The 60948-nt window shown below is 38.9% G+C and overlaps 4 protein-coding genes, 1 long non-coding RNA gene and 1 pseudogene across 5 annotated transcripts; 5 read left to right on the forward strand and 1 right to left on the reverse strand.

Moving 5' to 3' along the window:
* The first annotated feature begins 26793 nt into the window (after window positions 1–26793).
* LOC122994523 (aquaporin-1-like) lies at window positions 26794–29276 on the forward strand. The gene is made up of 4 exons (XM_044369254.1): window positions 26794–27230; window positions 27939–28100; window positions 28345–28425; window positions 28721–29276. The coding sequence occupies exons 1-4, from the start codon at window positions 26868–26870 to the stop codon at window positions 28898–28900; spliced, it is 786 nt and encodes a 261-aa protein (XP_044225189.1). The 5' UTR covers window positions 26794–26867; the 3' UTR covers window positions 28901–29276.
* Window positions 29277–33720: 4444 nt separating this feature from the next.
* On the forward strand, window positions 33721–34345 carry LOC122994230. Its single transcript, XR_006406534.1, has 2 exons — window positions 33721–34077; window positions 34182–34345. It is a non-coding gene; the product is annotated as an uncharacterized LOC122994230 (long non-coding RNA).
* A 2651-nt stretch (window positions 34346–36996) lies between these two features.
* Window positions 36997–38757, forward strand: LOC122994611 (aquaporin-1-like). The gene is made up of 4 exons (XM_044369378.1): window positions 36997–37504; window positions 38008–38166; window positions 38332–38412; window positions 38504–38757. Exons 1-4 carry the CDS (start codon window positions 37142–37144, stop codon window positions 38696–38698), a joined length of 798 nt encoding a protein of 265 aa, XP_044225313.1. The 5' UTR covers window positions 36997–37141; the 3' UTR covers window positions 38699–38757.
* LOC122993397 lies at window positions 38716–40693 on the forward strand (annotated as a pseudogene).
* A 5092-nt stretch (window positions 40694–45785) lies between these two features.
* Window positions 45786–52111, forward strand: thoc1 (THO complex 1). The gene is made up of 21 exons (XM_044367939.1): window positions 45786–45896; window positions 46124–46197; window positions 46285–46345; window positions 47024–47093; window positions 47937–48055; window positions 48155–48203; window positions 48296–48391; window positions 48497–48579; window positions 48672–48745; window positions 48842–48950; window positions 49055–49189; window positions 49358–49458; window positions 49587–49653; window positions 49960–50010; window positions 50213–50283; window positions 50403–50498; window positions 50756–50821; window positions 50912–50995; window positions 51110–51257; window positions 51362–51443; window positions 51654–52111. Exons 1-21 carry the CDS (start codon window positions 45849–45851, stop codon window positions 51929–51931), a joined length of 1962 nt encoding a protein of 653 aa, XP_044223874.1. The 5' UTR covers window positions 45786–45848; the 3' UTR covers window positions 51932–52111.
* Window positions 52112–52954: 843 nt separating this feature from the next.
* On the reverse strand, window positions 52955–60351 carry usp14 (ubiquitin specific peptidase 14 (tRNA-guanine transglycosylase)). The gene is made up of 16 exons (XM_044367940.1): window positions 60158–60351; window positions 59165–59310; window positions 58194–58226; window positions 57973–58077; window positions 57352–57455; window positions 57147–57205; window positions 56903–57033; window positions 56712–56792; window positions 56512–56594; window positions 56203–56317; window positions 55928–55993; window positions 55720–55812; window positions 55495–55623; window positions 55307–55367; window positions 53314–53421; window positions 52955–53210 (listed from the first exon to the last, which is right to left on the reverse strand). Exons 1-16 carry the CDS (start codon window positions 60171–60173, stop codon window positions 53065–53067), a joined length of 1476 nt encoding a protein of 491 aa, XP_044223875.1. The 5' UTR covers window positions 60174–60351; the 3' UTR covers window positions 52955–53064.
* Window positions 60352–60948: the final 597 nt, after the last annotated feature.

Genomic DNA, 60948 nt, shown 5'->3' on the forward strand with positions numbered 1-60948 from the left:
ATATTAGAGGGACAGCTCAGGTCAGGCGGAGAAGGATGCTGAAGATGAAGCTGCCAGGCAAGAGCAAAATAGGAAGGCCAAAGAGGAGGTTTATGGATAGGGTGAAGGGAAGACATGCAGGTGGTTGGCACGACAGAGGAAGATGCAGAGGACAGATTGAAACGGATGATTCGCTGTGGCTTCCCCTTGCTGAAAGAAGAAGAAGAAGGATTTAGAAAGAAGTGAGGTTAGTTAGACCTCTGTAGTCCACTCCTCAGCTTAAGGCTAGCAGCTCAAAGCAACATTACCCATAATAGCATACACCCAAGTCTGTACAGTTGAGTGAATCGAGTGGAGTTGCATTGTGGGAAATGTAGGTGCTAGGTTTTGACAAGGATGAGTAATGTGTGGAATAAAAATAACAATATCTCTGCTTCTACTGCATCAATTTTGAACCTTTTTTCAAAATTGTCCATCATGAGTTGGACAATATTATAGGAGTGCAACGTTAAATCGGCAGAGCACTTATAAGAAAAAAAAGCATGTGGATGAAGTGATACTGTATATTTGTTGTTGCAGTTTCCGCTCACTTTCATTAAATATTATTCAACATTTTACTGATTGCACCTTTAAAGGATAGTTTCACAGTTTTTCAAGTCTGTCTTAAAACAACAGTCAGGTTGAATACTGAAAGAGGTTTTCCTCATTGTAATCATTCCTCTTGCTAATAACAACCAATAGAAGGTCCCTTTCAAATGTGCTTACACAATGTAAGGGATACAAAAAAATGTGGAAAATGTTTTTAGTCTGTGTTTGTCAAATCAAATCGATATCTTCTAAAGTTACAGTGTTTTAAGTGTAAAATTCCCTCTTTGTGTTTCCACAGACAGTGCTTCCCTGTTGAGGAGGGGCAGAGGAATAGTAACAAAAACAGGGAATTTGTCACTAAAAAGACAGTAACTCTGAAAGATATCCTCTTGAGTTCACTAATTTGGATAGCTGAAGCTTCAAATTTGCTTCAGATAAACTTTTAAATACATTTTTGTATGGAAAGTGGGCTTGTGGATTTTGTCCCCCATCACTTACAATGAAAGTACATGAGGAAGGGATCTTTTATTGGCTAGTATGAATGAGAGGAATGGTTACAGCAAGATAAACCTATTCCAGTGTTCATTTTGGCACCTAAATGTTGATTAAAAAACAGAAAAGAGAAATATATGCGTTTAAAATGGGGCTAAAAATGATACCTCCTTACATAAGGAGCACCTTAACTAACAGCCTACAAAGTGATCATCTAATGTTCACTAGAGGGCAATGGTGAGGTTGGGAGATGAGATTCAGAGCAGTGACCCTTCAAGTGCTGATCCTTAATCTCATATTGCAGGAGCATACTGAAGTGCATATTTGGCTCTTGGACAGCATCAGGAATGATTGGAATTCAGATGGAAATCAATCTGTTTTTTCGATTGCTATGTTGTCCACATTGAAGAAAAGCCTTTTGGGAAATATCTATGGATGTTTTCAAGTCGGAAGCAATCACAAAGCATAATGCAAAGGAAGTTCAAGCGCTCTGCTATTTAAAGTATTTGTACCACAGTAAACAATGTGATCTGTTCAGGGGAAGTTGTTTTGGGCATTATGTTGATTTCAGTTGTGATGGAAGTCAAACTGACCTGTATCACGTGGAGCAAGTGTATGACTTCAGCAGTATTGTATCCCACCTCGGTCGCACGTTGGACCCCACCTTGTTGCTATAAATGTCTCCACGGACTCCAATGGCTACACCATCTGGTGGAGGGGAGACAAATCGCTCCTGCTTGTTCCCCAGTGTGCCGTTTCAGAAGGTCAAGGAACTGTATGTTTCCTGCAGGTTGAGAAAAGAAAAAAATCAAAGAGTATTTTATGTATCACTCCCTAATAATTTGACTTACTGTGTGTTTTTTTCAACCAAACCAAGGACAGATATGGGGGCAGAGGGAGATGAAAGTCAGGACAGAATATACAGCACACAGAACTCCCACAAGATTGCAATCAAACACCGTTTAAGGCTTCTCGCAGCTCTTTTCTCTTGCATTAGCAGATGATGATGCCCACTAAAAGCTTGGGAAAGGTCTTAGAATCAACATGTCAACTTGAGCAAATCACACCATTAGATAGAAATGCAACATTTCCCAAGCTTTATTCACAGCTCTTCATTCAGTCCATTTTGTCAGGTTGGTCTGACCACCCCTAAGAGATATTCAGAGTTAGGAAAACAAAACTCCATGGAGGCATCTTTGGAAGCATAAATAAACAATTCTGAGAATATCAAACTTGTTTCATTAGTGTGTGGACTGGTACTCCCACAAGACCTATCTAGCTATGTTTGATAGACCATAACCAACAATTTGTGGAATTAAGGAGGTCCACTGACTTTTAACCACATTGCAAACATGAAATCTCTGTCATTTGTCACAATGACACAATGTTTTCTGCAAACTTGCGAATTCAGTTTCTCTTGCATAATCCTTTTCTCCTGAAGTGGAGCTGTCTGTAATTTTTTTCCCTCCATCACTAGAAATTCTTTTCGGTGTGGTATAATTTTTATCTGCACTTGGGTTGATGAAATATGTTGGCTCCTTCATTTTTGTCCATCTGTTTTCCTTTGTCAGCTATCACTGGCTCAATCCATCGCTGCAAACATGTTAATTGCCTTGTCATTTAAAAAAACAAGCTCACCTCAGCGGCAGAGAAGTACCAGAACTGCCAGAACATCCTCTTTGTGTTTCTTTTTAAACGCTGAACCTGCTATCTCTTTGGATGCAAGATTCAAGCTTATCATAGAATGAAAAATAACAAGAGGGCAATGACTTTCCCATTTCATTTAACTGATAAATAATAAACATTCATGAGATACTTCTTCTTGCACATTAACGAACAACAAAACTCCATTAATGTGAACTTTGTGGGTGGCCTGATGGGCCTCTGGTGAATGCAAGGTATGCCCTGATACCAGCAAAGATAAGGTTATGTCTATATGCACCTCCTGACCTCTGAGGCAACCTATAAAGACTCTCCAGAATGTCATAGTTGATATGCAATGGTATATATTTACACTTAATGACTCTAACGATCACAAAGGCTGATATTGAGGGGTCAAGCCTGGATCTGCAAGAATGCCTGATGATCACACAGATGTCGTTTTCCTCTCAAATGACTAAACAACTTTATCCAGAAAGGTTTATTGTGTGTCACGTGTACAAGAATGGAAATCCATTAATAAACTATTACAGAAAAGATTTTTTTAAATTCTTTTTTTAGTATTCAAATCATGATTTGTGATTTTAATGGTGCTTTTTTCCCCCGATCCCATCCCATCTTACAATGGCAGGATACTGAGTTGAAATAACATGCAGCCCATACCTTCCTTATTTTGAGTTCAGCAGAGTGTTATCCTAATATTTGTACAAGTGCTTTGTCAATAGTGATGTTTCCTGTCCTCCCATTTTACTTTCCACAAATAATCCGTATCATGAGAAATTTGTAGCCAAATCTCAACTGCAGTACTTCAGTCAGTCTTGATGTAAGGGGATCATATCAAGTGGAGTGTGCATAAGAAGTAGCACAAGTGTTGCTTGTGTGTCACACAAGAGGAAAAAAGATGGTTAATATTTGCTTTTTTTACATATATTTTGACAGTAGGAGGGAAAGGTGAAAAAGGGAGACAGCAAAGGAGAAAAGGAAGGGTGCGTGCAGACTCACAGCATCTCTGAGCACCAGCTGCTGACATGACGCAGGTTGATAAAAATGGCTCCAGGTGGATCAAAATGAACATTGCAAGGCAGAACTGATTTGAATTGTCATTATTAGATGAGTCTATAATTGCTAATTCCATTTCATTCACAGCAGGGCACTGTGAACAATTTCACAGTGACCAATACTAAGTTGGTGCCGTTACTCAAGCTCCTGAGGTGCTTGCGTATGTTATTGAGAAGCAGAATAATCAAGACCAGTGCACTATGGGTAGAGATTAGTTCCACTGTGTGAAAATGGCCATATAATCTGATGTGAAAGGATTGTTTTGGGTCTGTTATAGTTGGCCCGGGGCAATAGTGTTGTGTAAGAAAACATGATAATGTTTTATCTGTCGCCTGGACACAAAAGAATGAAATCAGTTCCACAAGGCAAGTTTATGAGGCAATGTTTGTCTGCATTTCTTCATATTACAGCCTATGTGATCAGAATTCAAACCCTCAATAAGTTCTCAGTGAAACAACATTAGCTGTTTTGTTTTTTTTTTCTTGCAGAAATAGCTAAAAACAGTTTGTGAATTCCGCACAGGCATAAATGTTTCTCCATAAAATATACTTAGGGGATAAATAAACATGTACACTATTGAAGGGAGTCACAAGCTACCCATTTCGACAGGATGCAATGAACATATCAGACTTTCCGAGGAAAACAAACCAACCAGTCCAGTCTAGATATGAACTTGGCAAAAAGCTGCCACAATGACTGGCCCCATGCCTGATAGGCTGTGATTTGTAGACAGCATCTGCTGTGTTGCTACTTTAACCCATTGTGCAAAATGCTGCATGGAAAAGAAAACAGTCAAGAAAACGTATGTCACAACTGCACATGCATGCACACGTAAACGATATGTGAGCATAATTTACAGTTCATGATTCAGATTCTGCAGTTTAAAGAAATTCTCGCTGCCTGCTGTTTGATCTATGGGCCCTTTGTTTAATAGGAAGTAACCTGAACCTCCCTTTAGTGGAGTGACTGACTTGGATGCTGTTCCAATCAAAGCAGTCTAATTTCTTCTGTGTACACAGGATAAATGGGAATGTCCTCTCAGCATGCTCTGAGTCAGACTGACCCACTCTGCGTCTCGGTGCCTTTTCATTTTGGCAGAGACACTCGTCAATGAAATATGATGAGGAAATTACAAAGTATTTTAACTGCCCAGATACGCAGGTCATTTCCGAAGTGCTTATCATGTGTGGTGACTAATAGGATTCCAATCCTAGACAACTTAGAATCATTTTTATATATATTTTAGCCAAACTATAGTGCTGTTTGTAAAACCGATTTGTGAAATTGCAATCCAGAAATGGTTTGAAAAAATGATTTATTTTTGTCTTTTCTCAGAGCTCAGTGACAAATGTTTATCTGTGGATTTAAGCTTCAGTCTTCACATCCTGAGCCTGAGCTGCAGCAGCAACAGCCTCTTGGCAGTGCTCTCTCATTAACATATAGGTCTGAAACAGCCTTCTCACACATTTGATCCCTTTTCAACTATGGGGCCTTACACCCGAGTTGCCTCAATAGCTTTTATTCCTCACTATGGGGGGTTTGGTAGGAAACCGCATTAAAAACGGTAGCAGATCTTTTCATTGCTGCAGCTCAAGAGAAAGAGCCAGCATCCCATCAGCAGTTTCGACAAAAAAAAAGAGTAGAACTGACCTTTTCAAATACCAGGGAATTGTGTAATTACACTTTGTGATATTTATATTCTGACCTGCTCTTATTCAAAGGGGTAAAGAACAAAGGTGGACTGAAGCGGTCAGAGTATTTTATGTCCTCGGGTCCATGCCAATTGCAGTTTTGTAACCTCGTTCTGTGCAACTTATAATAATCGTATGTCATTCTCCAAATTTGTGCTGTGATTACATAAGAGGTTTTATATCTTAGAGGGTTGATCTGCATCAAGTGATATGACATTCAAAGTAATGGCTTGAACACTGGGCCCCTCTAACCTCATTAAGCCAATGGGCAGAAACAAAGCTGTGAATACGTTTATTTTTCCTTGAGAGGGATGAGCGGCATGAGGCTTTCTTGCTGCCATGTGTGCTACTTTTTTTGTCTGGACAATACGCTTTTATTTCTTGGAGACTGATTTGCTTGCTGACAGATCTGTGGATAATAATAAGAGGGCACCAGACGTAAATCCTGGCCAGCTGATATGAGTATCAGCAGTCGTCTTTGAACGGTAAAGACCTGAGGCCATAAGAAAGGTGTGGAGTCTTCCCTTGGATAAATCTGATAAGCAGCACCCTTCCCAAGAGAGACCGCTGAAAGCCTTGTGGCTGATAGATCGGGCTTGAATAAACTGTCAAGCTTTCAGGGGGGGAAGTGTTGGTCAGATTACAGGCCTGTATTGTAACAAGTTCTTGGGCAGCTGAACAGTAGCCCAGGATGTCATTAAGTAGAGAACATTAAAACAGCTTTCACCATTCAACCTTTTAACACCCCCTTAGTGCTCAGCTCCAAGTATTACTGTGCGCATTCAGATATTGAATCATCCATCTGTTCTTGCACTTGCTGTTAAAAATGGATTGGGTGGAGTAGTAGTGCGGCTGTGCGTGGTGGAGTTTATCTTGAGAGATAAGTGGTGGTTAAAAGTGTCAACATTGTGATAATATGGGCGCCTATGGTGCTGCCATCCAGCCAAGAAATGGAAAAGAACATCCTCTGTTCTTCTACCAAATTGGCATAGTGTTTTTTGGAACAGGCATTTGCCAGAGGAAGTGAATGGGTAAGGCTCTTGATATGCAGCTACACAACTCAGCTGTTAAATGGATTTCAGGTGCATGGACAATCATTTAGAGTTAGAGGATAAAAACACACAGGGGGATTTTTAAGGGCACCAAATGTGGCAGCTTTGTTGCAAGAAGCATTTAGGTAGATTTTTGTGAAGGGGGCCACTAAAATTCGTATCCACTCATTTCTTATTCATGGAGCGTATGCTGCCTCTTTTATCAGTAGATTAGTTATATTTTCATCCATACTTTCACATCAGCTGGTTCATACTTTCTCAGTTTCCTCTGTTTCTTTCTTATAAGTCAAAATAGGTAATATTCCTCGAAAGTGCAAACAAACTTACCTTGAGCCACCCCCAAGCATTATCTTCCTCCTGCTGACTAATGCAGCCTCCTCTCACTAGGGGGAACAATAACACACAATACAGGGAAGCAGCTCCCAGATTATTTCCTTCCCTTGATAAGGCAGTGGCTACTACAAAATAGGAGACAGGAGAGTCCTTTTACGCCCTGGGGACCGGCACTGTGTGAGAAGATCCTGTGCCTTTGGAGCCAACACCTGCCCTGTTGCCACCCATGAACCCCCGCTTCAGTTCCCAGTCGACCTCCCACTGATTATCAGCGCTTGCCGGTTTCCACCGCTGCTCGCACAGTGCTTTGTATGTTAAGATTTAATGCTGACACTCAGGCATCTGGGAAATGCTTGCAATGTGATACAATTGTCTGTCTGTGGTTTTGGGAGGAGTGCACAGAGTACACGATTGATTGTTTTTTTACACAATCAAGAATGGTCATTTGGTAATCCCCAGGTTGCATAAGAATTAAAAGAACAGAGTTAGTAAGCCTGTCACAGTATTTTGAGATATTTTATTCAATGTGATTCATAATGTTTACTACGCAGTGAACACATCCATTCATACAGATAACTGAAAACGTGTTAAAGTGAAACAACACCTAAAATCTATCTAAAAAATTACAGTGATAGAGAAAAGTGACTTGAATGAATTCTTTTACAATGGATACGAACGACGAATGACAAGAAAAATAGCATATCTAAATGTCCCTAAACGTTTTTCAAAATTCTTCTCTACTGCCTATTCCAGTGCTGAATGTTTGTATGCACAGTTAGTTTCAACAAAATATGGCTAGGCATTTCCGCCGGATCGTAAGAACTTTAAGGAGGACGACTGCGCAACACGCGTGAGCATTTTTAACAATCAAGCGATACAATAGAGGCACTGTAAACATACCTACTATAATATTTTATGAATCCCTTTAGAGGAACTTCATTAGCACTTACGTCAGGCCAGGAGCTGGCAGGGATGTAGCGCCTTGTTTAAAGCCACTTGAGAACGTCAGTCGCCTATTAACACAAACGCTCCAACCAGAGTCCCCATGTGGTTCAAGGGCAGTTCCTCTGACCACAAGGCCACTCAGAGGAAACTGAATTCCTAATGTGACTCTCATCCAGACCCAGGAGCTTCCACTCAGAATACTGTCATTGATCATTACCAAGAAATGGGTTGACAGCATGGGATATTGTCTAGCACACCAGTCGGCCAGCGTTCCCCCTTATTGTCAGTGATTTTCACCACATCAAAGCCCTTGACGTCCATCACCAAAGACTTTCACAGGGACAGGATTTCTGAGAGTAGCTGTTGGGCATGGGAAGGGAAAGACGGGTGCTTTCTCATTTCCCAGCAGGCAGAAGTGTCATGTGTAGGTAGGAAGAAGTGAATGGAGTCATACAGACAAACACTGATTTTATGTCAGTTAGTGTGGATATAATTATGGAAAGCAGTTGATAGCCTCATTTTAATTATACAAAAAATAATGTTCCAAAACCTCTCATATTTGACATAAAGTAAAGAAATACAATTCTTTTTACCACACGTTTTAAAAATTTAAGACAAAAAACAGCAGTCACAAAGGTCAACCTGTGGTCAGCCTTAGTGTTATTTTACGGTCAGTACTTACATTACTATAAATCATAATACTCATTGAGGTTATCTTAACAGTGAATGACACAATGTCACACTAGCGAGGCCAAAGGGGAAGCCACAGCCCTGTCCAAACATCAACAGTATTAAATTTAATCTGCATCCTGGCTGACACTTCTGTGTGTCTCCATCGAGTTCATTCCTTTGTCTGTTCAGTCTATTGGTTTTGGATGAGGTTCTTCCCTGTAAAAGTGAAATTTAAAGCATTATACCTTGTATACCTTACAAATGAAGCATAATTTAACCAAAATATGATTGTCTTTTTACATTTTTTAATTAAAAATCATGGATGATGATGCAAAGTTAATACGTGTGAAGACACTCAAAGAGCCCTTCCTTTTTCCCTTGAACTGCAAACTCAGCAGCTAAGATGCATCTTCCCTTTCCTGGTTTACTGTGTGTGTTGCGTGCACTGGCAGTAATCTCTTCTATTTCCCTTTTTCATAGGAAAAAGAGAAACCACTTACGGGATAAATCTTTGACGTAGCATTCTATTGTACCATCTGATCTCTTGCTGCCACCAAGATCTCATGTCAGATTGTACACATCTGCATCCCAATTCCTCGTATTGTCTTTTAATCAAAGGGTGAATCCCCTCCATACTCAGACTAACAATGGTAAAACAGCCTTAGAGCATGCCTTAGCAACAAATCATACCAACTTTTCCTTCCAGCCCTAAAGGCATTACAAATGCTGGTTCATTTGTTTATTATTTTATTTTTTTATTTTTACCATTTGTGGGCACTTGTGGGTCAATAAAAGCAAAGATGTTGGAAGTTGCAGTTATGAGCACAACAGAAAATGAAAATGGGACCACAGACATAAAAACAGACACTAATTCAGAGATAAACACTGTAAATGCTTGTTTATGGTTGGAAAGATTATAAAACACTTAGAATTGCACCTGTGCAGATGGAAGTATAAATAACTAGACTGACTAAAACTTTAAAATCAGAAAAAGAAAAAAAATATGATCCAATGTCATATGCTAATAAAGCTCAGTTTTGAAATTGAGAACCTCCAGAAAAATTATTGATACTTTTAGAGGCAGTTTGGTCAGGTCAGTTTAGTTTCTTATTGTCACATATGAAAGAAAACAGAAACATCAGACAGTCACAGTAATAAAATCAGCAAAAAAACAACAAGAAGTTACAGCTTACTGCAAGAGCAGTGTCCCCTGGTTTCTTTAACTGCAGAAATGTCCTATAAGGAGGCCATTTTTCTAAGATTTTAAAACTAAAAAGTAAAGTAAAGAGTGTAGAGTCTATCCTAGCTAACAATGAACATCAGTCTGCAAAAAGAAACCACCTGTTATAAATGATGAAAGTCTAACTTTTGAGTAAAAATCTTCAAGAAGGAGCAAAACTTTTTACAACCACCTCTCGGCTATACGGGGGTGAGTGATTCATACTCAGGCAGAGAATCACTTTAGGTGTGGATGATGGTATTATAGGCGTTGTAAGACTGCATCCCGGCAAAATTGCACATAGATCATACCTCTAAGATCTTAAATTGTGTTTATATCCAGTCCAACAATAACATGTCATTCATCCATGGTTGTTACATATTTAGTATCCAACAAGGGGGACACTATAAATTACAGATTGTGGTTTAATTAAGTTCTTCCTTATCTATCAGTATCTATCCGTGACCGGTCTCCCTAGTCAGTTTCTGCCATTATTTCCTTCAATGCTGCCACGCTATTGATGACATGTCTTTTGTCTCCTCTATTTTTTGGAATTTCACCTCCCTGTGGGCTGGCATATACTCTGCTAGCGCTGATGCTGTCACCACTCCTGTGTGACTGCTGGTTTCACGGCTTCCTTTTTCTTTTGTTGCGTCTCGACCTTCTGCGCGGTTGCTGCTGATAGCCATTCCTCCTGTTGTTGTTTCCTTGTATCCAAAGCATGTTGATAGGTGAAACCTGCCTTCACATCCTGCCAGAGGGCATCAAGGTGGTTCTCCTCGTCATGTACGTAAATCCTGACGTAGTTGGAATATGTTGCTCTGTGCCAAGCTCTAATCTGTCTGGATCTCTGGGCCTTTCAGGGACCATACATTAAGCTTTTGCCTTTTGATTTGCCCTATTGTAAAGTTCTTCCAGAAGTTTCATGCTCAGTTTTGTAGCCAGTAGATGATGGTCTTTTGCAACATCCACCCCTTTCTTTACCCACACGATTAACGATTTCTGAACATCTTGGACATGCGTCTAATTCTCTGTTGACTGATCCTGGGAACCAAGTTTTTCAGCGCACAGATGTGTAAATGCTATCCAACTATCTCTTTATATGGTATCATTGACTGATGGTTTCCTCTCAAATTATGTTCAAGTCTCTGTCACTGAGCTTTCCCAAGGAGATGTAGATGTTGTATTTTACATACCTTCAGAATCACTAATTGAGTTCTCAGAAGAAGGTAACTGAAAAAAATTGTAGTTGGGACAAGTACAAGTTCATTATGATATCCTTTCTTGAAAAAACATTTTTATACCTTTATCAGTTGTAAGAAACTTTTACAATTATGTACTTCAAGTGATTGAAAATGACCAATAAACAATGGAATAAAAGCCAATCAAAATTAGTTTTCAGTGCTGGAAGATGGACTTGATCTCTCACCAACTTCCCTCCAGTGAAAACTGCCACTTGAGTTTAATGCTACAAAGCCAGAAGCACAGCTGCTGAGGACTGAACCCAGTGGTCTATGTTGAATTGTGTTTTTTCTCTGCCCAGTTGAGGTTCCCAAAACTTGTACAACATTAACTGACTTCAGTAACTTTACCTTTTGTTTAGGTTGCACCTCATAATTGGGAACTACTATGTACCTTATTGGTGAAATGATGAAAAGGTATTTTTCTGGGACACAGAAAATGTAGTGTTAGTACAAACATTTACTTCTCTGGGATCTCTTTTTTTGAGTGTCTATAAAGATATGATAGAAAGACTAGACACCAAAAGATTAGCAGATGAGATACATCATCAAGTTATCAAAGAAAGTTGACCTTAACCATTGGAAAATCTATGAAAGAATCACTACTGCCAGTTCCTGGGAAAGGTCATTCACAGCATTTTGCAGGAAAAGGTGAAAGACAGTTTTGGACCAGAAGATGAAAGGCTAACAGGAAGGCTTTTGTAAAGACAATCCTCCATAGACATGATTCAAGCACTAGATATAATTATAGAACAGTCACTGAGGTAGAAATTGTCTTCACGTGTAAATCAAGCAGATTATAAAAGGGCCTTTAATAAATGGTGAAAACTGGTTGGCATGTATAATGGCACTTTGGGAAAGGTAGTCAGCCTATTACAAACATTCAAAAGGTATGACCTGCAGTTAGCTGACTGGACTTTCCAGGTTAAAGGCTATACCAGACAGTGCTGTCACTGTTTCTATTCATCATTGATAGCATCATTAAGACAGTAACTACAGAAAAGAAAAGGAATCCAGACAGCCCAGTGGACCCAGCTTGATGACCTGGACTTCACAGATGACTTGGCTGTACTTTCTCACAGACATCAACAGATGCAAGAGAAAGTAGACAAAGATACTATTAATCAATACCACCAGCATGGAGCCAGTCAATTTACAGACAATGCCCCTGGAAGAGGTGCAGACTTTCATTTATCTCAGTAGCATTGAACACATCAAGACACTGTTGTAGTTGTAAGGGCAAGAATTTGTTGCCCAAAGTTTGAAAAACACTGGAAAGTAAGACAAGATCAGGCCACAAACCGTGATATACCTCACTAACTCAAACATTATGGCAGTCCAAGTGTACAGTCCGTCACAGTGAGGGATCACTGTGCTCAACTTTTTAAACTGCTGTATTTAAACCACCAAAATCAACATGTTCCACCTAGAAGAAAACTGGTTCACACTCAACAACAAATCTTTTGAGGTTCAGGTGCTCCATAAGTAGTCCTAATATACAAAGCTAAGTGCACCACTCTCTAATAAGCCTCCCTTTATAAAGAGTTTATTAGTTTTTACTAATGGCTTTATTAATAAATAATTTACTAATGCTCCTAATTACTTTTAGGTTACCATGTTGTGAAAACTCTATCTGGCTGGTCTTTGTGCTACACTGTGATAGTGTTTGTTGTTTGTTTGTTTGTTTTGTTTCTGTTTTTTGGGGGGGCTTGTTAGGTCTTTAGTTCCTTTTTTTTTACTGTAGACTTAGTGGCTCACAAAATATAAATACTTGCCATAGGGATTTTTCAGTTTGGCAACCCAAAAGTTGTTCTATTAATGGCTTATGGTGGATCTATAAAGCATTAGTTAATGATGTATTTACTTATTGATTACTTAATGAAGACACTAATTACAAGTTATTAAGAAAGTGGTACCAATCTAAGACTTGGTGAATAGCAACCTTTCAGAAAATACAAACCTTGATAAACAGCTGCCAGTTCTTAGAAAGAGAAACAGGACATGGATAGGGCATATACCAAGGAATACCAGCCATCAAGGTACCTAACAGGAACCTAGATCCATGAACACCCACTGAGATCCTTCAGCAGACACCAGAGGAGGACACTAGATTACCAAGGACATAGAAGGAGAAAAGTTGCCTTGAGTGGTCAGCGGCCTGAGTGAGTGAATGATGAGGCTTATAATTACCACCTTTTTTTATCATCTTCACTACATTTTATTTTTCTATTTTAAGGTCATTTGTGGTCAGATTTAAGTCAAATCAAGTTTATTGTTTGCAAGATAAGCTCCTCCGTGTAATCACATTTTCAAAAGTGTCTTTATTTATGACAGACTATATCAAAAAATATGGCTTAGACACTGTGAGAAGTATTAAAACATTATGGTCCACTGTGCATCAATAATATCTGAGAGATAGTGTGCTGTATCTCTTGTGTATATGCAGCAGAATGGAGCTTTTGCTGAGATTGAAAAAAAAAAACCCTGATAGCTTTGCATGTCATTTTCAATAAATGTGGTGATAACAGTTTCTCATAAAAGTAGCTGTTATTTCTAACAGTTGGAAAGATGAAACTATGCATTTTACACCCCCTGTCACTTTACAGGGGCTTAAGGGCACATGGGAGAAAGAGCTACCTGTCACAATTTGATGACAAAGAGAAGAAAGATATCTGGAGACCTGCTAAATCAATTTAAGTTTGCAATCATGTCAAAGTAATACAGTTTAAGATTATACACAGAATATATATTTCCTCCAATCGTAGATATCATTTTAACCTTACTCTCTCACCAATGTGACAGAAATTGGTACTCTGACTCACTGTCTTTGGTCATGCTGTAAACTACAAAGGTACTGGTCTAATGTGTTATCTGAAATAGGAAAAATATTAGGTTTGCAGCTGGAGATGGACCCAGTGTCCCTCATGCTTGGGGCCTCCCAAGCAGATGTGTAATATCAAAAAACAATAAGAGACTGTACTGTAGTTTTACTTATGCTGCGAGGAAAAATATTCTATTGCAGTGGATTAATTAAAAAGCACCAACTGAAAAAGGCTGGCAAAGAGTATTGTTTGATTTAGTGCCATTAGAGTACCTTACATGTATAATGCATTCAAAAATAGACCAATTCTATAAAATTTGGGAACCCTATCTGAACTATGTAGAGCCTGGTGTCTCTGCCGTCATGCTGCATGGCTTTTCTTGATTTATTGGACATTATCACTGTAACCTATGATGTTGTGTTTATGAAACTGAGCTGATGTTTTGTGTTTTTTGTTTGTTTGTTCTTATTAGAGAGTTTTTTCGTGCTTTTTTCTTTCTTTCCTGTGGATTTCATAATGTATCCATCTTTTACTTGTTGGAAAAGTGATCAGTCAATGAATAAATTGTTTAAAAAAAATGAATGTGGAGATATTTGCGGATCATCTTCAAATACTCTTGGACAGAAGAGCCTGCAGTATGTCAATTGTAAAGCAGCAGAAATGTGATGAACACAAGCAGATTGTGATAGAGTGCACACGTCACAAATACAGGTATCCCTTTCTTTCTGGTAAATTAAAATCTTAACCTTGAGGCTCTTTAGGTTTTCTCCAGTCATTCCAATAACTGTATGAAGGGATAAATCTGTTAATATTACACTTTCTTTCACAAGAATCACATAGTATGAAGACAGCTGCTTCTTTTGAAAATATTATGTATTGGGACAGATGGACTGGGAATAGTTTTGTTGCTTTTTCATAATGTCATCTTAATCAGACAGAGAGACACAAGAGACACAAGAAGCTACATGAGAACATTTTGTTTTCAACTTGGGAACCATAAGAAAATGATTGGATTCTTTGTGTTGGGTGGGACTCCAGACTGAGCTTTATACACTCTCCTCTCCCTGAAATTAAAAGTATCTGAGGACATCATAAATTATCATCTGACTATATTTTCAACATTATTGTTCTCCAAATACACCCATTGGTGTGAGGTATGTGTACACATAGGTCATATGTAGTCAGCTGTGTTCCCTCTTGATTATTTAAGGATATTCGTCGTGCACCAAGCACAATGTCCAGCCCATAGGCATATGTGCTATAATGAGGCCTACTATATGATAAGGAAGTCACTTTTGTTGTCATTATATGTGGCCCCCCAGTAGATTGTCTCTTAGGACATAGTCTAATTTGGTTTCATTGTTTCCCTTCTCAGTATGAAAACAGATGGCTTTACACACCCATACACACGCCCACACATACTCTCTTGTGCATCCACATATTCGACAGAACAGATGTACCAAACGTACAGTGAAGTCAGACTTTTTGACCCCCTCTCTATTCACACAAGGACTTGAACTTTGTCTCATGTCAGAGCTGCTCGGTTGTGATCATATTAATATGCATTATTCTAATTTTTCATAAACTTGTATTGTCTTTTCTGTCAATTTGAATGGAATCTGTAAACAAAATATATGGTTTTAGTTATTTGTCATTTACATAATGCTTTCTTCTTCAAACAATACCAATGACCAATTTCTAAACACACTTCTGAAAGGGCATTTTTGTCATCTGGCCGAGCCTCTGTGAGCAACAGGAGGTTTTGTAACAAGGGAGTCTCCACAAAGCCCAAAGGGTCAACCTCCCATGACAGCAAGTGTCCACCCTTGTGTAGAGTCTCTAACACTTCCAATGGACGCTGCTCTCTGGCTGACACACGGCTTTGCCCTCTGTGTGGGAGGGGACAAACCAAAAGAGAACATTTTTTCTTCATTGATTACGCCATCATTGTTATTACACAAGAGTAAATTTACATTCCTTTTTTTCAATGATCTAATCTAAGCAAAGCTCAAAGAATGAGACAAAACAAATCAGACAACCTTAAAAAAGTGGATAATACTGAAGATATTTAACAAAGATCATTGTAACTAACCAGAAATGCAGGCAGAGAAATCATTTGTGGTACCTGATGTGTCTCGGTTACAACTTCACTGGCTGCTTTGTTTAGCATCATTTATTTCTCGCTCAGGTATTTGGTGAAATATTCATTGAGATGTGATGTGTGAAGTGTCAGCTGTCAACAGGAAATGTAACATTAAATGGACTGCTGCAATAACATCTACAATTTGATCTGATCTGATCTGATTTGACTTGATTTGATACACTTTATTGTCTCCATAGGGAAACAACAATGTGTTGTGCTCATAGCAATGCTGTTCCACCAAATATGTGCTGTTGGCATCTTTCAGGAAAGGGGAAGTTCTTATGGATTTTCTTATTTGAAAGAAATATCTTGAAAGATTAAATAGTTGTGTTATGTGATAAATGCTGGAGAAGGCAGTGTCAGTGGTCAGTGTCATCCTTTATATAAATATTTGGACTTTGCAAACCTTGTAAAGATGAAATTTAACAGATATCATTGAGATGTTTTTTTTTTCTTTTGTTTTGTTTTTTTAACAACCAACATGTCTTACTTTAAATGTCACTAATTCATATTTTTACAGCAACACATTCAGCATGAATATGGTTATGTCCAACTGTTAATCGTTAATTTTGATTAAATCTTTCTGTATTCTCCATAAATGAGTCAAGCATTGTAATTGCTTTTCTTTTGTAGGAAGAATTACAGGACAGTTTTATCTCAGTGGGTATGTCCAAGTTAAGGAGTAAGAGATCATTATGTGATTATTTCTGCCTTATTATATTCAGTACTGATAATAATAATAATTCAGCTGAGATAGTGGTACCTATCAGTAATTCCTGTTTCTTATCTCAAGCACTTCAGAGGTGCTGAAATGTTTAAGAGTTTGAATGTTTTAATAATCTATTATGTATTACTGCTGAGATTCATGGTATTCCATGGTATATGGAGAATCCCACTTTGTCTGGGAGGTTTTACAATGTTATAACTTTTAGGTAAACATCATATATGCAGATCTTGCCTCCCAGTGAATCAGGTTTCTGCCAAGGAACCATCCTGCAGTAGGTTTAAGGATTTTGTCAGGTCATCGTAGATTAATGTAAATCCTGCTCTGTTTGAAAGAGAAAGATCACCCTGATACCATCACTTCATTGCAAGAAGACCTCACCAGATGACATAAACCAGGGTTCATCTTCATGAGTTGTTGTTTTATACACATCCTACCAGCTTAGCATCAGATAAAATGTACTTTTCTTTAAGAGGATTTTTTTTTGGTCCACAGAATGCATATCACAGGACTTTTTTTATTATTTAATAAGGTAATTATGAGTACTGAACTAATTATTCACAAAATGGTTCCTTTAAAGCTGCACAAGCTGCACAACACATATTTTTTTATTTTAACAATGGATCAAATGACTGTGTGTAATGTGACAGGGGTCACATGTAATTACAAACCCACAGAGAATTATCACCCGTCTCTGCAGTTTCCTCAACTTTACTAAGCGTTTTAGCGTCCTTAAGCTCATTGTTTTGGTTTACGACTTTGATTTAATCAAACTGTTCTCATGAAAGTTTTCTTCCAGTTTCCCAGCACCAAACTGCACACAGACAAAGTTAACGGCTAGCAAATAAAGAGTCAGATATTTACCTCAGGAGTTGGTGGAGACCAAAACAGGTCTAAAAGAAGAGTGAATATTAGACTTACATTTACCAAGTGGGAAGACATGAATCAAAATGAATGCTAATCTTTCTTCTTGTCTGCTGATGTGTAAATAGACACTTGTTTGCAGGCTGCAGTAAACCAAGGTGAAAAAAATGTCAAGCTGTCAATGTCAGCTGCATATGTGACTGCTGCTTTAAGTAAAATATATCTATTTATCGTATTTAAGTGTGATCTCAAAGCTTCAGAGATGTGCAGACAGTACCTCATAAATCAACAAACACAATTTCTCCTCTCCCTGAGCACCTCGTGTTCCAGCTGTTATCTGACAAGGAATGTAAATAGACACAAGCACATCAAATCAAATGAGGGAGTTTGGGGCTAATAGTGTATGATCATCTGTATTGGATGATAAAGCCAGAGATGAGCTTGCTGGAAGTACGAAGTCCATCCTTATCAGTTGGAACTCTACTTTTTATTATTTTATAAACGTGTTTTCACTCTAGAGTAGTCAATGTTATCCTAAAGCATCCGGGATGGCAGCTCGCCATAAAGGTATAATAAAGCCTAGTGTTATCTTGAAAGAATTAACTGTTTTATTATCCTCTCATGGACAGCTGGCTACACTATATGGGACATTGTGATTCTACGAAATGTGAAGTTATCATAAAATTATCAAAGTTTTTTTTCATAACACTGTGTGGAGAGCAAATATTTGTTTGATTTATTTGGTTTTCAAATAAACCAAACAATGCCTATGAATTGTGAAAAGTGCTTTAAAAAATCTAGTGATCAGTTTTACATTCTTACATTCTCTTCCTGTTCACAGCGACCAATGTTCACCTCTGATCTGTTCCTCTGTGTGCCAAAATCCTGATGTGGTTAGTCAGCAAGGTCTCCTTGGTGAACTCGCCACAAAGATGCGTAAAACATGATATGGTCTCCGAAGCGGGAAGAAGTCTATAATGTTAAGACTGTTGTCATGGCATCACCGACCCCTGACTAAGCCTTTCAGAAATGTTTTTGTATAGGTTTTTTAGAGGTGGGGGACACAAGCAAGGGGCTTTACAATGGTAATAAATAGGCAAAGAGCCAGGAGCCACACGCAACAATTGAGGGGAACTGATCCCCCTAATAAAAGCCCCCCTGTGCGTTTGTGAGTCTGCTAGTCTCTGGAGAACACACAGACTGCATATATAAATCTCTTCAGAGATGGGCATGCGTAAGCGTCAGAGCAGAACTGAATTGCAGATGGTGGTTTGAATCACCCGATCTCAGGGAAACAAACAAAGAAACTTATTACAAAACAAAAAGAGGTACAACTGAGATAAATCTTGACAATTCACCACAGTCACGTCATTTAAAGACAACAGAAAACTGGATTTCATCTGGCGAGTACAAAATTCCTTGGAAGACTGATTGGTTAATGTTTAAGGTTATATGAACCCATCACTGATAAGAAGCTTTGATGCTGTTGCAACTATTGTAAAACAATTTGAGGGTGCTAGGAGAGTCATTTGTTGCAGTGAAAAGGTCAAATGCCTTTCCTTTCCAGAGATTAAGAGGAAGATGACACAGTTTAAGGATGAATTTTAATACATTTATTCATTTATCCAGTTGTTACACCAAAATTGATTTTATGAGCAAACAGCGGATCTGCACAGTTTCAGTTGGACTGAGATCCTGCCAAAATGATTTATGAATGGTGTTGAGAGGCATACAAATTTACTACAGTTCCTCTGCCATGAGACACATGCAGAATAAGAGGATATCCTATGATGGTTGTTGCAAAAATAAACAGTTTCACCTTATAACTCACTAATTACACTCCCACTGTGGAAGTCAGATAAGCCAAAAACCATTAAAGCAACATTAGAACTCCTAATGCTTCCTATCCTAAAACAACCACACCCAACATTACACCTTGGATATCTCAAAAACAAATACAAAGTGACGCAGAGGCAGCAGGAAATTTCTGGATGTCATAATTCACCTGTCCTCTAACAATATCTGGACGCAAGGCAAATGTCGCATTGATGTTGTTTAGCGAAGCGGATCAATCATGAAGTAAACATCTGAAATAAACCTCAGATCTTAAAAATAGCCCATGAATGCACCTTGCATGAGAAACACACAGGAATATCCTTATCTTTTTGTATCCTTTTCTGATGTTTAGAAAGCTAACAATGAGAATAATGTGAGGACAACAGGTTAATTTGGGTCATGCACCTTTATTTTCAGATGGTTCATGTTAGTTATATAACTAACAGTCAGGTTAGGGGCAGCTCGCCGGCCCACTGACCTGAACCTGCTAAGTAGCAGCAGTCACATGATTGTGATTTAATATCTAATGCCAATCTGTCATAGGGTTGAACAGGAACCTTTGAAGGAAGCTGTGTACCAATGATGGTGTGTGCGCAGGTGTTTTCTGGGAAACGCGTTATGATTGTCAAACACATAAGGAATCTGACCTTAGTATTTAATGATCATTTGGCTCTTTTGTCTGTGTCCACTTTCACACGCTTGCTAAATTCCTCTCCTTGTCATTGTGAGGTCATTGTGGAGAATGACTTCTCCTTGTCCCGGCAATCTCTTCACAATCAAAACATCTGTTTGGGAACAAATTTATCAACCTTGTTCTGACGTATGTTTTTTTTTTACTTCAGAGAAAATATTACAACATCATATTTGTTTTACTGTTATATCTCATGAACAAACTGTAATTCAATAAGTTTGAGCAATTAGTAAAATGAGTTCCTAACTGTCACAGGCAGTTTCATGGGTCACTGAATTTCTGTACGGTTCCTGCTCCTCAACCTTTAACCTTTCAGTTTGTTTGTTCAACCGCAAATCCGCAGTATTCCCGTCAAACACTCAACAAGCATGTGCATGGTTTGATTCCATCTTCGCCCTTTTCAGTACATTGTACCACTTTGAATTGCTTTGGGAAAAACAATATGGCAAGAAACGAAAGGGAGATTGACATCTGTTTAAGGAAACTGAGCCAAACCATGATGACTCTATAGTATAGTCAAACTTCTACAAAATTGTTTCGAAGTTTACTCTAATCTGACAGTTGTAACTATGACCAATGACGTTAAAGGGGAAGTATCATGCACGTTTCCAAGTCTGTATTTATATTCTAGTATATCTCTGCATGATTTGCTGTTGGAAAACCTCACAGTCTTTTACTGGCCCTTTATGCAGACCCTCAGTTCGGCCTCTGTCTGAAACAGGCCGTTTTAGCTCTTGCCTCTTTAAGGCCCCCCTCCTGATGAGCCCACTCTGTTCTGATTGGTTAGCTCCAAGAAGCTGCCCCTTAGCAGACGTCCATACATGTTTGAGCACAAATCTGATCCGAAATATGCGAGTGGGAAACGTGAACAGCCCATGGAACAACATTAACTACAAAGGCTATAGAACAGATGGCAGTCTGTGGGCATACGTAAAAGATCTGACATCATCCCGAGGAGGAAGTAGAGGTAACATTGCAAACAAAGCATACAGAGCAGGTTGAACTGGGCTTTTGATTTGCAGGGAGCATTTTTAAATATGTTCACCTCATGTTTTGGACCTTTAACCATGTTTAACATCCATCCAACATCATAACAGCATATAAATAACAGAAAACCACAAGAAGCATGATGTGTCTCATTTAAACCCATCTAATACTTGGACTGGATTTTCCCAAATTTCAGCTCATCCATCATGTACTGCTTTCAATTACTGCTGGGCAGAGAACTCCTTCCTTCTATTCTCTGTCTTCTTTTTGCCATTATTTTGGCATTTTAGCACCTCTTCTTAAAAAACTACTTTTTTCCATGTTTTCACTTCCTTTTTTAACGCAAAAATATATTTATCATTGTAAAAATGAATGAATGAATAAATAAAGCTAATAAGACAGCAAATTAACTGGTGCACTCTTGCATAAAGTATTAAAAAAGAAGGAACCTCAATACTCTCATATCCACCCAACACTAAATTCCAGCTGTTATCAGCTGGCTGCAGATTTAAATGTCGTGTTATTAAAGTAAACCGAAAACGAAGAATTTCCTTTTTGAATAAGAAACAGTTCCACTTGAGTACACTTCACCTTTCTGAAAACATGTGTTTCTTCTTAAGTCATAGGGACCTCACCATGCAGTTCTTTACTACTTTCTACAGACTTTTATTACAGTTTCTACAATTATTTATGGCTGTATGAACGAGCTGCACGCATGTATGGATTATCACGCTGTAAGAGTGTTAACCTCTGTCTATACTATGTATCACCTTTGACCCTAAATACCAAAGCAACTCATGTGATTTTCAAGCGTACCATGACCTTGACCTCCCCTTGACGTTTACTTTCCGCTGTTATATCAGTCACTTCCATTAGCTCAAAATTTTTATGGTTTTCAGAACATCTATTTCAACTCTTACGTAAATCACTCACACAGAACTTCTCACTCTGTTTACACTTTGTGTATTTTTAAGCATTCCTTGCATTCCTCTGCTAGTGATCTGAGCACCTCACAAATTCAGTCTGATGTCACATCCCTCCACGGACTACAGCTAAGGTATGTTTTGGAGAAGATATAAGCAGAGGCAAAGGTAGAGTGGTCTGAAAGTCTGATAAGATGCAGAGATATCTGTAACTGTTGTGCAAAGTTTACAATAGGTTTTGTGTTTTCTTTAATGTCAAATGATAGGCAAGAAATATTAATTTCTATTTTATTTTCATAATTCAAGTGGTTTCAGTTGACTTCAAATTGAGGTAAATAGAAAAAATTATGTAAGTATTAAAAAAGAGTTGGGATACAGATACAATATATATGTATAAGTACAGATTATCGTACCTGTACATATTTTTTTAAATGCTGAGAGGAGAACAGTAGAGTTCCTTCCTCAGAGGAAATATGGTTTGTGTTTTAGCGCGTTTGGAGCATATGAGTCATCTTGATATCCATGCATTTACATTTTCCAGAGGAAAAGCTATGGCTTATCACAGGTTTACACATACAAAACTTTAAATTTAAGTCTTCATAACCTAGTTGGTAATGCTTTCCCTAGTCCTCCTAAGCAGCAGTATAAACATTTCATAATTTGTTTATAACACACTATGATGTATAAGTCTATATTTAATATATAATATTTTAAGTGTTTATTAATGTACTGTACTTGTCAATGATTACGATCTCTTCTATGTTGACATATCTTATAACATATACCTATGTTGACATGTTAGTACAACTATGATTACTATACTGTCATTCATTATCTGTTTATACAACAGCTTCTGGGTGTTGCATTTTAGTTGTTGACAAATATATTACTTTATAAACCATTTATTAAATGTTTATATATTACTTGCTAATTATTATTAATTATTAATTATGTACCACAATGCTGATTACTAAATGCTGTTTTATGACAAAAATACACTAAACTTGCAACCCATATTAGTGCTTTCCCTTCACAGATGTGAGATGTTATAGAGAATGTGCATAACAGTATAACTGTGGGTTACATATCATGTGCAACATTGTGAAAGCCCACTTCTTATATGTATTTTTGACATTTTCAATTGAAATCCTACCCTTGTTCTCTCACATTGTTGTCATGACTTTGGATGCTGAATGTTGACAACATGTCCCTGTTTTCAGATATGTCACTTTGTAAATCACGGGTAGATTCATTTTGTTCTTTCTACTCTCATACTGGAGAAGCCTGACATAGTAGAGGTACGTATACATATAAAGGGTTTATAAGATGTGACTAATGAGATGTGACAAATGACAATGAATTAATCATTTATTAGTTATTTTATCAGTCATCAAGTTTGCTCTTTGAAAAGTTAGTAAATCATTAAGTTGCAAAGCTGTCAGTACATCTATGCAGGGAGCACATTGCTTTTAAAGGGACTAAAAGGAGCTGATTTGATTGACAGTAAGAGATGCCAACACTAACAAAATGGCTGCGAATTTCCTTCAATTTTCAGCTGTGCTGCTTGTCCATTTTGTGCCTCTGGCCATGACCATACTAAACTTTCACCTCTGCTGCATGCACACAATTTATATAGTGTTTCCTGTATATCCTTATTTCTCAACATAGTCCTCAGGCCACACCTGTCCTAGAACTTTCGGCTCCAGTGCTGCTCTTGCAGATCATAAACAGTTAAGAAGTCATGAATATGTGCAGCAGATAATTGCATCAGATAAGAGCATGAACAAAATGTGTGGGACAGGTGCAGCTTGAAAACCTACTTGAGAAATTGTTCCTTATCCAATCACACTCTTTTTAGTTCAGGATTTCCCTTCTTCCAGTTTGAGTGTAACTGCAAGTAACAGAGTTAGTGGTGCAAACAACTTAACTGGATTATTTTAATTAAGAACAAAGCAAGAGTAATCATAACCAAATAGCAAACCCGGATTATTTGTCAGGTTTTTATTTTATTATTTTTATTTTATTCTGGCATTAATGCACCTTAATCTGATTTCTCACAGTCTTTTGATCCTGAACATAGGTGAAACCGTGATATTGAAGCAGTATTTCTTTGATACTGTACTTTGCTTATTCTCTTGGGAGCGGAGAATTATAATTAGGTGCCAAAAATAAAGTTCCATTTTGTTTTGCCTATTTTGTAGCGCTCGTAAAATGCTTCCTGTTGGCTACCACACGTCCTTCCGTACATTAACTCAATTATCAAACAAATCAGGTAAACACAGGTCAATGGGGATCTTGGGCAACTGAAAACTGTGTTAGGGGGAAAACTAATACCTAAAGACTTTATTTAAAGAAACCACATGTGCTTTTCATCAAGCTTCAGCTGTACATCGTTAGCTTCATCTGCAATTCATGTTCAGTTGTCAACTTGCTGATGTTGTCAGTTACTTTACAGATTAAGATTTAATATACAAAACATGCAATGACTTCATAAAATATGATGCATTATTACAGATTAAACTGCCCAACAGCTTTTGATACTTTGAATCAGCTACAATAAACATTTATGTATTAACAATGGATCAAATGACTACATGTGTGAAAGGGGTTGATCTTAATGATGAACCAATATAAAATTATCACTGTAATGTCCCTGAGCTCAGCATTTCTGCCTCTTTTAGCTCATGTAGCTCGTTTTGGTTTCACCACCTGCAGCTTTATTAGTTTGGTTGACTTGCATATTGGACTTAATTGTCTCTAAATTCATATTTATGTCACTCCTTATCTGCTCTGTGTGTAAATAAGCAACCGTTTGATAACAAGTTTGCCAAGTCAGTTGCATTAAGTGATCATTATGACTGTCAGTGTTGTGTTTACAGCCTAATGTGCTGCCCCCAAATGGCCAAAAGATACCTCAGTTTCCTGCAGTATAACTTACATATGTTCAAATCAAATAGCATTTTGTATAGGACCACAGAGGATATGTCATCATTCCTTGCTCACCAGCGGTCCTTATCTGCATCCTGTTCCTGGGCAGCAAAGCACACTACAGGAAGTGTGTCCCTGTCAAAAATTTAATGTGATATGATGTGAAAGTCAAAATATCCTTTAGTGTAAAGAATAAACTGTCTGCTGTAATGTCTGCTGTAAACCATATAACGACTGTGAGCTCATATTCAGTTATTGAGCAAGTGGAAGTGACAACAGCAGCAACAACGTCTGGAGACTGAATTAAAAAGGAATCCTGTTGAAATAAGAAAAGCATGACACATGCCTGTTACCACTACTCAGCAGAGTGACACACACATGTCACAGCACTGAACTAAGCAGCTTTCCGGTAACATACTAGATTTCCTTTTTAACAGCATTAGCACTTTCAAGCATTAGTCATTTTGATTTACGTGTTTTGTTTCTTCACTGGGCCCTGTCACTCTGTCCCCTTCACTCTCACCATCAGGAATGTGCCTAATATGACCCACTGCGCTTGTAAGAGTACAAGCTGGAACAGTTAATAATTGAAAGGTCATAAATTTGTTTAAGGACAGAACACTTTCCCTTCACCTGCCTTTGATGCTGCTTAAAAATAGACAGTCTGTTACTTAAGTTGCACGTACAGAAACAGTCACAATTATATTCATTATATATAAACTACATCCCACAGGCTAAATCAGCTTTTTTGCTAAAATGTTTGGTGTTATTCATACCAGATGAAATCATGTGTGGTTTTGTGATTGATTTGATTTGAATCAGACACTTGAATATCTTCAGAAATAAAAACAAAAGACTCGTCACACACACACAAAAAAAAACACATATACACACACACATGCACAGCAGCAGCAAAGTCAATTCCATGACATATGTTGCAGTGGTCCGACTGCTGTTTGTTATCATGCCCCTTTGAGTGGGGGGCCAGGTGCAACAGGCAGCTCATTTCTCAGAGTTGATGTTTTACCCTGCTCCAGCTTTTTTTTTCTCTAAAATACATGTAATAATTATTTAGCAAGCATCCTTCCAGTTAATGTGTTATTGTTGCTCTGTTTACACAAGTCCATCTTGTAAATGTGTCCTCTCACAAACTAAATTGTCACTACATATTGAAAAAACCTAGAAACATGCTACATATTAGTAAATGTTGCAGTTTTGTTGTGTAGTTGTGCACATATGTTTGTTTAAGAAGCTACACATAACAATTTCTATTTTGTGATAATAAAAAGAGGCTATCTTTAATGTCTACAATAAATGTATTAGCTTTTTTATTCTATCAATATCTTCTATTTGTCTAAAAGGGTGTCTCCAATCTTGCATGGAGATGTCATTTGGGTGGTCTTTTTGTGCCAGGAAGGGTGAGACCTGAAATGACTATTAGGGAGTAGCCTGGCCTCTCTCTAGTGCTCCCTTATGTGCTGTCAGTGATCCATGGTATGATTAAGTCTACAGGAGTGCAATTATGAAAAGTTGTACATTTTTACTGCTGAAGTACAAACGTGAATCGGACTAATTATAGTTAAACTGGACATAATTTACCTGCAAAAAATTTAAGCAAAAATGTTTTCTAAAATGTTTTTCTAAAACAACCTCTGCAGTAACCTTGTAAATACCTGGATGAATAGAAAATGTATCTATGGTTACAACTATTTCTAGGGCCCAATTCTATTACTCACAAAAGTCCAAAGACCAAAAAGTGGTGCACTGGGAGGTACTGGGAGAGGGGCCGGAGGACAGAGAGAGAAGGAGGGAGGGAGTGAGAGCAGAGGGAGGGAGGGAAGTGAGAGACCAGTCTTTGGGATTTCTCATTAATTCAGTGTGGCCCTCTCTTTTAGTTTTTTTAAAGCCCGCCCACTGACCATTATCAGCCTCAGCCTTATATATGCAGCGTGTTGCAGTTGTTTGTGAGTACACACACTTTACAGAGGACCAGCTCAAACCTGCAGCCACACAGCCACCATGAGAGAGTTCAAAAGCAAGGAATTCTGGAGGGCCGTTCTGGCCGAACTGGTTGGCATGACCCTTTTCATTTTCCTCAGCATCTCCACAGCAATTGGAAACACAAATAATACCAAGCCAGACCAGGAGGTGAAGGTGTCACTGGGCTTTGGACTGTCCATCGCCACACTGGCCCAGAGTTTGGGCCACATCAGTGGAGCCCACCTGAATCCTGCTGTTACCCTTGGGATGCTTGCCAGCTGCCAGATCAGCGTGTTTAGGGCAGTCATGTATATTGTGGCCCAGATGCTGGGCTCAGCTCTGGCCAGTGGCATTGTGTATGGAACACGACCAAGTACCCTTGACGTACTGGGGCTCAATACTGTAAGTAAAAAAGTTCATATCGCCGTTGTTGGTAGAATATATGAAAACATGTCACTTAAAAGTGTAGAGTTTTTACCATTGTGCAATGCTAAGAAATGTGATCCACTGCAGTGTGATAAAGGTGTATGTATCAAAAGTGTGAGTATTAACTGTTTAAACAAGTGAAAAATGAGAAATTGGTAAAGATGCAAGCGTTGAATTGGCACTGTTTGTTTTGTGCTTTGGACATTCTGTCATTGCTTATTATTGGATAGTGATGACACATGATTAAAGCACACCATACCACAGCTGCTGAAAGAATTTACAGATAAAAACATGCAATGTCAAGTCTTTCCTCAGCTGTTTTGGAAGATATCGGCTTTTGTATACAAGAGTTTTAGGGTCTTCTCCTAAGAAACTTCACTTTAAATTCAGCCTGCAATTTGTAATTAGGAACATCAGCTGTCTTGACTGGTGGGGCATGATATCTGTGCTGCTCCATACAGTTTACCCCAGCTAAATAACACTGAATGACAATGATCAGGTTTTGCAAAAATGAAAAATGAATAAGCAATGTGCCACTTCAGAGTCTCTGCCAAATCGCTGTTGGACTTCCAGGGTGATGCCAGCAGCTGCTAAATGGGAAGTGGTCGTGATGAGAAACTATCCATCTAACTGACACAGACTGACAAACTGTTGTTGTTTTGGATTCCTCCCTAATTCTTGCAGCTCAACGGTGTCACTCCCAGCCAAGGCGTGGGCATAGAGCTCCTGGCAACCTTCCAGCTGGTGCTGTGTGTTATTGCAGTCACTGATAAAAGGCGGCGTGATGTCACTGGCTCAGCACCCTTAGCCATTGGCCTCTCAGTGTGCCTGGGACACTTGGCAGCAGTAAGTTGCACCTTACAACCATCCTCAAGGCTGTATGTTTATCTAGGATTAGACACAGTACATTTAAGCGACATAAACCAGAGCAGCAGACATGATTTCATGCATTTGCATTGTTTTCACTCAAACTCCTCACCCCTGCCAGCCTCTATTATATATATACATGTATATATATATGTATATATATACCACCAGACCATGTAGCTGAAGATATCCTCTCATGTTGTCTCTTTGTTGTTGATTACAGATCAGCTACACAGGCTGCGGCATCAATCCCGCTCGCTCATTTGGTCCGGCTTTGATCCTGAATAATTTCACAAACCACTGGGTAAGTCAGAGAGGGAAGCTCATAAGCACTTCACGCATGCCTCACATTTTTCTGGATGCATATTACATGTCAACCTTAAATAATTCAATAACTCAATAACAGGCAGATGATTCAATCACATGAGAATCCTCCTTCACAAGTTAATCAGTAATAGATTCATATTGTTTTACAATAAGCCCGGCTGAGATATTGATAAAAGAAAACCTTTTGAACTGGGCTGGAATCTTTCTGTTATTCCTGTTAATCCTTTGTGAGATAACGATGGTTTGAGATTGATCCAAGTAATCCATTGCAGGTGTACTGGGTGGGGCCAATGTGTGGTGGCGTGGCGGCAGCTCTCATGTATGATTTCCTGCTGTCACCCAAATTTGACAACTTCCCCGAGCGTATGAAGGTTCTGGTCAGCGGCCCGGTGGGCGACTACGACGTGAATGGAGGCAACGACAATACAACTGTGGAGATGACGTCAAAGTAGTGCGGTGCAATCACAACCACTTAGTGTCATTGTACATGTCTATACTCTTGTAAAAAGCCTCTTCTTTTTCTTCTATTTTGAAATACCAATGAGGATTATGGTAACGGGTCAGTTAGTGTCTCTTTCTAACTCACTCCTGGTTTGACCCCACTCACTGCCACTAAAGCATAAAAGTCAAGGTTGGGAGAATCTTGACAGAGCAGTGTGTTGAAATTATTCCCCATATCAGTATTCTATGTTGAGCCATTTTTTGTATACATATTTCTATGTGCCTGTATCACTTTTTATCTCTGATGAATAATGTATTGTATGTACACTCTTGAAAGGTCTGTCACTTTTTTTTAAGTAAATAAAACACTTGTTGTTACACTTCCTACTCATGCTTTCTTGTTATATATTGTAGATGATAGTAAATATTTAGTATCTTTTATTATAGATTTTCTTTTCTATGGTCATGAACACTGAAAAAACATATTGAATGAGCATTATCTTGTTAAAAACAGAAAATATTGTGTGTTTTCAAGAATATTTTCAGATGAAAACATACAGATTGATGGCCAGATCAACCTTTTAGGCGGCCCCAAGGCCCCTCTTGAACACCCCCAACACACACACCCCCTACCCCCCTTCCCTCTGTGCATTGTGTGTTTACCGCAAATCCCAGTTCCCATCAATTACAGCAGACCATGCATGGCCCCAGGTTTTCTGCTTCAGTTAGTTTGTCATAATTTGCTTAAAAACAACTTAATTTATGAATATTTGCAAATTGAACACACTATAAACTAAAATAATTAAGTATAATGCAGTAGCCACATTGGTCGATGTTGTACTTTAGGGATGCAACTTACCTAACGAATTTAAAAGTTTTTAGTTTTTACAGAAAAACAATTGACCTGCATTGACCTGAAGTGTTTGGAGCCCCTGGGTATCTGAGGCCCTGGGGCAATTGTGCACTTTTCCCAGTTGGTTATCAAGACATGACTTTATCTGATAACAAAGAAGTGTACAGAGGTCAGAATTGCTGAAAACTTGGGCCAAAATCCATTTCATTTTATCATTTATTGGCTGACATGTCAGCTTTTGTCTCCCTCAATGCTATTCACAACGAGTTTAAGTTCAGGTCGTTCTCGGCACCTGGTGTATGAGTTGCTGAGACACATACAATGCAATCACAAAGTTGGCTGTGTGACTCTGGCAAACTTTGTTGCATGTCATCCCCCCTACCCCCACTCCCTCACTGCCCCCTCTCTATCCCCAAAAAAACTCTTTAAAATGGCTGTCTTCTGTCACAACTGGCTTGACCAGGCCAGAAACAAACAAGGGAGATCAAACAGTAGCAGTTACAAAAAGAACTTATTAAGGACAAATTAACAAAACAACAAGTTATAAGTAGTTGTTGTATTGTAAGGAGTTATGGGTGGTGAAAGCTATAAAGGGAGATGGCTGTTCAAATGATGTATGACACATTAACAAGGAAGGAAACCACTAAACTAGAAAACTAAGCACAGATGACTTAAAGCCAAAGGTCTTGCAGTGAGAGGAACATCTATGAAGGCAGTGCATACACTGAAGACATAACAGCACACATCAACGGCTGGTTACTAGTAGACAGAAAAATCCATAATCCACATGTAAACAAAAAGGTGACCCACTAAAAAATGAAAACAGAGAACTGGAACATGGTATCACTCCCAAATTGACTGACAGGTTTTTAGATATGATTGAGAGGATTAGACAAGAGCTAAATCTGTATTCTTAAAGCAACAACAAGGAGTTTCTAACTGGTTATGAAACAGTCTAAATTGAATACTTCTATATGGCCTACATAAGCAAACAAGATCATCACCGAGAAGATTGGCTGTTTCTATGTATTTATTCTAAATGGTTGCCAATTAGAGTCCCCACGAAATCAGATGAACGTAGACCAGAAGAGCCTATGTTTACATTACATGTAGCATTGTAGCATGAGGGAGTACAAACCTTTGTTTGACAATGTTAAAGTAAAGCTAGACTTGCTGTCAGCTTCCCGACTCATTTTAAAAAAGATGAGAGAAAAAGAGAGAGAGCGCGTGTGAGAGAGCAGCGGTGGTCGAGGGAGCTAGAGAGTGAATGAAGAAAGGAAACGGCGGTAGCAAGAACAAAGCAGTGAATCAGAGAATGTGAATCAGTGCACACGCTAGCCAGATCAAGATCTGTAAAACACAAGGCAGTGGTGCTCATGGGTAATGTGGTGCTCTATGTGAAAAGTGCCTTGAGATGACTTCTGTTGTGATATGGCGCTATATAAATAAAGATTGATTGATTGATTGATAATGCAGGCTTCACTCTAGGAAACACTACCGCTTTTGTCCACAGGGGCACAAAATGAAAGTTCCTTGTAGTAACTTTAACTTTGACTGATGTTGTCAAAGGTTGATTAAATCAGTGTGTTGTCAAAGGTTGATGAAATCACTAGTATGGCCCTGTACTATATCACAGCCCTATACTTTCAGTTATGATTAGCTTAAGAAACATGAATGCTGAACATTTTTTATCTTTTATCTGTAAGTTCTTCAGTTGTGTTTGTGAATATACTTGATGTGGGCCCGGACAGAATAAAGTCTAACTGGTATCTTCCTCATCAACTTCAGGGTCCAGGTCAATGCAACAACTGAATATGGTGACTATTTAAGTTGTGTGAGAAGAGACAAAAAACATGGTCAACCCAGTGACGCCATGATTGAATTAATTTGTAGTGTAGAATTTCATCTTGAATTGTTTCCCGTAAAATACATCTAAAAAATTTGTTGTTGCACAATATTCTTTCCTTCAAATGTTTTGTGTTTTCTTTGTACTTCCCAGCTGTTGTTACTCATTGTTGGGTATGGTGAAGAATTTAATGGCAGGTTGCCAGATTGGTGAGTTTCCCCTCCAGGAGTTAAGAAACAACGCACATAGAGAAGATTTCTCTGACTCATCTTTCCTCCATTTCTCCACCATAAGTTGGTCTTTTTATGGCAGCCTGCCAGTGGAGGACATAGAAAGATCGAAAAGCTTTTTGGCTTTGAACCTGCAGCTTGTTAGTCATCCTTTGACAGAGTACGCGGGCACAAAGCTTCCGTTCTGTTCTCCACACAGGAGCAAAGTGTACTCCCCAGTGAAATTTGGGAATTGGTGCTCAGTGGTATGCATACTCCCGATGGAGCAGGGGCAGAGATGAAAAAGGGGCATCTCCACCACATGCAGGTTATTGTTTGCATATAGAGTTCAGGTTCATTTTTGCTGAGATTGCTTGAGCTACTCAAAGGAACAGAGGGGGAGCCAACCAGAGGAGAATTTGTAGGGCACTTGGGCTTGACAGAGCTGCACTTAGGTTACTAATACAACATTATGGCTAAAAGGATGGTTGATGAAGTGTCCCTTTAAGGCACAGACACATACTGATTGAATAGAGGTTTTGGAATTCAGAGCAAAAGGCCAGGGGCAGTTGGCCATTGAGCACTTCACAAAAACACCTTTTGGATGCGTGCTCTGGAACAGCTATTGGAGTTAGCTGAGCCGAGTGACTAGTTCCCCACTACGGTGTGCTGAGTCTTATGCCAGCAGGTCACGCACTGGTTCCAATGGGGTTCCTACACACCACATATACATTGGTTCAAGTGGCTTTGATTTGAACCATTAAAGGGGACATATCATGTTTTTTGTGATTTTCTGTTATTTCTATGATAATGATGTCGGATTTTCCAAAACCTGAGGTGAGCGTATGTAAAAATGGTCCCTGAAAGTCAAATGCTCAGACTACAGCTGCTCTGAACACTACAAGCAGGCGTTATTTGGATAAATTGACCACATATTGGGAATCTACATGGTTACTTTCTTGCCTGAAAAAATATTAAATCTTAATAAAGTGACATATTAACATTCTTAGAATGAAAATTACAACAGTCTGGCTCAAAATCTCTGTCATGATACCATCACCCTTGGATATCTTCGTCAGACTACAAGGCATACTGGGTAATGTAGGCCCAGCAAGGGCCCTCCTCTCTATGTCAAAACAGTGACAGAAAGTTGAAACTGAAAACCAGTGACACTGGGAAAAAAACAACAGCGTAAAAAAAAAAACTGAAAAAACAAATACATGAAGAATAAATCTGAAGATTGACTTTGAAAAACACATCATAATGCAAAAAAAATAAATAAAATAAGATAATAAGATTGTAATTGTTTTTAATGGCTGTGTTTTATTTTTTAGTGCCAATACAATTTTTTTTTTAAAAGTGTTTCCTTTTTCAGTTCAGGTTTTGTTTTCAATGCCATAATTTAACTTCTAGCCCCGCATCAATATCCAATCAATTCTTAAAAATACAGCATTTGTTGTAGCTGTATGGATGAAATCTATTAATCTTTGCTTACGGGGTGTTGATATTGTCCTTTACAAAGTCAGATGATGTCATTGTGGGAGGTGACAGACCATGAAAGTTTCTATGAAAAACATGATGGGAGATATGTGATGGGGTGTTAAAATGTGATTAAGAGTCTTATTTAAGGAAAACCAACAAAGCTCAGTACACTAGGAGTCTTTTCCCCAACAAACTGGATGGACAACTGCACCTCGGACTCTAACCTCTGGACTCAACTCGCTTTGGATTTGGACTTTGGATAAACTGCTTGAAATGAACAACCAAATCCAACCTGGATTGACTGAAAAGATACTCATTAATTACCGTTGAAACTCTTCTGTAATCATTTTTTGGTGTTTTTCCATGGTTACACTTGATGTTTATTCACGATATCATGAGTTTATGTTTTTACTTATTATAAGCAACCGGGAGGGAAAAACTTTGAAGTTGTAAGTACCATTTTACCATTTAACCTACCTATTGCCACCTCCCCAGTGGCTCTCTCCCTCTCTCTCCCTATGTGTGTGATTGTGTGAGTGGAGTCAGGTGTGCTGGAGTCAGAGCAGAGCCCGAACAGCTGAGACCCATTCTATAATCAAGACCTTTACTTATACTCAGCCCCGCCAGATCCATACTGCCAGATTGTCGGCTCTGTCCAGTCATTTGACGTTTCAAGCCATTTCTCCTGCATTTATCTTGCTGTTGCCTGTTTTCCTGGTCTAACCCTGTCTCCTATTCCTCACAGTCCCATCTGATCTGGCTCCTGTCCCTGTCTCCTGTTCCCCGCAGTTCCGTCTGGTCTGTCTCCGGTCCTGTCTACTCTTCCTCTGTCTCCTGTTCTTGTCTCGTCAGCCCTACTTCCCCACCTTAGACCCTTGTTCTACTCTGCTCCCCCCCCCCAGGGATTCCGCTCCAGACCTGGTCCCCTTGCCCCAGCTTGCCTCAGCCCCAGGTTCCCAGCTACCATCGTCAGCTCCAGCTCCAGGTTCCCTGCTACCAGTCCAAACTTCCTCAGGCCAACATTCCCTTTTCCTCATCTTAAAATAAATGCCTTGTTCCTACCATATCCCTGTCTCCTCGCCTGTTTCTGCATTTGCGTTCTTCTGCTCTGCCCCCACGTAACACCAGCACACATATTGATTATATACTTGTTTCCATTTCTGCTTGATTAAATTCTCTGTGTTCATCCTTTTATCTGAGTTATGTTGAAGTCCAACCTTCATGACAGACCACAATAATAAATCTTCTCTGGGGTTCTAAAGAACACCTGCATCTTGATGTTATTTATACTTCTGGCAAATGAGGGGCTAGATCTGGGGGACTGTTGTGTCTTATTTTGTTGTGTCTTTATTCATCAGAAAGGCAGGAGGTGTGAACATCATTGTAAGTGTAGGGAGCACATGTGACCTTTCTAGATAAGGTTTGCCCACTGGCACAGAATCCAAACAGGTTTTGGTGGGTTTTAATCCTGTCCTTGACCTGGAATGATGTTGGTAGATTGAAATTCATCCTTCTCTCTGGCCAATTGATTGGAAAAATTTAGTCAGCTTGATACATTCATACCACAGCTGTCTCAGCAACTGTAGTCATGCAGTTGTATTTTACTTTTTTGAACAGAGTTCTTTCCCAAATAGCTTTACTGTGATCCTTTAATACCTAAATACCAAGCATAAATGAAAATGGCCCTCAAATAAAAGATTCAGTCAGTATTATTGACAATGTGCTTAAAAGCTCAAATATTATCTGCATGTGATATTATTCGTCCATGTCAAATCTTTGGCCTAATTTCTATTTATTCTACTTTTTTTAGTACTATATATATATATGTATGTATATGTGTGTGTGTGTGTGTGTGTGTGTGTGTGTGTGTGGTAATTCACACACACCTCATTGTGATTTGTAAGCTACAAGTGTCTTTTGTCATCATATGATAGCCGCCGTAACATTATCTATCTATCTATCTATCTATCTATCTATCTATCTATCTATCTATCTATCTATCTATCTATCTATCTATCTATCTCCAAAAACCTAAACATGTGGAAATATCAGTTTATGTCTACAGCTTTAAAATATTTAGCCAATTTACATGAATGGAGCTCTGCTCAGCCTTTTTTATTATTATTTTGCAGCATTTAACATTTTGCGTTTTGCATTTCAGTAGCTAAATTAATTCACTATTCCTTCTTGCATAACAAAAATGATGTATGTTGAGGCTGCCCTTATCACTGCTGGCGTTGATAGTAGAGAAAGCCATTTCCTTCTTTATGGCTGCAACATGTCAGCATTATAATTTCCCAGGGCAGCACTATGAGAGATCCCCAAAAAAAATTCAGCCAAGGTGCTTTTGTAATTAGTTACTATAAAAAGGATATTTTCAATCAATCAAATCTTGGTTGACGAGACAAACGTACTTCTCCAACCAATCAACAAACTGTAGCAAGTTTGTCCATTACATTTAAATTTGAGTTTGCTGCTCTGCGGTGAGAGTTGGCATGCCCATAGAGAGGTTGCTCATAGGGTTGGAAAGCATAACCTTCGTCCTTCCCGTCAAGATTGTTTCTCCATTCTGCTGTCACATTTGCTTTATTATGTGCAGTTCGTTACACCTCTTCCATCCTGCTCCTCTGACGTAATCTTACATCCTTCCAGTTATGCTATCATCTCTACCTGAGCTGCAAATGCTATGTAGTCAGAATTGCACCATATTTATATTGTGTTTTTTATATGTTTGAAAACAGACTAAAATAAATCTCAGGCAGAAAATGGAAACAACTATGCAATTTGAGAATAGATAGAAGTCAACTGAATTAACTAAATCAATAAGTATTTGTTAAAATGTGCATCTAAAACTGCTTTTGTTTGATAATGAAAATGAGGTGATATTTTTCCTTGTGGATGGAGCCCAGTTCAAAGGTTATGCTTTGACAGGTTTCCCTTTCTTACTTCTGACAAGAAGACATGAAGCAGTGTGACCTTTTAACCTGTCAGTTCTTTCACACAAACCAGAGAATGGGAGGCTGGTTTCCTTGTCACAAAATTCAAAAGGGCCCATTTCCTTCACAGCTGCATATGACTGATGTTAACTTCAATGCAGCAAACCCTGCATGGCGCATCCTCAGAATAGAATAAACTGATTGAAAGATAGGGATGCCATTTACGGGACTTTTGGGGGGGGGGGAAGTCAGGAGCAGAGTGTTCTTCACACAACCCATGAATGTCCTTCACACATTTAATGTTTCATGTGCCTGTAATTACGACAAATTATTTTTTTAATAATACACTCCATAACATTAACATGCATTTCTTTTTCTGAATTCCTGGTTCATTTGGAGGAATATCCCATTTTCAGTTTTATGTTGCAACAATTATAAAAATACAAATTTACAGTTCTGTAAAATATGGATCAAATTATGCATGCAAGCTGCTGTTTGCTGCAAGTTTTATTCTGTTCTAATGCACTAAAACCTCCTTTTAAATCCAATAAAGCACTTAGATAAATTAATATATTCTTCATTTGAACTGCTTTTTCCAAATCACTCTGTTAACATCCACAACAGTTTGGTGTGATCATTAATGAGTTGTGAATTACAAAAAAAGCAGCACCGCCTTCTGTTAAACTGGAAAAGTACTGAACAGAACAGGAGAAATGGAGGTCATTCTAACTGGTGGAAAACGCATATCTCTCAGCTGTTTCTAATTAGGCCTGATTCTTTACAGCCACACACTTGATGAATGCTGGTGAATGTGACTCATGATGCTTTCAATTGGTTTGCTGGTGGAACCACGTTTCTGCCTGTTTCGCAGTCTTGGATAAACTCTGTGTTTTAGCATGACGCTGACATTATCTGACTAGCCAGAAATGTCAGAAATTAAAACGTGGGCATTTTGGAAGGCAGTTCTGGCTGAGTTGCTAGGAATGATCATCTTCATCTTCATCGGCCTCTCTGCTGCAATAGGGGATCCAAATGATTCCTACCCCGACCAGGAGATAAAAGTGGCATTTGCATTTGGCCTGGCCATTGCTACATTAGCCCAGTGCATAGGCCACATTAGTGGTGCCCACCTTAATCCTGCCATCACCCTGGGCCTCCTGACAAGCTGCCAGATGAGTGTCCTCAAAGCCTTTTTCTACATAATAGCTCAAGTTGTGGGAGCAGTGGCGGGCAGTGCCATTGTGTATGGCATAAGGCCAGAAACCACAGATTCACTGGGTGTTAACAAGGTAAGGAAGAATCTATGTCCTTCCAATTTTCCTGAGTAATGCTAATGAATGACATTTACTGCTCAGATTGAGTGACATTTGGGGAATTGCCTCCAGGCTGATCTAGTCTTCCTGTGAAAGTCTGACACCCATTGTCTAAAGTTGCGTGTTCTAATCTCTAAGACTTCCGCATTTGCTAACTGTTGGTGATAAGGTGTTTAATTAAATGTCAAATTCTAATTATCACTCCAGGTTTGTAGCTGTCATGCAACAAAAGCAGGAGGGCATTGGGTTTGGGATGAAAGCTTGTGCTGTCCTAGGCAGTAATTTAAGTACGAAGTCAATCAGGCAGCTAAATAGTTGAAGCATGGTCTGCCTGATGGGTTTTTTTTGGGGGGGGGGGGTTTGCAGCATGCTTGTTTCCATTTTCGGTTTTCTTTAGCAGCTGATGCAGGAGTTGCGGAAGTGTAGGCTTATTTTCCCCCTAATCATAATTAAGTGTTTTGTTTTCTTCATTATTGCAGCTTAGTGGAATCAGCCCAAGTCAAGGTTTTGGTGTAGAATTCCTGCTCACCCTCCAACTGGTCCTGTGTGTGATCGCAGTCACTGACAAAAGACGTGATATTGGTGGATTTGCACCTCTGGCAATCGGACTTTCGGTGGGGTTGGGACACCTTGCCGGGGTAAATATATTAAGACGTTTCTATATCCCTCCCCCTCCCTCATTAATTTAGTAGATGGTTTATCCATCCTGCTGTGGCCTGATAACAATGATCTGGCTGTACATCAAGCTTGCAAGATGTACAGCCAGAGAGGTAAGTGTTGTTTTCCTCTGATATGGTTTGCAGATCAGCTACACAGGATGCGGTATAAACCCAGCACGATCCTTTGGGCCTGCAATTATACAGAAGTCTTTTGATGATCATTGGGTACGTAATGCGGAAGTGCAAATCAGATTTGAAATTATTGGATTCATGAGTCATTCCTATTGAAATGTGTTCATCCTGTTTTGTTCTTCAGGTGTACTGGGCAGGACCACTGAGTGGTGGTATAGTGGCAGCTCTTCTGTATAACTACATACTGTCACCCAGAGATGAGCCCTTAAGTGATAAATCAAAAGTTCTGTTCAACTGCGGCTCAACACAGGAAACTGAAATTCGGGAGCCCCTTCTGGAGGATGTTAAAGATGGAGAATGGTCAAAGGAGCCAGTCTGAGTACAAATAGTTCCTGCATGATGTGTATTTATATCAAATAAAATAATTTTTCAAGATAAGGAGTTTGATTCTTTGCTCTCTTGATGCTTGACATCTTTTCCTGTTTCATCTCTTTTCTCCTCCCCTCTGAATACAAAGCCTTTCCACTATAAATACTGGTGCGCATAACATGTTGGTTTTAACACACCAGACACACTAAAAGCTGAGATGCCAGGAATTAAAAAGTGGGTGTTCTTCGAGGGTTGTGGCTGCAGAATTTTTCAGCCGTATCTCTTCCAGCTATCGTTGGAAAAGATGAGAGAGTTGTTCTGGTGGAGAAGGTCTCGCTGGCCCTTGTGCTGTTCACTGCCACACTGGCTCAGAGCTTGGGGCACATCAGTGGAGCACACCTGAACCCTGCAGTCACTCTGGGCAGGCTGGTCAGCTGCCAGATCAGTGTCCTCAGATGTGTGTGCTACATCCTGGCTCAGATGCTTGGGGCAGTTGCAGCTAGTGCTATTGTGAATGGATTTAGACCTGGTAAATCTCATGGTAAGGGATCATCCTTGTCTACTTTGACTTTCATCTTGACAGGACAATTATTGAGCTTTTAAAATATATAGAAAGAGGTTGACTTTATGTAGTGTAAACCACTGCATTCATTATCTTTTTGCTGTTAAAAGAGCTGTTATTCACTATCTTTTCCAACTAAATGTGACTGTGGGACAATGGTTTTTAATCAAATTCCTTGTCACTCTTCAGCCGGTTCCATGTGTGTCACTTACTAAAATAAGTTGTGTGGGAACGGACAAGGGTTTCATTTAAATAACAGATGTTGGAAAAAATGAAAGCACTATTCGACTCAAATAGCTCTGCAGTAAACAGCAATTTGGTTTTTCATGTTGGATTTTTGTTCAGTTTGCTGAGGTGTGCTGGCACATATCCTAAGTCAGTGTTAGTGTTTTCTTGAGACCACTATTTCTCCTTGCCAGCACAATTTTCCAGTGTTTGACAGGTGTTGCCATGATTCAAGACTTTTTCTTTCCCTTGCCTCGATACGTAATTTTGCACGGTGTGGCTGATATGCCAGCACGCCAGGAAGAAAGTACTTCAGAAAACAATTGCAAAGCAGCTACGCACGCAGAATACAAATTAGCTGCATGTGTCAACTTTTGATCACTGTTTTTGTAAGTGTGTTCATGGAAACATAAAACAAACTACAGAAGTACTAAGGGCTCACCGCCTAGATCCCCGGTGCCAAAACTGACTTATAATGTGGCCAAGAAAGTTTTTAAAATCCTTATGACGCATGCTAAACACAGGAAAACTGCATTAACAAGATGAACAATAAGCTTTCACCATGGGCAACTTATTTTTTAAAAACTTGATATATTTAAAAATGTATCATACTGGTCAATCAACAAATTTAAATGTCTCGACAAAAACATTGAGTTACTGTATTTTTTTTTTCCACTCTCAATATATATTTTCAAAACTGATGATGTAAGAATAGCCAGCACTATTGATTTGTAATTGATTTGTGCATAAGATAACTACATATTCCCAAACTACACATATGAACTATTCCACCCAATGAATATAATCTGTTCAATAAACACTATATGTGTTGTCATTTACAGATAGATTTGACCGGATGAGATATCAATCTTGCTTTCTCTCTTGGACCAGCTTTGATACGTAGTGACATGGAGGACCACTGGGTAATATAAGCTGACAGTTTGAAGCTTTGCCACTAAAATCCCTTTTTATCCATTTTACCATCTCACAGACAAATGTAGCTTATCTCTACTTTTACTCCAGGTTTACTGGCTGGGGCTGATGTGTGGTGGCAGAGTGGCAGCTCTTATTTATGATTTCCTTCCATATCCATAATCATACGACTTCAGCACACACAGGAGCATCCTGCTTAATGGTCCAGAGGATGAAAACGATGCATCTGAAATAAATGGAGAAGGCAACGGCAGCTCAGGGCCAAGTCAATGGCTTAAACACTGAACAAGATGCAACATTTTAACTCATCTGTTTGTCAGCACATTGGTAAACTGCATATCTGATATACAGATATGCTTTAAAATGGTTATGATTATATGTATTAGTTTTGCATCAAGTGTTTTTGTGGTAGTCTTTAAATCACATGTGTTTTTAACCAGTGATCTTATCTTTAAATATCCCTGTTTATCCCTCCATTTCAGTGTTTACATCTCCAACTGTTTTCTATATGGCAAAGTTCAGAGTAAGGTCTACATATCCTTGTTTACATTGAGGAGTTACCAGACTAACTCAATGTATATTTAGATCCGAATGACCTTGACAAGAATTGCTTTACAATGTATCAGCCACTGTATACACTATTATTCTTTTCAAGGTGTTTGGCGACAGTCCCAAAAATCTCTCTGTAGTAAAACAACACAAGGATGTGGATCAGGTAATTGCACATAAAGGAACTTTAAATTCTTCATAAGAAAACGCATGATTAGACAAGATGTGGATATCACAGAGATTTCCTGTTTGGCTGTGACACAAGAATGTCCTTTCTCCATCTACGCACATGGCCCCCTCACATCCCATTTTATGGCTTCTGTGTATTTGATGGTCCCCACACCCTGGGCTAATCATTGAATAACCATCAAATGACTTTAAACTCCACAACCGAACATTTCTCAACACAAACCCTGAAGTAGGAGGGCAATCCAGCCAAGGTTGTTTAAATAGATGCAAGTTATTGTTAGCTTACGATCCAATCAGGAGGCAGGATAAACGCTGTGGTTGGATGCACATCCGCTTTGAGAGCATTCCTATTATTCTGATCTGTGTGAGATGATCATTAACAAAATGTGTGTCCCAAATAATTCTACAACGCCCGGTAAGGACATAAAGGTGTGCATTTTGTTATATTGTCAAGTCCAAGTTCCACTTGTTGCCTAACAGCTAAGGAAGTGAAATCCATGATGGAAAATCACTGATATATAGGCTATCACAAATTCAGTGCAACATTAAGCATTCATGCAAGAGATAGATGGACTGTAATGCTGATGTTGACAGCTTGGAAAGTTTTCAGGGAAGAGCCCCATAATTATCTGTTGAACCTGAACAAATCAACATATTTCTTTATATTTAATTGCAATTGCAATCTGAATAAAAATATTTATGTACATTCACTATATATATCATCCTCTATGGCTTTCCTCCCTTCAAGGAGGAATATTGCTCTGCTCTGGTGTATGTTACCACAACTCTGTCAGTTTGGTTTCTCATAAAACTGCTAAAGTGCGCCTTGCTTTCAAATTTATCAATGAAGGATAGCTGTGCTGATGGGTTTATCTCACTTATATGACATGACACTTCTTCACATGATTTTTTATGGTAGAATCTCAGAGGCCAGTCATGTGACGGTAGACAATCTAAAATCTCCTTCCTTTGTGTGCTTAACCTCGGAGGTCAGAGCATTGTGTTTAGCCTCTTGTTTTGAAGTTTGTCCTCAACAACATGGACAATGCTCTTTTTGTTGTTCCTCAATCATTTTGTCTAAGAGTGTCATTCATCATATTATTTGGCTCTTGTGTTGAGCTTGATTATTCCATTACTTGGCATGGGAGAGCATCCAGTGGTCATGTCATTATATTTATCTAGACAAAACAAACAACTGGGAATGGAGGTCTAACCTGGTTTAAACTGATTTCAAAGAGTTAACCCAATTTTCATTATTTTCAGTCTATTTAACTTACATCCTGAATATTCTCATCAGATTCTGTGTTGGAAACCAGTTTCCCGTATTTTAATTCAAAATGAATAGAAATACATTAAGGAATAAGAAAATATTCTATGTTTTTCTTGTTGTCACAAAAGACCAAAACCAACAATGAATTGATCCTAAACTAACAAGTATTTTCTGTGAACTGATATCACTTGTTCCTCTGTGTCATAGACCTTTATTTCTATCCAAAAACTATTAAAAACAAATTAGCCACACTATTGCACAGGGTGACATGTTCCTTCATTACAATGAACATGGGTACCGTAAATACTCTCTAGCACAACAAATGTGTATTAATCCGCGACTGAAAACAGTACCCAACAAAAACACTTTAACTCCTGTTTGAGTAACGTTTGCCTAAAACTACAATGCCCAGCTGTTTTAGGAAGTTACTTTGTCTTTAAAGAAAAGTGGAACTATATATTTGTTTTTAAAGATAATATTTTCTGTTGGAACAAATGGGCTTGGTGCTGACTGACATGGTGGTGGGGAAGTTGAAAACAATTGAGACATGGACAAACAAATTGTTGGTCTTGGTCTTGTCATCAATTTGTTGTCTTAAAGAAACACCAGCCTTATCCTCTAAAGGGACATGCACCTGCTTCCTTTGTACCCGGCAGCAGCGAAACATCTCCAACTATCCGGCAGCTAGAAGACTGCTTCCCTTTAACCTTAACTTTAAACCCCACTAGTCCTCTTCACCCCATCTCCCTATACTGACTGATGCAGGGGCCCTTATCTGCAACCCGATAGTCACTCCCCACACTCACTCCCTTTCTGTTTTTCATCAGTTTTTGGCAATGGTTCAAAAAACGCTGTGTCAGAAGAGTGGGTTGTGGGGGTGGGGCATGGTTAGATATCTGGTAAACTGTGTGCAGTACTCTGCGTACCATAAACAAGATGTCAATCAAAACTGCAGGGTAAAACAGCTCTCACTTCCTTTTTTATGACCACTGCAATAATACAGATGCAATGACAGTGATTCCTCAGCTCTTTCCACGTGACACTACTGGCCTATATTTTCACAACTGCAGTGTTTTTCTCCAAACATCATCACAACACCTTTAGGTTCAGTTAGCCTTTGTAACTGTAGGGCTATAAACATTTGTCAGAGGGTGCAGAAGGTGAATAGTCATACTACCACAAACTACTTTAGAGGTCCTGACTTGTGAAACTGCTGGTAAATGCAGATCACAACAGATCAACAGTGAATGTAGACTGTCAAAGTTAAAACACAGTAGTTGTTCATATGTAAACTGAAAGGTCATCCCACCACCAAAATATGCAACATATTGGCATTCTCAAATTGATTAAAAGGTGTTTTAAAGCATAGACTAACACTTGGCAACAAACCAAATCCAGGTTATTAAAGTTTTCTGCTATAAAATGTACAATTGGACATTTAATGATTGACATCACAGTGTAATGCCCCACTGGTTCTAATGTGCTGTGTGACATTGTTGAACAGTAGATCGTATCAAAGAATTCAAGCCCTGCAGCTCAGCAGTTGCAATTTAAATTGTATGACAACAACACAATGAAATGTGCACTGGCAGACACAGACACACATGCAAATCAACACACATGAATACACTAATATGACTGTGGTGACCTCTATTAATCCTACTCATAACCACTGAATGCCAGTGATAACTTTGGCCCTGTCCTGAACACCTAACTTTAAGTTAAGGACACATGCAACATACCTGTATGACCACCAATTACTTTTGGAGACAGTAATCATCCAAATTGACAAATATGGATCATGAGAACAACTGTGATGAACATAAATCAGATAGTTTCTGAGAGATTTCAGTGAAGTTTTTAAAACAAATTTATGGACTGAGGCCAATAAAATAGACACACGTTATACCACCATCTACATGTTCATATAATGTAAAATATTACAGGGATCATCATCAGAAGATGGTGGATTTCAGGTTCATCCGACCATTGTACATTTTACCACCTGTTCACTCACAATCAATTTGTTTTCATGTGTGCAAACAGAGCAACTGATCTGATGGCTTTAACTATTGTGGACATAAATAGTGTGCAACACTGCCGCCCTCTGGCCTGAACTGGATTAAGTCCTGCATGGACTGAAGGCCACAATAATATCTTGATTAGTCTGGCCTAAATATCAGAATGAAGCTGAATTTTCCAAAAACAATATCCTCTTCTATTTCACTGAAGACTGCCAGGCAATCGTATAGAGAGAACAGGTTCAGTTGTAACCTTTCAACATAAAATGTGAAGTTATATGTTTGAATATCATCACTCATCCCCCTTATACTCAGCTCAATGCCCTGCTTGAAAATCAAGACATGATGGGTTCACACATTTTTGATTTTAAAGATATGCTTTTGAAATATATATCCTCATGTATTGTGTATTTTTTTGCGACTTGTATATATTTGGTTACTTTTTCCAGTTTACAATCTGATGTGGTCAGAGGTGCTCAGATTATATACCGCTGTTGTACCATGGCTGAACTTCAACTGTAATATCACATACAACTGAGTTAAAACATTTTTGTTTTTTCTCAGCCAAGTAAAATAATAAAAATAAGAAAGAAAAAAGAAAAAGAAAAAATAAATAAAATAATTTCTCCTTTTTATTGTTTTCATTCTTTAAATTACTGAGCACAGTTTATTGTGTTTTATTATTTTAGGAATAGTGTATAGTCTAAGCACTAGTAGTATAATAGTGTATTTGTGTATGTGTCTGTTTGGAGTCATGTACATAATGGAGATTATGTACCGTTGTATTTTTCTATATGAAGCTGTAGTCAACACTTGAGCCCAAGACAAATTTCCCCTCTGGGACAGTAAAGTATGTCTTATCTTATCTTAAATTTGAGATCTAATTGTGATCTAAATAAAATAGATTATTACTGAGCAAAATAATGCATCAGTGAAAATATTTGTAGAGGTGTAACATTTAATTACTTGGATCGAACATTGATTTTTCAAATATATACTATTCAGAAACAAAATGCATCTAACTATTTACAGACATAATATAGTAGAGTTTGTATAGTTATATGATATAGTATATAATAATAACAATGTTACAGCTGACCAGGGGCACTTTATTAGTTTGATACTTTGAAGGTAGCATGTATCGCAAAAATGTAAAAACTATCAATACCTGTTTTTTGTTGTTGTTGTTGCTGTTATTTCTAATATTTGTATGAAGTGTAACCACCCTCCCCGATCAGAGGGGTTTTCTCCTTCTGCAAACCGCAAGATTATTTTTTTTATATTTTGGATATCATGATTTTGTGGAAGAAAAATTGTTTAATTGTTTTATATGTCAATAAAGAAAGAGAAACAAAAACAACGAAGAAACCGGAAGACGTCTGGCGTCAGTTCCGGTCACAGAGGTGTAAAGATGTCGCCGTCCTTATTTAAGTTTGTCGACGCTAAAGACAAATTTACGGTGAGAAATCACTGAATTGCCTTGTTATTGAATCACATGTTAATGAATACTGTATGTAGTGACAACAATACCTGCTAGATAGCAGCCTTATCACTGCAAGTCACTGTTTTGTCTTGTTCTGTTATTATAACTGTTAGCAGTTGCTAGCTAACGCTAACGCTAACGTACCCAACGACGTCTTCTCTCTCAAATGAAATGTTTTCTTCTTCCCTCTCACTCGCCCGCAGGCTTCTACCATACAAGCCCTGGCTGGTAAAAACAGCAAACCTATAATAACTGCTTTCAATCAGATCCTTGGGAAGTAAGTAACACTATTTTATTTGGATAGACGTTAGTTAAACACAACATGCAGGCTAGCTTTGACTTGACTGATGTGTGTGTGTTACAGTGAGACGGAAAAGAAGAGCACACTTGACCAGGCTCTGAGGGGGGTCCTTGGTGATCAGATTGTGAGTTAAATAGCGGTCATCCAACGATGAAGTTAGCTTTTGAAACTGGGTTAAAGGGAAAAGTAAGGGAAACATAAATAAAGATATTTAGCGGCCGATTCTGTTTTTTTTCGCCACTTTCACCATTTTAGATATCGCAGGAGAAACCTTAACGCTGTTTAAACCCACTTTCAGATCTGTTAAACCTTTATCTTATTTGTGAAAACTCAAAAAAGGGCGATTTCACTGATATTTTTCCATCCAGAACACATCAGACCAGGTCCAGATCAAAAACCACTATAATTCGATCTGTCAAATCTTGATAATGATAATCTAGTCCAGATTTGACGAGTCTAAGTATAGTGGTTTTTGATCGGGATCTGGTCTAATGCGGTCTGGATGGAGAAATATTTTCAGTTTCCATAAGCAAAATAAAGGTTTTTCAAATCTGAAAGTGGATTTAAACAGTGTTAAGGCTTTTGCTACAATGTCTCACACTTTTTCAGAGGTGTAAGTGGTGAAAGAACAGAGAAACAGCTGCTTAATATCATTATTAATGTTCCCCTTAACTTTCCCCTTTAAGCCCAAATCAGAAGCTAACTTCAGCATTGTCTCTAGAGCTTGGTTTAACAAACCTCAGTAATTTCATTAGACTGTTGCTGGTTTATGAAAGCCTGATGTTAATGTTTTTCTCTGCAGGTTGAGCAGAAGGCGAGCTGTGATGACTATCTGTCTCTCATCTACCTGAGTATAGATGCCGTTACAGAGGGTATGTTGACTTAAAAGGCTGACATCAGCCAGTGAAAGATTTGTCTTGATACGTTATAATACACATAATATGCTGTCACACTTCTGAAAGGTTAACTCAGGCACTGTGCAATAACCCTGTAACACTGTACTACCAACTATACCTACAAATTATACGTATTTATTTTAGGTTAATATACAAAATGTTCAATACATTTCAGTCATTACTGTATATTGAACAGGCTGTGTATACTGTACACAACCACCTACCAAGATCCGAGAGGTTTTATTGTTACATGCAGAACAGCACAACACAGCAGATGGCAGCATTGAAAGCAGTGAAATTTGGCTTCTTCAAGCTAGATCAAGCTAGCTTCCAATTAGAGTACAAACGAAAATGAAATAAGAGACATTAAAAGCTTCCTGTACAAAACTTCTACCCACAAATGTCATCATTAAGAGATTCCTTTTGAAAAGTCCCACAGATACTAACTCTTCTATGCACATGGCCTCTGACTTCCAATCAAGTTTTAAAACTGAAGTATTATTCTTAAAATGTTCAGTTGTCCTTCCTTCAACCAGCCCCTACTGGTCTCTTTTACACTTTTTTTCCTTGTCACTTAAGATCTGGTCAGCCTTGTGTTGTTGCAAGGAAATAAGGTTGGGAACTTTTTTGACTTATGTAGGGAAACTGAGAATACTGTACAATTCTGTGCATGTTCCTACATGTTGCATGCGGTTTGGTGTGAATGTTATTCTCTACACATACACCAATGAGGCCTTTTATCACTCATCAGCTATTTATGGTTAATAATACAAATATGTCATTAATGTGGTGATCAAGCCTTTACTTCTCTCTGTGCAGGTATCTGCTCTGCTACGACTCCTTTCCTTCTGCTGGGAGATGTACTGGACAGTCTTCCTCTTGACCAGTGTGACAAAATCTTCTCCTTTGTCGAGGAGAATGTCTCCACCTGGAAATCGGTAAATAAGCTGCAGCCTCTCAGTAAAGTCAATTGAAGTCTTTATCCAGCATAATCTAGATCATTTGATCACTGTACCTGTACTCTCCGTTTCTCCCAGAACTCCTTTTATACTGCCGGGAAGAACTATTTGTTGAGGATGTGTAACGGTAAGGATAAAATCTCATTCTTGTTAGTGATGTGTAAGATTTTTTTATGTTTAAAAGGCAAAGCTGTTTGTGACACTTTTTTCACCTTGTAGATCTTTTAAGGAGGCTTTCCAAGTCTCAGAATACTGTATTCTGCGGGCGAATCCAGCTTTTCCTGGCACGTCTTTTCCCCCTGTCTGAAAAATCAGGTAAGAGCAGCAATAAGACAATATAAACCTGTTAAGGATGCAGTTTACAACGTTCCTCGGCTCCTCCGATGACTCCTTTTTATACCTTTTTTATGTTTATTCCAGGTCTCAATCTACAGAGCCAGTTCAACCTGGACAACATCACGGTATTCAACAAAAATGAACAAGAAAGTACTCTTGGACAAAAGGTAAGGTGTTGCCATGTGCTAATGTTTGCATGTATTTTGAAATTAAATTTAAATTTCAGTTACATTGTAATTGTCCGTTCTATGTTTTATAGCACACAGAAGAAAAGGAAGAAGGTATGGAAGTAGAGGAAGGAGAAATGGGAGAAGAGGATTTACCTGCACCATGGTAAGTAGCTCTAACGCTCGTCCCTGTTCTTTTATTTAAATGACAGAGTTTCTTTATTCAGTTTTTAAGTTAATTTAAAATAAAATTTCATTTCAGCTCCATCCCGATTGACTACAACTTGTACAGAAAGTTCTGGACACTGCAGGACTACTTCAGAAACCCTGTGCAGTGTTACGATAAATTCTCATGGATGACATTCCTCAAGGTAATGCACCTCAGAACAGTTTGCCCTTGCCCCGTTACTGTCAAATCATAGCAAAAAAGCAAAGTAGAGCATTATCAATCTGAATTTCCTTTTGTCTTGTACAGTACTCAGATGAGACCTTGGCAGTATTCAAGAGCTTCAAGCTGGATGACATGCAGGCCTCTAAAAGAAAGCTAGAGGAGCTGAGAGCATCTGGAAGAGAACATGTCTACTTTGCCAAGTTCCTAACAAGCGAGAAGGTGAGAAAACCTGAAGCTGAACGAGACAATCAATTCCACTCTGAGTGAGAGTATGATGTTGTCAAGACTATTTTCTGAACCATTTAAAGATAAGATATGATATTTGATAACCTGAAGATATGGGTTAGACATTACCTCACTTCCTTTTCTTTTACTCTTCATCTCCAGCTGATGGACTTGCAGCTCAGCGACAGCAACTTCAGGCGCCATATTCTACTTCAGTACCTCATCCTCTTCCAGTACCTGAAGGGTCAGGTGAAATTTAAAAGGTAAGTTTTGTCTTTGTTGAATAATCCAAAAACAATTTCCATTTGTGTAAAAACAAGTGAGAAATTGTAAATAATGAATTTGTCAGGTGTGGGAGTTTAATATTTAGTGTGTATTTGTCTTCTCACAGCTCCAGCTGCATTCTGAACGATGACCAGACCACATGGATTGAAGAGACAACTAAACTGGTTTACCAGGTCAGTCAATAAGAAGTTAGTTGAACCATTATAGACACACTTAAAGGGTCAGTTCACAGAAATCAATGTGATTTTAGTACATATCTGCTACTGTATAGCATTATTATAACATTTGAAACTTGTACATGTTGACAAGGTATGATACATGGTACATAAATACAAAATTATCACAGGTTACGATGTATTATGCGTTTTGAATTTTGTTTATAAGTGTACTTCTCCTTGAAATATATGATTCATTTAAAAATGAAAATGGTCTAATGGAGAAAAACAAACCTGTTTGAACATGTAACTGTTCTCTTGTAGCTACTGAGAGAGATCCCTCCTGATGGGGACAAGTTTGCCACAATGGTTGAGGTAAGTTCAGTTTGTAGAAATACTGGTATTAAAGACACTCACATTATGTTATTTGTGTCAGAGTTTTGTCCTTTACTAGTCATGTCCAACAAAATTTACATACCTATTATGAATACGTAATATTGAAAGATTTTCATCATCATCATCTTCACCATTTAACTAACTACAAGACTTGGTGTCTCTTTAAATTTCTTTTTGACAGCATATCCTCAACACAGAGGAAAACTGGAACGGTTGGAAAAACGAGGGATGCCCGAGCTTTGTGAAAGAACGGTACTTAATAGTGACGGCGGAACATTTTTGATTTTGTTGATCAATCCAGCTTATCCGGAGCAGGCTCGAAGGTTGCATGCCAAAGTGAGATTTTGTCCTACTTGTTTCCTCTTTAACAGGCCAGTCGATGACAAACCCAAGAGGCCCACCAGGAAAAGACAAGCTCCTGAAGACTTCCTCGGAAAAGGACCTGACCGCAAGATCTTCATGGGAAAGTAAGGAACCTAATACTGGAGAGAGTCTTTTTAAAAAGAAAATCCCAGGTTTGAATCCTGTAATCCTGCTAAATTTAGTAGTGAAACTGTGCCAGCATTGTTCTGTGCAGACCCTGTTTTGAGCACAACATGGGGGAGGGGGCGGCAAATAAAGACAGGTCTGGGAATCAATAGTAGAATGTGACCGAAACTATAAAAATACACCACCTCCAGTGGAGTTTATTTCTATTTTTCAAGCTTCACTGTGTTTTTATTAGTGACGAGTTGACTCGACTGTGGAACCTGAACCAAGACAACATGGAGGCCTGCAAGTCAGACAGCAGGTAAGTGGTTCAGAACACAAGCAGATTGTTTCCTACTACAATTGTAAACCATCATTTTTTAGTTTTTCACATTTGTTGTCTTACTTTCAGGGAGTTTATGCCATCCCTGGATGAATTCTTTGCAGAGGCCATTGAACAGGCCGACCCTGCTAACATGGTGGAGGAGGAGTACAAGTAAGTTTGTGCTTAAACATGTCCTGTCAAAACCTTCAAGCCAGTTACCTAAATGGCTTCATTTCCAGTCCCGTTTTTTCTGAGTTTTCAGTGTCTTTCTGTAAATCTGTTCAGGGTTGTGCGGAACCCAAACTACGGTTGGCGTGCTCTGAGGCTGCTGTCCAGGAGAAGTCCGCACTTCTTTCAACCGACAAACCAGAAGTTCAAGAGCCTGGCGGACTATTTAGACAGCATGGTTAGCAAACTGGCCAAAGAACTGCCGGTGAGGATGTGTTTTTTTAACTTTAAAAAACAGTATTCGTAATGACTAAAAAGTCTGCGTGACGCACAAACACTGACATCGAGATTTTCGTTCCCTACGTGCAGAAGGATATCCCTTCTGAAGAGATCAAGACGGGTGAAGAAGATGACGACAACGGAGACAATCTTCTCAAAGAGAGCAATGACAGTGAGTTTGAACAGACGCTTATTAAACACAATACCTCTCACGTCCCCCTATATACCTCTAGCGTGCAACAACACATCCAGCCTCCCCAACCCAACTTGACCTCTGTATTTTTTTCATGTTCTAGTACGGATGATTAATCACCTTATCCTCCATGTTACCACGAATTTCCATTCCAGTCTATTCATATCCTCCCTATTGTCTTTCTCCCAGGTCCAAGCATACAGAGCAAGCTTGTGACAAACCAGCAGATGGATGACATAGCGGCCAAACTTGGCACTCAGTGGAGGACGTTAGCCACTCATCTAGAGATGAAGGCGGCGGAGGTGCGTGAGATCGAAACAGACAGCGAAGATGTCGACATGCAGGCCAAGCTGCTGCTGGTTGCCTGGCAGGACAGAGAGGGAACACAAGCTACTGTGGAGAACCTGGTCTCGGCTCTCAACGCTGCTGGATTCTCCCAGATTGCAGACGGCCTCAGTGAGGCTTGAATTAGATAATCCGTTACTTTTAAATACTCAGTACCTTCATTACGTTGTTGCAGCATTCTTTCATACCAAAAACACTTGGAGACTTAATTTTTTTGTATGTAGTAAAAGTTGAAATCCATGTTTTTTTCACTGTAGAAAATTCAATAAATGTTTTTTCTAATAAAAATGTTTGTAAGAGGACTTCAACCACACGCTCACATTAAAGAATCTCACATTTTGGTATACAGTTTATTTTCACCACCTATGAAAAGCGATCAGTCAATAACTTATTACAGAGTGATGGTTAGGTCTTACACATTGTGGCAGGATGATCAAGGAAACCTGCGCAGAGAAACAAAGTGAAGCATAGCATTTAAAAGTATTGATGTCAGATTTTGAAATCAAGCGTCAACAACGACAATGGTCAAGGCTTGTCGAGTAAACTGTCACGGTTGAATCTCAAGTCTTTATTTAACTGCACACAGTTCACCACAAGGGCAACCTGTTCTGACCTAGCTCCTCACACACTTCCCTCAAAAGAGCATTAGTGAAGTTTTCTCATCTGTCGATACATTAGAGAACAATTCCAGGAGATGGTGCAAGCCAAGCACTTAACAAAAGACCTGAGATTGAACCCAAATTTCCCAGAAGTCCAACAGGTGAACAAGGGCAAGTCTTTACAGTGTTAAGTGGAAATCTCCATAATACATCTGAGAAGATACAAGCCAGAATGTCAAGGACAAAAGCTTGGCTAGGCATTTTTTTTTATAAGTTGAATACGTGACTAAAGAGAAATACTTTGCTTTAATGATATGAGCACCTTATCAAAGGCTTTAAAAAATATACAATGTGTATAAAACATTTACTGAAACTGCAGAGCTAGACTTAAAAACCTCTTTCAAGGATCCAGTCCAGAGATTGCTTCTCGTCATATCTCCATTTTCAAAGCCCACTATTGTTGAATATTTAACACCATTTGACAGATTGATTTACAAGCATCCATGTTGGTTACAAAAAACAAACAAAAAAAAAATTAAGGTCATCAAATTTTTAAAGACACCAGTTTTATTGCACATCTATGCAGACAGTGCTTGGAAATGGCAATTTGTATGTGTGTTGGATGACGTCTTTGTCTTCTAGGAAATCTTCCACAGCTACTGTTCCTCTTCAAGTATTTCCAGCCGCCGGGGGCCGTACAGTAGAACGTATGCTATATGCCAGTCTCCGCCGCCGGACAGTCGCAGGATATCCTCTGGAGACACCACACTCACCTTGTCATCATCAAACTTGACCCACTCATCTGTCAAAGAGAAATCAAAGGGAAGAGAGGAAACATTAAGTTCCTGAACATCTGTCATGACACAATGCTAATATGCCTAATAATGTGAGACAACTGTAGTTACCTTCTTTCCTTTTGACCCATCCTACATAGTGACCTGATGAGCTAGAGCGGCCTTGATGTGTCAGCACGCCTTGCAGGTCGTAGTAGCCGCTGTTGTTGGAACCAAGGTCTGCAGGAAAAAAGGGTGTTATAATTCCTTCAAATGTCTTGTTTTGTCCAACCAACAATCCAAAATCCAAAGATATTCAGTTTACTATCATGTATGACACATTAAAATTTAAAATCCTCACATTTGAGGACTTGCAACCGCAATTTTTTTTCTTCTTCCTTAAAAAAAAGTGACTCATGATGATTCGATTATTAAAATAGTAGATAGCGGTTGAGTGAGACTTAATGAAGAGAGCGAGTGGCACTGGCGAGAACAAAGCCATGAATCAGATAAATAAAACATTATTTTCTGATTGTCTCACAGCAGTTACGTTCTAAAGCAGAAATAAACATGCTCACACAACCGTGAACCGTTCAACCATTTGTGTGAATGTAGAGCTTCATCCTGTCTGCTGTAGCCTCTGTGCTCTGCATGTGTGTAGTTCAGCCCCACCCAGAGGACAGCAACGGAGACATCGATGTAACCTGGTCGCTACACTACGAGTCCTGACCTCACACCCTGCGCGCTGTTATTGGCTGGGGGCTATACACCCACTGCCCAAAGGTTGAAACCCAGAAGCGCCCCCAACACAGCAAAATAATAAGACAATACGAAAATACAGGCAGAGGGCAGAGTCTCTGCAGATAAATACACGGCCACACACTTCTAGCGGGTCATAAGTGATGATTGAGAGGGATTATTTTGTGTGAGTTGCTATCTGCTTTTTCTACAATATATTTATCAATGAATTACTGTTAGACATTGGTTACAAATGCTAAAATCTAAACACAAGCCGTTTCATGGATCTGGAGCCAAAAAACCTGGTGCCAAATGCATACAACTCTGTATTTTCATGACTAAAACTGTGTGTATACACAAAGCCAGAAATATGCGTATGCATTCTTTTTGTCAAATTTATGAGGCTGTGCGTTCACATGGTTCTGTTTTGTACATCTCAGTCATTTAGGAACTGGGCGCATGTGCACAAGCCTCATTTTCACTTCCACAATTAGCCATTAATGGATGAAGACACACCCTAAACTAGCTGTTTCCATATCAACATGATGGTCTGCCGCACCAGTCTGTACAGCTATCAATGAAAGAAACTGGAAAGAAAAGTGCTGTTTCACTGATTGTGTTGCACTGGCGAGGTTCTCAAACAGCAGAACAGCTGTCATTATGGACAACCGTTAAGAACAGCTGTATAGCTCTTCATAGCGTCCATATCGTTAATTCATCACATGGACTGTAAACCATCGTTAGCAGTGATATCTCAGTAATGTAATCATAGTTTGCAGCACTCATATCTAAACCGACTTTACAAAGTGTAACACAACTAAGCATAAAATAAAAAATATTAACAGCAAAATGAAATGTTGACTCTTGTGTAAATTCAAAGAATGATAAAATTAATCACACAAAGTAATTAATCAATGTCACCTTAATAAATGCATCTTTGATTGGCATTTTACAAATCTCTGTGTAAATGCAAAAAAAAAAATCACACTGCAATCACCGCAGCTGGTCATCAACCTAAACAATGTTTTACTAAAACATTCCACCTTTTAGCTTAAACTTCATCTCTAACACATCACATCGCCCTCAGTTCACTTTAGAAAAACATGTGTACGCCTGGTCTGAAGAATGTGAGAGGTGCACACATTCTGTGTTTATAAATACCAGGTTATGTGCAGGAAATGGCGTATGCATGGTTTATGCATCTGGCCCCTGATGTTGACTTTTCATATTTTAGAGAGAGAAAATAAATTTGCTTCTAACAATCTCTACTATTGATGTTAAAATATATCATCGCATTTTACATTTAGCCAGTTATGAAAAAAAGATGACAGATCTTTTTGAAAGTGCTTAAGTGTGTGGTGGATGTCAGTGACATGCAACAACATACCTTCAGGGAATGAGAAAGGCTCGTGCTTCACCTCTTTCACTGCACCTGGCTTTTTCACCGGCTATACAATTTTAAAAAAAAAAAAGAAAAAAAAAAGTGAGTTGTTGTACAGAAATGTAAATTATACTAAACATCCACATGAGAGCTTGTATACTGCAAAAGAAAAAACAACTATAGATCAGTGTTACCTTCTGCTGCTGTTTCTCTAGCTTCATGTCCTCGATCTCCTTAAACTTTGACCTGACTGGCAGCATTTTCTCCTGGAGCTCTGGGGTGCACAGCTCATAGACATCCAGCATGAGTGGGAACTTGACATCCTATAATATGGACAATGTTGTTTCAGACTAAGCATCCGGTGACCTTTTAAAATGAACCTTAGTACAAATGAGAAATGACGGGGGCTCAAGACAAACCTTAAGGACTTTTGCATTGACAGACTCTTTCTCTTTGTAGAAAAAACGGACCATCTGAACAGTCAAGTAGGCAGGGAGACGGCTGAGTTTTGACTGGCGGGAAGTAAAGGGGAAGAAAAATTTTAAACAGAAGTTTGCAATTTTAGCAGTAGATAGACCATTTCTTTTAGTTGTGCAAGAGAAGTTACGGGGGGGAAAAAAAACTTACAGATTTTATGTACAGAGCATTTCTCTCCAAGGATGGAGACATTTTTGTTATTTCTTCCTGCAGTCTCTGGAGAAAGAAAAAAAAGGCAGAGACATGATTAGATCCCTGTTGCTATGGAGACAAACTAACCATGTGCCAGTTGTTCATATGTTCACTCAGACTTGACCTGGACAAGCATCCAAGTATAGTTTTAAATATCCGAGAAACCTAAAGGTGCATGACAGCTTATTAAGTCCTCTGCCTGAAGAAAATACTTTTTTTGGTCTGATACATACTAGCCTTAGTCCTGTTGCAAGGTATTTGACTTCTTGGTTGATGAAGCAACTGAGCTGGAGCTGGCTTTCTTTGCCCTTGATTGGCTCCTCCTCCTCGGACTCTGTGCATTTCATACTTAACAGAAGAGTTAAGAAAAACTTGGCAGAGTTACGCCACACTGCTGGGAGACCTTCACTGGGTCATTTGAACACAACTATGGCACTGCAAATTGCTCTCTGTGACTTAAATATTTATAGTCAGTCCCTACTATTCAAACAAAAAATAAAAAGTAGAGAGATGCAATTAACAAACACATGCTGCAAGGATACGTAGTTTCAAATTCTACGCCGAAATACTGGTCGATGAAATTCTTCTTCGCAGAGGCGGAGGCAGCTCCGCTCTCAGAGTCAGTCTAAACATCAAAAGACAAAAAGTAAAAATGGAGCATATTATTTTTCCTCAACTTATCAGATACATAATCATCCTTTCAGTATAAAACAAGTTTAAAAAAAAGAAGATTAGGGTTTACCTCCATGGGAGTCTCTGGCTCTAGTGGCTCCAACTTTTGCTGAAGAACTCTCATCATCTGCAGCCAGCACTCATTGGCATCCTGAGAGAACAAGAAAATAAGCAAACCAAGATGTGAGATGTTGAGTTGACATTTCATTCAAAGTCGTTGATAAATCTGTAAGGTGCGTATTGCAGTGAAGAGTTGCTTACCTGCTGGAGGTACTGTCCCTGATCTCCCTTCTCAGCAAACTGTGGAAAGGCCATGTGAAGGAACTGCAGCAAAATAATGGGTGGGAGGCTGGACGAGGTCTTGTCCATGGTCTCATATAAGTCACGAAGGGCTGAGGGTGCAAGGATACATGCACGTTAATTTTTGCATGCAATAGTAATAGCAAGTTTAAGACATATAATTTAAGACTGTATGATTTCAGCATCAGTCCATTATACCACATACCTGCTGTGATGTACTGTGATGGTGCATTTGCCCCTGAAGATCGCAGAGCACCTGAGTACCTGTAGAGGGAGACAGATGATTTTAGCTGGACCAAAGCCACAAACACAATGTAATACAAAAAGCAGGGAAAGTAAATCATTGAAGTATAAACCATCATAACATATTTATTGTATGCTAAGACCTAATATAAGCAGGAAAAACCCACCTTCTGAGAGCAGTTTTGAGCTCTGGCACAGAGCGCAGACACTGCACTGTGGCGTTCATGTAACAGGTGTTGCCCAAGTTTGTCAGCCCACAAGGTAGCTCCATCTGAAAATGACGAAGGGTTGGGTAAGTTCCAGGTTGCAAGTAACAGATTCGAGTGCTCCATCAAAAAAGCTGGCATCATCACTGGCACTCCAATCAGCTACTCTCATCCCCTTTAAAAACACAACTCTGCAATAAGGAGCTGACAATATCCTAACTGAGAGGAATCTGTAGACCAAACATCAGCACAGTATCAAGTGACACAGCAGTTTGTAATTGATATTGCACCTTGATTTTGGTGCACTCTTCCTCCTCAGTAAAAAAAATGTAAACACTGGCATAAATTCGTGACACCTTGCTGGCTGCAGCCTAATTTATAATGAGTACATTTCTCTCTGAGCCACACAAATGCTTCTTAAAAAAAACTTAGAAGGGAGATATATTGTATATTTGACTTATTAGGTTTTCTACTTGGTAAACATCACATAGAGCAAACCAGGTGGAAGTGGCCACGTCAGCACGGAAAGCAACAATCACCATATTTGTTTTAGACATGCTGGTAATTTTCAGGCTTACTCACCGCTGAGGCCAGCTGCTCCTCAGTCATGTCCTCTACAAACATGGGCCTGACAGCAGGCTCCTCAGGCAGGGCATCTGCTGAACCCATCATCAGCAGAGTCATCCCCTTAAAGAACAGAAATACACAGCAAATCACAAACACATTTGCTCTAACTGTTGGTATAGCTCTCTAAACAAAGAACTTCTCTTTATATGACTCCAAACTAGGCTTAAAATACTCACATTTTTCAGTTTAATGTTCCCCCATTCATCGTCCTAAAATGGAGATGAGACACTGATTAGATCCAGAAAAATAACTGTTAAAAAGGGTAAGGCAGGTGTTTTTCTGTATGTTACATAACAAGTCCCATGAAAAGACCAAAGCCAAAAATGCATTAGGCTGTCTTTCAGCCCCAATCCCTTTTATTCCAACTAAAAATGTAGAACAAATATATATATTAAAATAAGGCTTTTTTAATGATAGCTAGGCACAGACGTTTTTAGCAAAAACTACTCATACTGCATTTGTCTGGGAATATTCTCATCTGTAGATTAATCCACATTTGGTGCTCAACTGACTAATTAGGATGCCAAAATAAATTATAATTAATCCGCAGCTCCAGAAAAGAAAACGTGATTCCCAAACAAAACAACTCAATTTCTTTGTATACATTCCATGACCGAAAAGGAGCGGGGAGAAGAAAATCTTATTTTGCCTGCACCTTACTCAAAACATAAACAATAGAAACAGATGGGTATGTCAATAACAGATAAACAACATCAAATGCCATATACTATAATTCACCAACTAAGGAAAGCCATTACCTGTCAACTTCATACTGTTTAATTATTATTTCTTTAAACATTTGAACTCCACAGTTTGACGACACATACTGAAATACACATCTGCTTTCAGGTAGTCCATGCATACAATGTCCACGTACATCCTGATGAAGGAAAATGTCACACGGTGCAACAGTGTGACTCACTGAGATGTTTTAAATCGTTTTTGGACAATAGCACAGAGGAATATGCTGTTTCTGGGCTCAGGCTACGTAGACAATATTTGTTAGAACAATTCATTATTGATTTTGGTCTTTTTCATTGGATTTGCTGACGATCCCATCACGAAATAGAAAAATCGACACAACCCCTCAGTAACACAGAACCTAAAGTGCAATGATTTGTTGACATGCACTTGTTTACATGAGTACCTTCAGAGTGCCTCCCTTCACCATGACCTTCTGTCTGTCTGGCTGGACTCCTGTCAGAGCGAAGAGCTGAGCCTTGAAAACCATGGGTGGCTCCTCAGTGTTCAGCTCTACAGCATCAAACTTCTCTTTGCCCCATTTCACATTTACTGAAAAATTAAAAAAAAAAAACAGTACAAGATCATGTGTTAGCCTCCCAGGTTGTGACAAACATTAACAAACTGCTGCCATGTATGACACAGCATCTAGTCAGCTATCAGCCAATCCAACTGACTGTCGAGCTAAAGTGCAGGATAATAACATACATCCAGTTGTTTGGCTGCTGATTTTAAACAGCTGATTCGTCACAGTACTGTCATGCTAAAATGACAAATTAATGTCCTATATACATTCTTGGTGCCCAACTAGCTGCAACTGTTAGAAAAAAGCTTAGGAAGTGTACACTCATGATTTGGCTAGCTTTGATAGCCGTGCTAGTAGAGGCAGTGATTCAGTGCTTTTCAATACTTATACATATTTAGACATGCAAATAGCTCAAACTGAAACGGATACGACTATATTAAATGCGTAAAGTTGACAAACAGTGGCTTTTAAATAAGCAGTTAAACCGTCTTTGTTACAAACTGTTACTCGGCTAACCCAGCTAGCTGACAGTTAGCGACAGTAGCTGCTTTCTGGTTTGTGTCAGACGCCAGTTAGCGTTACGCAGCCAGCTCGGAAAAAAAACACACCTTAAAATCCTACAACCAACAGTGACACATTTAAAGCAGTGTATCAGTTTTGCGTGTTTCACTGTCTCTAAATATTGTGTTTTTGTAATAGCTCCACCAGTGGCCTAACAAGGCTGAGAGAGCTAACTGCATATTATGCTAAAGCTAACGAAGCTAACACGCTAAAATGTAATTTACGCTGCTTCACTAAAACACGTGTAAAGCTTCGTGTTTTTGTCACATTTCTCCATGGCAGTGAATTTGTTGTATTAAAATATCACCTTACCTGTAAACACCGGCATATTTGGCAACCTTTTATTTCCTCAACTCCTTTGTTTTTTCCTGTTTCAGTCCACCGGGGCGCGAATGAAGAGTTGGCTAGTTCTCAATCTGAACTTCATTCAAACAGAATGACGCTGCAACAACACGCTGAGAACTTATCGATGCGCTCCGACATCTGCTAGTCATCCTGGTGCAGCCAGACTATACACACCCTGATTCTCCCTGCTCAGCTCATTTACAGACACAAAATTTATGAGAGGCAGAGCTATTTTTAGGGTTCAAATCTCAAAGGGACAGAACCCCTCTGTATTTGTGCTAGATAATTATTCTTATTCTTATTCTTATTCTTATTCTTATTCTTATTCTTATTCTTATTCTTATTCTTATTCTTATTCTTATTATTTGTCTTCTGCTGCGGCTCAAATTGCCATGAGCTGGAATGAGCAAAAACCATGAAACATGGCCCAATAACTGGAAATTATGTGCATGTGCTTCCCCAGAAATATGAGCCCAATCGGCCAGATGGTGGCGCTGTAATTAAGGCCCAAAAATTCAAATTTTAGAAAGGCCACACAACCTATGTCTGATTGACTTGAAATTTCTCACACAAGTCCAGTTCAATGTGCTCTACAGAAAAAGCCTCTTGGACCATAATGGTGTGCCTCAGCCTGGGCATTGATTCTACAAGTTTCTGAACTCCACTGGAGGGATGAACATCATTCTTCCAAAAGATATTCCCTAATTTGGTGTTTTGATGATGGTGGTGGAGAGTGCTGTCTAACACGTCAGTCCAAA

This window comes from Thunnus albacares, chromosome 12 (genome assembly GCF_914725855.1).
Source record: "Thunnus albacares chromosome 12, fThuAlb1.1, whole genome shotgun sequence".
In the NCBI taxonomy this organism is placed as follows: Eukaryota; Metazoa; Chordata; class Actinopteri; order Scombriformes; family Scombridae; genus Thunnus; species Thunnus albacares.

Bases quoted from the DNA above. Each gene is read 5' to 3' on its own strand.
- LOC122994611 (XM_044369378.1), top strand. From the start codon at position 37,142: ATGTCAGAAATTAAAACGTGGGCATTTTGGAAGGCAGTTCTGGCTGAG. The intron at 37,505-38,007 runs GTAAGGAAGAAT...TCATTATTGCAG, and splicing joins ATTCACTGGGTGTTAACAAG to CTTAGTGGAATCAGCCCAAG. The intron at 38,167-38,331 runs GTAAATATATTA...TATGGTTTGCAG, and splicing joins GGTTGGGACACCTTGCCGGG to ATCAGCTACACAGGATGCGG.
- thoc1 (XM_044367939.1), top strand. From the start codon at position 45,849: ATGTCGCCGTCCTTATTTAAGTTTGTCGACGCTAAAGACAAATTTACG. The intron at 48,746-48,841 runs GTAAGTAGCTCT...ATTTCATTTCAG, and splicing joins GAGGATTTACCTGCACCATG to CTCCATCCCGATTGACTACA. The intron at 49,459-49,586 runs GTAAGTTTTGTC...GTCTTCTCACAG, and splicing joins GGTCAGGTGAAATTTAAAAG to CTCCAGCTGCATTCTGAACG.
- LOC122994523 (XM_044369254.1), top strand. From the start codon at position 26,868: ATGAGAGAGTTCAAAAGCAAGGAATTCTGGAGGGCCGTTCTGGCCGAA. The intron at 27,231-27,938 runs GTAAGTAAAAAA...TAATTCTTGCAG, and splicing joins ACGTACTGGGGCTCAATACT to CTCAACGGTGTCACTCCCAG. The intron at 28,426-28,720 runs GTAAGTCAGAGA...AATCCATTGCAG, and splicing joins ATAATTTCACAAACCACTGG to GTGTACTGGGTGGGGCCAAT.
- usp14 (XM_044367940.1), bottom strand. The intron at 58,078-58,193 runs GTGAGTATTTTA...CTGTTCTTTAAG, and splicing joins GGAACATTAAACTGAAAAAT to GGGATGACTCTGCTGATGAT. The intron at 56,595-56,711 runs GTAAACCCTAAT...TTTGATGTTTAG, and splicing joins AGCCAGAGACTCCCATGGAG to ACTGACTCTGAGAGCGGAGC.